The 72,089-nt window shown below is 35.1% G+C and overlaps 1 protein-coding gene and 1 pseudogene across 1 annotated transcript; both read right to left on the minus strand.

Annotated features, from left to right (window-relative positions):
* Positions 1 to 29,682: 29,682 nt before the first annotated feature.
* On the minus strand, positions 29,683 to 31,543 carry LOC146998057 (uncharacterized; annotated as a pseudogene).
* Positions 31,544 to 32,865: 1,322 nt separating this feature from the next.
* On the minus strand, positions 32,866 to 35,570 carry LOC146998058 (uncharacterized). The gene is made up of 2 exons (XM_085813152.1): positions 34,764 to 35,570; positions 32,866 to 34,392 (listed from the first exon to the last, which is right to left on the minus strand). The coding sequence occupies exons 1-2, from the start codon at positions 35,020 to 35,022 to the stop codon at positions 34,028 to 34,030; spliced, it is 624 nt and encodes a 207-aa protein (XP_085669278.1). The 5' UTR covers positions 35,023 to 35,570; the 3' UTR covers positions 32,866 to 34,027.
* Between the last annotated feature and the right edge of the window lie 36,519 nt (positions 35,571 to 72,089).

Here is a 72,089-nt window from a genome sequence, read left to right on the forward strand (position 1 = left end):
TAACAAAAAGTTTTTTTTTTTTCTTTTACATCTCAGAATTTTTTTCTGAGCTCTGAAAATATTTTGCCAACCGATCTCATTTCGTTTTTTCACGCTACCCATCTTCACCCATTTCGACCCGGTCACCTTCTCAAAGGCCATGTCGTATGGAATGGTACCCTTTTGGTTTTTTCTTTTGAGGAAATAAAAAATAAAAAAACTTTATAATCATCTCTCTATGACCTTCACAAACACTCATGTTTTATCATTTTTTTTTAATTTTAGAATTCATCAACCTTGTTCCTCCTCCCCTCTCCCTCTCTCTCTGAGGAGTCTATATAAACGGATCGCCAGCGAGCTCTTGTTCATATCAGACGAGTGTTTCGCCTTGAGAACGGAAAAAAAAATACAAAAGCCATGCTGCTCAAACTGGAATATAACGATGACTATTACGTGCACGCGTATGTGGATCTAGGATTCCTGTACTGGAATGCCAAAGATATCTTGACTCTCTTGCCTACGAACGTCTCGCATACGACGAGTCTTCTCCAAGTCTTTTTTCCTAATCGACACCATTTTCTTCGACTAGGCGATTTGGACAACTACTCCAAAGAATGGGGTCAACCGAACCAGAGTGTCCTCACTTCGAATGAAGCGGCCTTCGTCGCTTCGAAATCCCTGCATAACAAGTCGCTCTTCCCTTGGATGTGTAAAATATTCATGAGACCTCTGACGAAAATTGAGGAGGACGGGGAAACGTATATCACCCTCCGAGAGACTGTGCAAGACGAACAAGAAAGGAAAAAGAGTCCTCTCTTTTTCATCACTCAATTCGGGATCCATCATCTCCCCAAAATCATCCAGAGACATCAAGCCTTCGTTGAAAAGTATCAGAAAGAGGACGATGGTGATGATGATGATGATGATGATGATGCGCTATGGTCTCCAGTTGCTTAAGGAAGGGGAAACGTTCTCCGCTTTCCCTATACCATAGACTGGAGAGTTGAATCAGGAGACCAAAAAAATGGGTCTTGGAAGGAATGAGTGCATTTCAAAATGCATTCGATTCCTTCCGAGACCCATTTTTTTGGGCCACTCTCTCCTCCAATATTGGGAGAGAGAGAAAAGAAATTTATCATCTACTGTCCACCCAAAAAGAAACTATGTATTTTTGTTTTTCTGGATGCGGCCGAATTTGTAGAGGAATCGTCCAGAAACCAGCCCTCAAGCCCATTTTCAGACTATTTCTATACATATTCGGTCATCAAGATGGTCCGGGGACGACTTTGTTTGGACATCATCTCTATATAGATGGTGAAATTTGTATAGCCATTTCTAAAGAATCTCAGAGAAAACTAAAAGCGAGATTGCAAAAAAAGAAATAGCCTCCAGTGAACACAATTCCAACGACAGTGGATAGGAAAAGTGAAGAGTTGAAAGTGAAAGTCGAAAAACGAAATGGGATCGGCTAGAAAAAATTTCTCAGAGCTCAGAAAAAAATTCTGAGATGTAAAAAAAAAAAAAAAAAAACTTTTTGTTAATTTTTATCATGTCTTCTAGACATGATAAAAATTAACTCACCCCCCTTTTGTCTGGGAATGTTGTCTCCCACTTTCTAAAAATAGACCATGACTCATCCTTTTAAAGAATTGAATTCAAAGAAAAGAGGGGACGACTTTGCCCGGAGACGACTCTGTTTGGACTCAACCATAACGTCATTTTAATATAGTGGAATGTGTGTAGAAATAGTCGGAAAAAGGACTCGAACGCCCGTTTTCAGTATATTCCAATACAAAATTGATCGTCCACAACATAAAAAAAGACATCATTTTTTTCTTGGATCGAGCTCCATTTGTATTGGAATATACTGAAAACCGACGTGAACGCCCGTTTTCAGTATATTCCAATACAAAATTGGCAGTCCACAAAATAAAAAAAAGACATCATTTGTTTCTTGGATCGAGCTCCATTTGTATTGAAATATACTGAAAACCAACGTGAACGCCCGTTTTCAGTATACTCCAATACAAAATTGGCTGTCCACAACATAAAAAAAAGACATCATTTTTTTCTTGGATCGAGCTCCATTTGTATTGTAATATACTGAAAACCGACGTGAACGCCCGTTTTCAGTATATTCCAATACAAAATTAGCAGTCCACAAAATAAAAAAAAGACATCATTTTTTTCTTGGATCGAGCTCCATTTGTATTGAAATATACTGAAAACCCACGTGAACGCCCGTTTTCAGTATATTCCAATACAAATTGGCAGTCCATGAAATAAAAAAAAGACATCATTCCTTTCTTGGATCGAGCTTATTTGTATTGAAATATACTGAAAACCGACTCAAACACCCGTTTTCAGTATATTCCAATACAAATTGGCAGTCGACAAAATAAAAAAAAAGACATCATTTCTTTTTTGGATCGAGCTCTATTTATATTGAAATATACTGAAAACCGACTCAAACACCCGTTTTCAGTATATTCCAATACAAATTGGCAGTCCACAAAATAAAAAAAAAGACATCATTTCTTTCTTGGATCGAGCTCTATTTGTATTGAAATATACTGAAAACCGACTCAAACACCCGTTTCCAGTATATTCCAATACAAATTGGCAGTCCACAAAATAAAAAAAAGACATCATTTCTTTCTTGGATCGAGCTCCATTTGTATAGAAATAGCCTAGAAATCAGTTCGAACGCCCGTTTTCAGTATATTGTAATACAAATGAAATGACATGAAAAATGCAAAAAGAGGAAAAGTAGCCTACCTTGACGGAAATTCTATTCCAAAGGAGGAAAACTTGTATCCATGTGGGCCCACAGCACGGCCGGAACTCAAGCGAAACTCGATAGGCTGAAATCGGTCCATTAAATAACATTCTTAAAAAACAGTAAAGTTTTATTCTATTCCATAAGGGGAAAACTTGTATCCAGGTGGGCCCACAGCACGGCCGGAACTCAAGCGAAACTCGATAGGTTGAAATCGATCCATTAAATAACATTCTTAACAAACAGTAAAGTTTTATTCACATCGAGTCGGCTGGGAAAAGTTTCTGAAAAATAAATTACCCCCCTTTTTAGTCTGAAAATTTGAAAATTGATGTCTTCAATTTTTGAAAAATTGAATTGAATGAAAAATTTGAAAATTGAAGACATCAATTTTCAGACTAAAAGGGTTTTTTTTTTTTTTTTTTTTTTTTTTTTTTTTTTTTTTTTTTCAGCCAGAGAAATTTTTCTCCGGCTCTCAGAAATTTTTCCGCACTCGACTGGATGAATAAAACATCCCCGTTTCTTTAAGAATGGGCTCACTGTTAACTATTTCAGCATTCGACGTTTCGCGTCCAATAATAACTGCCGGGTGTTCAAGAATGCAGATGCACCTACTAGATTTTCTACAGAGAAGCTTGACTGGATGGAGAGTGGATGACTTTTTCCAAGATTCTCGAGTTTGGACCGTCAAGAGGTAAAGGATCTTTTTGTTTTTTTTTTTCTTTTAAGAAAATTTATGGATACATTCATTTCTTTTTGAATGGACCTAGAAAAATAGGACAAAGTCCTTTTCCAAGATTGGATGAGAGAGGGACCCAAAAAAATAGGTCTCGGAAGGAATCGAATGCATTTGCACTCATTCCTTCCAAGACCCATTTTTTTGGTCTCCTGATTCGTCTCTCTCTCTCTCTTCTCAGTCCACTTCCATAAATATAGGGAAAGCGGAGAACCTTTCCCTACTTATTTCTAAAAATCTTTTCTTTTTTTTTCTCCTGAGTTTATGTATATATCAATTCAAATACTTTTGAGAACGGTCATCCCAATTCTCTGTCGTCTTTTCGGTTTCATCGTCCCAACACTCAGTGGACATAGTCTCAGTAGATTTTGGAGCATGGGTCGTCAGTTCATTGTCCCAACACTCAGTGGACATAGTTTCAGTAGATTTTGGAGCATGAGTCGTCCGTTCATTGTCCCAACACTCAGTGGACATAGTCTTAGTGGATTTTGGAGCATGAGTCGTCCGTTCATCGTCCCAACACTCAGTGGATTTTGTCTTTGGATCCTCTGAAGATATTTTGGGGGTCTCATGAGATTCTTTGGAAGGTTCGTCCCAACAGGCTGCTGGATCCTAATGGGGAATATTTTCAGGTATGTCTCCCCAACCCTCCGTCTTCCTCGAGTTATTGGAGGAAGTTGACGACAAAGAAGAAGAAGAACCCATCAAGTTTAAAGGCGTATGCTCATCCGGATCTTCCATCACTTGGAAACAGGACAGATTATCCCCCATTTCTGGATGAGGTTATCGTACGCTTTTGGGGACGGATCCTTCTCTAACTGATCGTAGGCCTTATCAAAAGCTTGCAGAGGATTGTCTGCCTCCTCCTGAATCCTCTCCTCTTTCTCCGTTCCGTCTGGATAGACGTGATTGATATGAAAATCTCCTTCTATAATATGCCATCGATAGTTGCGCACTTTGTTTTCGGCACAATGGAAATATTTCCTCCTTTGATGATGTCGGGCACATTTTTCCCGATACTTCCAAATGATTCCATCTGGCACATAAATTTCCGTCACGGGTTTTTGATAATCCAAGGCTTTAGCAAAGAATTTAGCTTTCTGGCATCCCACCGCATAAATCGTGGAGAAGCTGTGAGTGAGCGATTGGAGAATGCGTCCTAAATGGTTGTAGGGAATATGACCCTCGTTCCAACGAAGTCCGTGCCGGTTTCTCGTCAGCCAGGCATTCGTCTTTTGGTTTTTTTCACTCAGTTGGTGGAAGGGGTGAGGAGGAGCAAACGTCAACGATCCCACGGTCAAAAAATCTTTTGTCGCATAGCCCAATTCTTTTAAAACGTAGGTAAATTCACCCTTCTTGTGGTTGTAGGACTGGAAACCCTCTAGATCGAGCACGATAAAGTTTTCTGAACACGCCATGGCGATGAATACGGTGATGTCTTCCACAAACAGGAGCAAAAAAAGAATCGAAAAGGTATATATGTATAACAGGGAAGATCTAGAAAGGAAAAAAAAAACAATAAAACGTTTTAGAGTCGTCGTCTTGAAAGAGACATTTTTCTTTTCAAAGGGTTAAGAAGTTTCAAAGTTTCAAAGGTCTTTTTAAATGAAGTTATGATTAAACCATATTCATAGGACCAAAGGGACTTACCAGCTCAGTTCACGTCTTCTTCTGTTCTCTGAAGAAATCTCGCGGAGGACACACACTTTTATACTCGCGCGACATCTGTCGGGATCGCGACCCCATCTAAATGTCAGGGTCATTCCAACCTCTTAAAAGGATCGGGATGAAAGAAACACTTTGATAAAAAATATATTTATGAAAAGATATCTGAGGGTCGTGAGAACATTTTCTCTCTCCTCCCGCCTATTTCAAAAAAAAAAAAAATAAAAAGTCTTTCTTGGATCGCGTCAAGATTACAAAACAACTCACAGGACTTGTTTATCTCGATCTCGTCAGGGTCACCGTTTCACATAAGAAGATGGATGGACCCTGAACTTTAGACATGATAAAAATTAACTCTACCCGCCTTTTGTCTGGTAATAGGGTCTCACCGTTTCTAAAAATAGACCAGATCCCATTCTCGGAATTCTATTCTTTAGGAAAGGAGGAGTGATGGTCTATTTTTAGAAAGTGTGAGACAACATTCCCAGACAAAAGGGGGGGTAGAGTTAATTTTTATCATGTCTAAGACATGATAAAAATTAACCAAAAGTTTTTTTTTTTTTTTTTTTTTTTTTTTTTTAAGGCTGAAAAATTTTTCTGAGAGAGCTGAGAAAGATTTTTCCTCCCAATCTTTTTCCACGATGAAAAGGGAAAAACTACTGATCCGATCTCCCTACGCTTTAGGGAAAAAAACAAAAAAATACTTATGAAATATTCATGTGTTGAAATTGGCTATTCAAATAAGTGACATTTTGTTTCTCATTGGAACTGTTCAACGGCGAGTCCATTCGTCTCATTCTTTGGGGTAGGGGATGAAAGTACAGCGGTTTGTTGAAATCGATGATAGTTTCCTCTTTAGTCGGCGGAACTGTAAATCTATCCCGTCTTAACTCTTCTAATCTCTTTGAAAGTCTTTCCACTTGCTCTGCTAAGGTTTCCTCGGTACTCATGATCTGTCTTAGTTTAGGGAAGTCTTGACGTATTGGCTAGAAAACAGAGGGTCTTTTTCTCTCTATACATATATCATGTGGGAGCGTGTAATTTATAAATCCTTGTGAAATCTTTCTACGTCTTGTGTAACTTGGAAGATTCGTCTTGTGTAACTTGGAAAATTCTTCTTCTTCTCGTCGATTGGGCTGGAGTTATGGAAAAGAAATAGGATTGGAAAGAAATGAACATATTACAAAAAGAAGAACTTTTTTTTTATTTTTTTTCCTCTAGGGATTTACATACCATTTGATTCATGAACATTCAAGGGTTCTCTCCAAGACCAAATTTTAGAAGAGGACCACAAAGAGTACACTTGAGGATCCTCTTTCAGGTCTAGGTGAGATAAGGGTTGAGACCAATATTCTTGGGTCTCTAAAGCATCCCAACTTAGACATTTATTATTATTATTATTAGAAAGTTCATCCTCCTCCTCCTCCTCCTCATCGTCGCACGAGTTCTCTTGGGGAGATTCTTCCGCCTCCTCTTCGTCTTCGACAGCTTTGCTTTCGGAGGGGTAACAATGTAATTTCCGGAAAACGTAACTACCCTCCATCAAATGGTATCGAAAATTTCTCACCTTGTTCTCGGCACAATGAATCATCTTTTGGAAATATTGGTGTCGCGTGCATTTCGACTTGTTCCGCCACTCGGTTTTCCCTGGGATGTAAAACTCGTAAACGGATCGCTGGCAGAGCTTGCTGAAAAATTCGGCTTTATCTTATCCATTGACGTAGATCACCTCCACATTTTCGGTCAGTATTTTCAGGATCGTAGGAAGATGCTCGTAGGAAAGACGACCCTCGGTCCATTGCAGGCCGTGTCGGTTATTTGTAGTCTGGTTGACCACAGCTTGATTGCGGGACGATAAGTCATCGTAATGGACAGGAGGGAGAAAAATCATGGATCCGCATAAGGTTAAATCGCAAGTGATGTAGCCCAGTTCTTTCAAGATGAAACATATATCTCCCGTCTTTGGATCATAACAGTGAAAGTATTCCATGTCCAGAACAATGTAGGAATCTTTGAGAGGTTTGGCACTCAAAATGTCCATCTTCTTCAATTGAGGAAAAAAAGAAAACAAAATTCTCTCTCTCTCTCTCGCTGTGTGTCCTGAAGGAAAAAATGGATAGCGTTCTCTCGCCGTCTCCTCTTTTATATATAGAGAGAGAAGGTCGCACGTGACAGGTCGTATGAATTCTGGGAAAGGTCACATTCGTATATATATTTGATTTTTTAATAATATCGTGCGTATCTCAATACACATCCATCATCATAATAATAAAGGTCACCTTGGAAAGAAAAAGAAATAAAAAACATGGAACTCGTGCTCGACTTTGAAGGTTTCTACGATTCTCAAGGAGCCTTTATTGTGAAAGAATTGGCTTACGTCACATTGGACGGTACTTCTCGAGGGGTATTTGTTTTTAAACCCCCGTTTCCATGGCAAATGCTCACCGAGAAAGAAAAACGAACCGCTGTGTGGGCGAGTGATTATTATCACGGCTTGTCGTGGTACGAAGGAGAAATTCCGTACAGTTATTTTCCATGGGTGTTAACGATGTTGACGGAACCCTTTTCCATGATTTGGGTGCGAGGAGAAATGAAACGGCGGTTTTTAGAGAAATGGTTGCAAAGATCCATTTATTGCATTTCGGGATCGACGCAAGAGATTCTCAAATACAATGGGATCGAACACATGAATTGTCCTAACCATACAAAAGGTTTTTTCCATTGCGCTCTACAAAAAGCGGTTCGGTATCATTATTATTTAAAGACACAGAGAAGAAATTCGCAAGGTTGATCCTGCACAATTCAATCTTGACAGAACTCATTAAAAAAAATACATATATCACGTTACTTCTTCAACAGCACAGATGGTTCTGAAGCGAAACTTGGAATTTTGAAATAATAGATCAGGGAGAAATCATTCTTAAAAACAAATGGTAAAGTCTCGAATCGGCTGGGAGAAAAAAAAATTTCTCAGAGCTGAAATAAAATTCTCTAATGAAAAAAAAAAAAAAAAACTTTTGGTTAATTTTTATCATGTCTTAGACATGATAAAAATTAATGACCCTCCCTTTTTGTCTGGGAAGGATGTCTCACCCTTTCTAAAAATAGACCATGACTCATCCTTTCTCTAATAGCAATCATTCCATGAATGAATCACGATTTGTTTTTCAAAAGAGTGAGACAACATTCCCAGACGAAAAGGGAAGGGGGTCGTTAATTTTTATCATGTCTTAGACATGATAAAGCAAACATAACAAAAATTTTTATCATGTCTAAGACATGATAAAAATTAACAAAAAGTTTTTTTTTTTTTTTTTTTTTTTGAGTTGAAGAATTTTTCTCAGCTCTGAAAATTTTTTTCCAGCCGACTCGAGACTTTACCATTTATATTTACGAATAGTCTTTGGATTATTTATTTATTTTCTTTTAAAAAGAAAAATTCTGAGCTAGACCTATCTATTGGCTTAACATTCTGGTCATAGGAACAGTCTAGAATCTCATTTTTTTTTCGAGGCTAATGCACGGGTTCTCCAATCAAAAGGGTTACTATAAAGGGATTGGTTTCAATGCATTTATCTGCAAATGTTGTAGGATTCTGTTGTTGAGAAGGGGGTATATTATTATTATTATGATGATGATGATGATTGTGGCAGATTCGTTTTCTACATGGAAGTCTAATCTCCTCCGAAGACCTTTTCTGGGGATCGTCGATAGATGGTTTTTCAATAGGAATCGTTTCCCTCGGATCCTCAAGAGATAGAGGGGGGTCCTGTCTTGAGACATGAAGCGGTCTCTCCTCCTCCTCCTCGAGAAGTCTTGAGAAAGGGAGAGGATTTTCGGTTCCCTTATTCTCGAGGGGTCTTGACAAATTGAGAGGTCCCTCCTCTTCGAAAGAGAGAGAAGTTTTGGTTCCCTTATCCTCGAGGGGTCTTGACAAATCGAGAGGTCCCTCATTTTCGAGGGGTCTTGATAAATGGAGAGCTTTTTCATCTTCGAGGGGGTTTGATAAAGGAAGAGGTCCCTCCTTCTCGAGGGGTCTTGAGAAAGGGAGAGGTTTTTCATCTTCAAGGAGGTTTGACAATGGGAGAGATCTCTCCTTCTCGAGGGGTCTCTCTTCCTCAAGGAGTCTTGAGGAAGGGAGAGGTTTTTCATCCTCGACGGGTTTTGATAAACGGAGAGGAATCTGAACAGGCTTCTCCTCATCCCCATCATTATCGAGGAGGATGAGGATAGGCTTTTGGAAAGGTTTTTTCTTTTTCTTCTGAACAGGCTCCTCTTGATGCTCGGGGAGAGGGATGGGGTAGTTGTTCCACCATTCTATTTTTTCTTGCTCGAGGATTTTTTCAAAAGTCGTAGCCTCTCTAAGATGAGACGAAGGAGGAGAGTCCTCGAGAAGAATATAATAGGTATTCTTCCCAGTCTTCTCGATCGAGAGAGGTTCGTGGAGACATTTATGCAACCATTCACTAAAATGAACGAGAATCCCTTTTGTCTTCTCAAGACGATCCATAATCCTATTCATTTGCGAGACGGTTAGAAAGTGGGACGTGTAAAAATATTTGGCTCGTTTCATTAACAAAATTTGTGCATCCAAAGGTGGAATGTCACGAGCCATCAACACGTTTTCGTCGGATAAAAATTCGTCCCGCATCTTTTGATAACTCCCCACGGTATGATAACCCGCACATTTTGAAAAATCGGAGGCTTTCAGGTAAACGACTCCTTGGATGATATAAAAGGAAAGATCAACATATTTATATTTGAAAGGAATACACGTAGTGAGCTGGGGATGCCTCCTCATGATCCACTTGGACAAAAATACGACTTTGGGGCTCTCCCCTTTTATTTATAGAGAGAAAGAGAGTGTGACCTTCCCTTCCCTCCTCCTCCTCTCTCCCTGCTTCCTCTATCTCTGGACGTCCTTGGATTGGAAAGGGTGACTTTGAAAAAAAAAAGAAGTTAATGGTTGGATAATTTTTTGTTTATTAAATTATTACTTTCACTTCCTCATTCCCACAGACATTCATCTTTTTAAGAAAAGAAAAAGAGGTCATGGAGATAAGATTTCTTGGAAAGAAGAGAGAGAGAGAGAAACAAAAAAAAACAAATAAAACGGCGTTCATAGAGCCTCTATGTGTGTGTCTATATATATAAAAAGACGAGAGTACTGGGCGAGATCATTTCTTTTCCATTGGGAGCCATGTCGCTATTAGATGTTTTTCCAACTCAACGGATTTCGAACGGGGAGGATTTGAAGACGCTAAAGCAAATCTCCAACTTGAAAATTTTTTTGGCATGTCATTGTGCGACATTTATTCCGCATTTACCACCTCATCAAGCGATCGTTTCTTTCAACCAAGATGTCGAATCCTCCAACCTGCTCGTTCAGAATATATACAGAAATTTATTCGAATCGCAACAAACGAAAGAGGAATCTCCCTTCTCTTGGAATCGGATGGATCGAGCTTTGAGACGGCCCATTCAAACAGACCGGCGATATACGGATCCGCGCTCGAGTTTTCGGTGGATGAATATTTTTCTCACGAAACGATATTTTACGTTTGGAGTGAGAACGACGGCTGAGGACGAAGTTCATATTGTTCAAACCACAGCCGCTCCTCTCGCCTATTACGAATCATCGTCCCCCAATCTGAAGGAAAGAAGTTTTAAAGTCAGCGACAGGATGAAATATAAGAAATATATTCTAAGACCTTTTCAAAACTATGTCGTTCCCCCGAAAACGCAATATCTCATCGTCACAACCCAGAAGAGTGTCTTTCTCGTCGATCGGTGCTCGTACTCGCTTTGGAAACAATTGAAAGAGGAGATTTCTTTCCAATCGCCGATGATGTTTCAAGAAAAAGAAGAAGAAAACCCTCCGCCACCTTTACCCATCCCTTCCTTAGATGATAAGAGGAGCTGGACCAAACCGTCGTCATAGCCCGAAACAAAATCGACCCGGCAACGGAATGAAATTGAAGTCATCACAATTGAAGATGAGGAGGAAGAAAAAAAATTACCTCTTAAAAAACGGTCGACTTACCGGAACCTACCTGGCGTGCAAGATCCGCTTCAGAACCCAGAAGCTTCTTCTTCTTCTTCTTCTTCCCCGACTTGTTCAAACAGGCAACCTCTTTCTGACTCCTCACAGACAGAACCTCTTCCAGTATCCTCTTCTTCTTCTCCTCCAACCTGTCCCGACATCGTAGAGGTAGAATGTCAGACGGGTCCACAAGCTTCAAAAAGTCCCGACATCGTAGTAGAATGTCAGCCGGGTCCACAAGTTCCAACGGGTCCAGAAATCATGGAGGCAGAATCACAGATGGGTTCACAAGTTCCAACGGGTCCAGAAATCGTAGAGGTAGAATTTCAGCCGGGTAAACAAGTTCCAACGGGTCCAGAAATCATGGAGGTAGAATCGCAGCCGGGTCCAGACATCCTAGATCCCTCCACTCATCCCAAAGAGACTCCAAGTGTTTCAAGACAGCCTTGTGAGGATCCAGCCCTTCCCGTATGGAATGATTATATGGACTTACAAAATTTGGTGCAACAGGAAGGAGAAGAAAATAATCATACGGATGGGTGGGTCAAAGACTGTTTAGATCATTTAACCTCGAATGAAATTGAACTGTTATGGAATTGCATTTCTGAAATCACATCGGAAATGGGAAAGAAACCAAAACAAAAAAAAAACAATTTTTTAATAACAAATTGGAGGAGGGTCATGATGTCAATTAAAAAAAAATATTATATAGAGTCCAATCTTGGTGGTTCACTTCAGTTTTCCAGCATGAGGTGATCCACGTTTCCCGAAATATGGATCCCATTCCAAGAGAGATTGTGTAGAGCCTTCACTTCAGTTCTTTTTTTTCCTACCAAGAGGAGAGGGTCCCCAAAGGGCTACCCATGTCCAAAGAGAGAAAGTGTAGAGCGTTCATTTCAGTTTTTTTTCCAAGTTTAGGGGAGGGAGGTCTCAAAATGACACCCCCCCCCCATTTTCAAAGAGAGATGGTGTAGAGCGTTCATTTCTGTTTTTTCCAAAGTTAGGGAGTTTTCAAATGACTACAAATTTCAGAGAAAGAGAGAGAGAAGGTGTAGAGCGTTCATTTCAGTTTTCCAAGGTTAGGATGGTGGTGGAGAATCCTCCAAAATGGCTACTCATGTCAAAGATAGAGAGAGAGAAAAAGCGTAGAGCGTTCATTTCAGTTTTCCAACATTAGAAGGTTCCAAAATACTTTCTAAATTCAAAGAGAGATCGTGTAGAGCGTTCATTTCCAGTTCTCCAAGATCAGAAGAAGAGGGTCCGCTTTTCCCAAAAGGGCTTTCCGCATTCAGAGACAGCGAAATGCAGATTTCAGTTTTCTCCCTCCCCAAGAATAGAGGATCCCAAAATGGCTTTCCATTTCAAAGAGAGAGGGAGAGGCGTTCATTTCCATTCTCCAAGATAGGGTCGTCTGCTTTTTCCCAAAATGGCTTCCCAATTCAAAGAGAGAGAGAGAGTGAAAGGGTGTGTAGAGCGGTCATGTTCATTCTCCAAGATAGGGTCGTCAGCTTTTTCTCAAAATGGCATCTCCCCATTCAAAAAGAGATCGTAACCAATTTTTTCCAGTTTTTTCCAAGATGGGGGGAAAAGAAAACCTAGGATGGAATAACACGACACACAGAGAGAAAGAGAAAAAAAAACGCCATCTTGTCATTTTCTGATAGGGTACCGGTGTTCGAATACTTTTGTGACCGACTGTACCAGAGTGCCCTGCAAACGGTGAGGTGAAGTTGGTGGTGGAGCGATTGGTTTATCCCTGTTCAGAACATAAGCTGGCTTTACACGATCAATGGATACAGGTACAGTTTTGCCATTTATGTCTAGGTAAAAGACCTTCTCTGTTCTACGAACAACTAAAAATGGTCCATCATAAGGAGGTTGAAGTGGGCGTCTCACCATATCATGACGAAGAAAAACATGGGTAGCTGTGGCTAAATCATGGTGTATAAAGTTTTTGCTATCACCATGTCTTTTGGGTGGTATGGGGCGAAGTGTTTGCATATGTGCACGTAAGTGGCTGACAAAATCTGTGATGTCAACCGGTTGTTGAACAGGAACCAGGAACTCCCCAGGAAGACGAATGGTGGTGCCGAAAACCAAATCTGCTGGTGTGCAACTCAAATCTTCTTTCAAAGCAGCTCGAAAACCAAGAAGAATCACAGGAAGGACTTCAGTCCACCGCTCAGTGGCATGGCACTTGATAGCAGTCTTAAGAGGTCGATGCAATTCCTCTATTAACCCATTCGACTGGGGGTGGTAACTAGTCGTCCTGGATCTCTGAATTCCCAGGTGATGAGTGAGAGAGCGAAAAAGTGAAGCTTCAAACTGGCGTCCTTGGTCAGTTGTCACAGTAGAGGACACTCCATACCTGGAGACCCAGCATGTGAAAAATGCTTCTGCAACAGTTTGAGCAGAGATATCCTTGAGTGGTTGAGCTTCTGGCCATCGAGAGAAACGATCAATTAAAGTCAAGCAGTAAGAATAACCATTTGAGGGAGGGAGAGGGCCTATAAGGTCCAAGTGAACATGGTCAAATCTTTGAGAAGGCTCCTTAAAATTTGCCAAAGGTGCTTTTGAATGGCGATGAATTTTAGCCTTTTGACATGGGATGCAACACTTGGTCCATTCTGCTATATCCGATAACATTTTACGCCAAACAAATCGTGACCGCACAATGTGTTGTGTTCTGCGTAAACCAGGGTGAGCCATGTTGTGTAATGAGGCAAAAACATCCTGGCGAAACTGTGTTGGGACATAGGGACGAACTCTGCCAGTCGATACATCACAGAATAGATCAATGTTTGATTCCGGGAGAGTAATTTTTTTAACTGCAGGGATGTGTCTGATGACAGTAAGGACTTCAACTCATCATCCAATGTTTGTGCTTTAGCTATTTCAGAATAATCAACTGCTGCAGGAAGATTTAAGGCAGCTATACGGGACATGACATCTGCAGGAATATTCTCAGGCCCTGGAATGTGCTGTATGTTAGTTGTGAATTGCGAGATGAAATCTAAATGCCTCACCTGGCGTGGAGAGCATTTGTCATTCTTTTGACGGAAAGCATATATCAGAGGCTTATGATCAGTATAGAGGACAAAGTCTCTAGCCTCCAACATATGTCTGAAATGGCGAATGGATGCATAAGCAGCAAAGAGCTCCCGGTCATAAGCACTGTACCGAGTTTCTGCTGTACTGAGCTTCCTCGAGAAAAAACCTAAGGGCTGCAATTTGGAGTCCACAACCTGATGCAATGCACCGCCAATAGCATGATCAGATGCATCTACATGCAAGGCAAGTTGGGCAGTTGGAGAAGGATGAGCAAGTAACGTGGCATTAGCTAGTGCTTGTTTGTATTTTTTGAAAGCCTGTGTTGCAAGCGAAGTCCAAATAATTGGTTTCTTCGAATTCTTCTTACCAGAACCCTTTAGGATGTCACTTAACAAAGCTTGGTTATCTGCTGCATGAAGCAAAAACCTACGATATAAATTCATTAGGCCTAGAAACTTACGCAAATTACCAATAGTTTCAGGCAACTTAAAATCTAGGACTGCTTGGGCTTTATTTTGCAAGGGTTTAACCCCTTCTGGGCTTATATGGTGACCAAGAAACTCCAACTCAGTGACACCAAACACACATTTTGAAACATTTAACTTGAGACCATAAGTACTCAGTCTTTGAAATATAGCATGCAAGTGCTTCTTATGCTCCACTGCATCATTTGAAAAACATAGTATATCATCAAGATAAACATAACAAAACGGGAGACCTCTTAGGACCTCGTGCATAAAGCGCATGAAGGTTTGGGGTGCATTCACTAAGCCAAAGCACAGATGAGTATACTCGTAGAGACCCCATGGGGTTGTCACTGCTGTTTTAGGAATGTCAGCGTCTGCAATAGGAATTTGGTGAAATGCTTTAAAGATGTCTACTTTTGAGAAAATGGATTTACCGTAGAGTGAATGAGCAAAGTCTTGAAGGTACGGAATAGGATAACTATCAAATTCAGTCACAGAATTCAGCTTGCGGTAATCTCCAACCGGACGAACTGTAGAATCCTGCTTAGGGACGACATGCAATGGTGAACTCCATGGACTCTTGGAAGGACAGATTATCTCTTGATACAGGAGGAATTCGAACTCAGATTTCACTGCTTCGTGCAGCTTCGGATGGAGTCATCTCGGTTTTGAAGTCACAGGTGGTCCACGAGTCAAGATATGATGCGCTGTGTTATGAGGAACAGTCTGCTTAATTAGAGTAGGATTTGTTATATCTGGAAACTCAGAAAGCAAGGAGTCATAATCTGAATTAACAGAAACTGTGACAATAGAAGGTTGGCTTTTGTGAGCAACATTGCCATAAGTAAACAGTGAAGCTTCAGGATTTATAAGACACTGCCGTTTCAAATCAACAAGAAGATTAAAATGTTTCAAAAAATCTGCACCGATGATAGGAGAAATTACATCAGCAATCACAAATGTCCATGAGAAGAACTTCCGGAGACCCAAGTCGACTTGTCTGCGCACAAATCCATATGCAGGAATTTTAGAATTGTTGGCAGCAAAAAAGGCAAATGTTTCACAACAGTTTCTCTTATCTTTAGGAGAAGGAGGTAACACTGAGATCTCACTACCAGAATCGATCAAAAATTTTTGACCAGTCTTCCTGTCGTGAAGAAATAATCGACTGGGCTTTTTGGATACTTCCGTCATCCCAGCTATGACGGGAGTTACAGGTTTTTTGCTGCTGGTACGCGCAAGGCTTAGCACATTTGCGTGCCTTATCACCAAAACGGTTATGATAGAAACACACATTACTGGAAGTATTACTTTTTCTGGAGCGAGACGTTGAGCGACTCCGGAACTTAGTTGTCCTCCGATCATGGGAAAGTTCAGAAACTTGGCGTGTAAGTTCTTCGATCTGCCTGGCTAGGGTTTCAGTTGTGATGGCATTGGGATCCAAGGATGTTCCAGCTCCAGAAGTAGCACAGATTGCACTAGGTTGAACAACCTCAGCGACTTTATCAGCTATAATTGCTAGCTGATCAAGTGTTTCAGAAGAAGCAGACAGAACTGTTTGGATATGGGCTGGCATCCGTTGCATCCATAAATTTTGCAAAAAGTCATCATTAAGCTGTTTCCCAGAAAGCTCTTTCATTTTCCGTAGGAGATGGCTAGGCCGTTCATCCCCCAACTGAAGTTCAGTGAGGAGTTTTTTAATTTTCTGGTGTTCAGAATCTTCAAATTCACTGATGAGCCTCTCAGACAGTTTTTTATATTTGTCCGAGTCCGGAGGGTTTAGTACGATATCCGAGATGTGCGACAGAGTTTCCGCATCTATATTCGCTATAAGAGCAGAAAATTTCGTTTCATCACTCGTAATTCCGCTGTAAATGAAGGCATTGTCACATTGTGCGATCCACAACCGCACGTTAGCTTTCCAGAAAGGTGGAATGCGAAGTGCAACTTTCGCTACTTGGCTCTGCTGATCGGGTGGAGGCATCGCTAGTATGTGGAAATAGTCCCGAAGAGCAGAAACAAAATACTTGTAATTATCTAGAAAGCGAAGTCGCCACAGTGGGATAGGCTTACCACAGCAAGGCTTAGCGAAGCATGTGACCAATTAACGTAACTTATTTTTCATCCATAGGTCACCAATTACGGCAAGGTTGCGTTCTGTGTATTCACAAATAAGCTACTTATTCAATCAATCACATTTAATTTTAATTTACATAGTGAAAAAAAAAGAACATTCTACAAAAACATATCATGCAGCGTATATGCACGCTAGCGATAACGGCACAAGCACGAGGAAGAACTAACTACAACAAATCAGTTCACTTCACTTGAGAGAAAAGTACAGAGTTTAGTTGCAGCACTGCTATACAAGAAAAAAACAAAGTTAACATTTAATTTAAAAGTTCGTTGCATGGTTGCTGCACCTTAGTAGAATTGCTTAGTCAACATCATGATATTCATGAAATTTTCTAAGGGATAAATCAAACAAAAATGCAAGCAAAAGTCTTTTAAAAGATTTTCCTTAGAAAATACCAGCAAGATTTAAGATAAAAATACAGCATGTCTTGTGAGAAGAAAATAATTACTTACAAAATCATGCTTCCAACACTAATAAAGCACCTAATTATATATTAAAATTTCAAAACAAGATTTACACAATTGATATTCAACTAAGTCTTGCATATCTATTATTTGGCTTCATAAAGTAATATGTTGTCTAAAATGAAGTAGTCATATAAAAACATATTTTTCTTTTTTTAAATGGTTATTGATTTCACACTTTTTTGTACCCTGAATTTTCATACTGCATCATCTAATACATTTGAAGTCTTCCATTGGGCAAACATGTTTTTACATTTTTGTACATACATGATGCTCGCATAACATACATAGCAAAAAACTTGTTGTACATAAAGAAAATCTGGATAACTTCTCATTCTTTACTTGGATTCAATCATTAAGTTATGTGTAATTTTTCAATATTAGAATTTTAAAATCTGATAAATCATTTACAGTAGCCCTAAACAATGGTGACTGTTCAACTGCACATTAAACATGGAGGCTCTTTTTTTGGGGGGGCGGGTAATTTATTTGATTACAGTGTAGTAACTTGGCTAAGGGTAGAGATACTTTCATGGAGTACTTTCAAAGAGAAATTATCTTATATCTGTTTCATATATGAGGAAAACAACGAAAACACATACGCAGCCAACCCGTTCGCAAGGATGTGAACCCAGGTCGAATCATCAGTATTCAACTACTTTACTGCTTGGCTGCTAACGAAGCCAGAGCTAGACATTTTATCACCTAATGCAATAACTGCTGCTTGCAAATTATGCCGTCCAATGCCTGCCTAAATTCAAAAACTTTTGACGCTCCTATTTCCTGCCACCCATTGAAGTCATACAGGTTGCCCTAGCCACCAATGAGCATTAAACATCAAGGCAACTGGAATGTAATGGCAGCATGCAATTACACTTGGTTTCATACCTGTATGGGGATGCATGACATAATGTGCCATTTTGTTGATGCAGACCCATGGATGTGATCCTTGATGGTGTTGCTGTATTAAGATTTATCTGGAAAAAATGAATTTATATTATTTATCCTTCTATTTGCAAAGTTATATGCATAACTATAGCTGTAGTCACTTATAATGTTCTAACGAGGATTTGGTTAGGTTATTTGAATATGACAAAGCACACAAGGGCTGCTTATTTTTTCTAACAAAGGTAGCTGAAAAAATGGTAAGAAACTCCTTGATGATGCAGATAACAATGACCAGTACATATGAAGACTAGTTGCTCTGTAGCACCCCCTTAGTTCTGAGCTGCAGAATAATATAATTGTAACAGCCATACATATAGATGTATGTTGTCTTATTCAATCAGTCAAACTAGTGAGTTCATTGCTTAAGCATTCACCAGCTTTAGGAAAACAAGATCAAGTAGGGTAGTGCTTTTTTTTTCTTTTAAAATAATAAAGAATCAATGTGCTTTAAAAATGATACTTCAAATTGTGATAAAGGTATCTATTGATTATTTACTATATCTCAGATTTTTAGAAGTAGCTATTTCCCAGCAATGATGCCTGTGCGTTTTCTTTGGTGGTAAAGTACCAATAAATATTTAACTATAACAGTCATGTATAATTATAACTGACTTCTGATAATTGTATATTTAGTTTTATATTTCATTTTTGTTAGCCATGTTCTCCTTTTATAAATATGGGTCTCTTTGATTTACTAAAATAATGAAAACAGAAAACTGTTCGTTTTTTCTAGTTTCAGATTGCTATGTCATCGGATAGTAAAAATCTCATAGAATGAAATTATAATCATTTCAAAAGCATATTGCAATAGTAAAGTTCTGATTTATGCAGCTAAATCATTATGTGGAAAAAGGAAAGTGGTTTGAGGGAAGCACAGCATATTAATTTTTGTTCATCACAATTCACAAAGTGTATGACTTACTCAAAATAATTCTAAAATGATGAATTTAGTACTTTCTAATTATCTGAACCAGAAACAAAAGTGCTGTGAAAAAGTACTGATGGTCTACACCATGTTGCGAAAAAGAATTTATGTCACTAAAAAGCATTTATGTGGCAATCCAAGTATACACATAGCATTCTCCTAGATATCACATCTCCAGATATTTTCACCAGTGTGGTTGCAAATTATGATCTTTCCTATGGGAATTTCAGCATTGGGGTGGTTTCTGTTGCAGTTTCTGCTGCAGTTTCTGTTGTCTCAGGTGAAATCTTTGGCAATATAGCTTTCTTCATGCACACAGCATAAAAGGCATCATATGCCTCTCTTTCCTTTCTCATTTTAGGATAATGGTGCTAAAATTTTGCAATTTCCTAATTTTTGTTTTAAGAAACGTTTATAGGGAGAACAACAGCGAAACAAAGTCTAGAATTAGGCATATCTTGTATGGAAAAAGAAGAATGTAAAACAACAGGTGGTAGTGGATGCATCGTTGAAATAAATTTAAAGATTATGCGAACAAATATTCCTCTCCTAACTCACCGATGAGTTTGCAAATTCTCTTCAACGTTGCCAATGATTTCACGACTTTTCAGTGGATCTGTGGTAAGAATCTAAATTCCATAAATCTTACAGCTCTTGTTAAAGATGGAATTAAACACAGTAATTTTAATTTAAACATAGGAATTTAAATTTAATAATTTAATATATTTAAACACAAAAACTTATCGCTATGTTTTCATTAATGGGTGAGCGATCATCACTAAACATAAATATTGGTACAAAATGTAGTCTAAAATATTAATGGTAAATTTAAGATACTTTCAAAATGCTATTTGTAAGAGTTCCAGATAATCCCCATCCTAAAAAAAAAGGTATTTAAGTAGAAATAGGTAATGGAAATGACCTGTATTTTAAAATATAAATGAAAATTTAGGATAATCCAAGCAATATTTATATGTCTAAAGAGTATATTCCTTACTACCTTGTGTATACTAAAGGTTCCTGATAGATTTAACTGACAGCAGTTACTTTTGAAACAAGAATATTATGAGAGATTCATAGGTTATATTTAATGGATACATAACTATATGCCTACATTGCTGTACCTATGAAATATAGGTTATTAATGGATACCTTTTCATAGGTACAGCAATGTAGGCATATATATTTTGCTGTAAATTATTTGGCAAATGTTATCCAGTAAAGGAAAAGACCCCACGTGTGCTTTCTCTATATCACTACTTTGATCCTAGTCAATCATTAATATCTTCGGATTCCCAGGGTGAAAACTGAGATAAATTTAGGTGTACAATTGTAAGCTTTGTAATCTTGTTCTTAAAAATGTAGTTGTATCACGATAAAACATTAAGAAACTATGTTAAATATTGTTTTTGGAATATTCCATTAGCAAAATAGCTACAGAATACGGTATAATCCATTTTCCTTCCTTTGTAATGATCCGGTATTTCTCAAGTGTGCATTGCATAAAGTATAAATATATATTAACATATGATTTAATTCAGGTGTACATAAAATCACCTCATGTCTTCTTAACTGATTTTTTAAAAGATTGAAACATTACCGCTGTACGCCATAAAGCGTTTTTTATTAGAAGGGTTAGACACGCTACTTTGAACGAGAATCTTAACAAGTATCGTAACCTTTATCACGTGACAAAACAAATGACGCACAAACGTCTATGTTACGTCTTTATTCTTCTAATCAATAGCAGCGAAGCAGCTATCACAGGGGGTACAGCGAGTACGTTTTAGGAACATGCAGGCAGGCATCACCCCCTGGATACATACATGTTCTAAGGGGTGTTGCCTAAGGGCTCCACATGCACTTTCCAGGGGATTCTCAGCTGATATAGAAAAATAAAATAAAGAAAAGTTGATTGAAGTTTAAGAAGCAAAAAGTAAAATTAAAAACAAATGTTTAGAAATTATAACTTGAAGTTAAAACTTGGTTAAATTGACTTTGATATTCAGCCTGTTGCGGTTAGAGACTGCTGAATTTATTTTAAACATTATGTTTCCCTTCTAAATAAAGGGCCCTATTCACGACAAGGAGCGTAAATAACGATCTACTCTTAACGGACGACCGCTAAATTTCACGGCTCCAGTAACCGTAAGGACTGTTGGTTAAATTGGCATTCGTGACAACGACCGTCGGAGGGATTCTTACTGTAAGTAACCTTCGTTCGAGATTTGGGGAAGTTCGTTAAAATAAGCCAATCATATTACAGCTACTAGAGATGCAGGTTGACTCATCAGCCATGTTCAAGCGTGGGCCTCGTATTGTAGCCACGCTTTAGGGTTGTATTTCAGGTTTGGGGTGCCATTTTTGGCTCTTTAGCGGTGTTCGCTAAAACGTGTTTATTTAACATTCTAGGGTATACAAACTTTTTGTACTAGGGTATACAAAAAGTTTGTATACCCTAGTTTACAAAAAGTAATTACAAAAAGTTTGTATACCCTAGAATGCAAAAAATACTTGTTACAAGAGGCCTTAATCTGTAGATCTGTAGCTAAATGATATTTTTATGTTTTTACATATGGAAATTAATTAATAAGAAGAACTGTGATTTAAGCATTGTCCTTGCAGTGGTATAGATTGAATCTTATATAGGTTATGGAATTATCATTAAATATTCAGATTCAGCAGGCCGATTTTTTGCATTCATATAAAGATGTGTGGCTTTTGACCCCCTTTTTGTCTCTACAGTTCAGCTTCTTTCTTGTATTTTTTTAAACTGCCAAATTTCTCATATGATTTAAGTTATTTTAAAAGTTTCTAAAATATTTTCATATATTATATTTCCCATTTGTGTTAAAAATACTTTCTTTATTGAATTTTCAATTTTTAATTTTAAATAGATGCATAATGTTAAGTATCTCAAAATCTATTTTTTGACAATAAATTTCTCCCAGCTGTATGCTTAAATTTTTATGAGGTTGTACTGGATTTATAATCATACTTTCATAGTTATTTAAGTTTTTTTCCTTTTAGAATTCAAGGTAATTTCATGTCATATAAAAATTAGAAGTCTCTCAGTGCTCTATTTGTATGATAATTCTTAATTTCTTAGCTATGGCATTTCAGTACTGATGGAGTTAAGCATATTACTTTTATTTACATTACATGTTAAAATATTTAGAGGCCATTAAAGCTGTGGGTACAAATTGGTATGAATACAACTTCAAAGTTTCTAAAGCTTTCCTGAATCAACAGATAATTTTCTAAAATTGTCAATAAATTTTCCCATGATAAATACATAAGTGCATGCTGGCGCTTTAATATATGTAGCAAGTTCACAGTTTACACTTCTAAAAAAATTAATAGCATGTCTGCATATAAAGTATGTTTTTTATTTTAAATATGCTATTTGAAGTTTGCTCATATGGAATCTAATATCTATTATTGTAGCAAACAGGTTAAAAATGTTATTTTGCATGTGTTTCCAGAAAAGGCAGCTAAAGGCTTTATGATTTTAAATACTGGTTCAAGACATGCACCTTAAATTATAATGCTTAGATTGAAGTGCAGAATGCTGTAAAAAATACTTCAATTCTCTGATAGCAAAAAAAAAAAAAAAAAAAAAAAAAAAAAAAAAAAAAATGTTTGTATAGATTTAGTAGAGTAGAAATTCCACATCAAAAACTTTTTTTCACCTTTATTTAGGTAAAACGAAATTAAAAAAATAATACATACATAAATAAATAAAAATAATACTTTTACATACGGAATTTGCAGTTATTATTTACTAATCAATTATTTGTTATTGATAGCTACTTTTTATAATACATAGAGAAAATACTGATAAATTTATAAGAATTTACATGCATTAAATGATGAAAAAACATACATATGCTGTTAATATTACACTTATCTGAATATTTAATGATAATTCCATAACCTATATAAGATTCAATCGATACCACTACAAGGACAATGGTTAAATCACAGTTCTTCTTATTAATTAATTTCCATATGTAAAAACATAAAAATATCATTTAGCTACAGATCTACAGATTAAGGCCTCTTGTAACAAGCATATGCAAAACACATATAATGAAAATAATGCAAAAATAGAAAAAAATTGCACTCCTAAACTCTTTTTCCTAATGTAGTGCAATTTATTCCATTATATTAAAATCTTATTAAAATACAGCAGTAATTTGATATTTTTTCTATTATAAATCAACAGCTTTATATAGAATGATCTTACTTTACTGGATTCTTATTTAAATGAATGTATATGAAAATATCAAAATAGATGGAGGAGGGAAGAAAAGGTCTGAATAAATATTAGACAACACTGCTAAGATAATATTCTTATTTTCAGTAAAATGTTTCAAGGTATATCAGTTTCGTTTAGTTCTTTTTCTATTAAAGCAGCTAACCTAAAACATATATTTGATTAATTTGTTAAAAATATAGCTTAAGAAAGTTTTATGTGCATACTGAGAAGGCAGAAAAAAATAGCCTTGATTTAAAACCTGTTTTAAAGCAACAAGTAAATAAAATAAATACACTGGTTCTATTAGCATATCAACAATACAAAAAAAAAAAAAAAAAAAAAAAAAAAAAAATACTGTTATGTACTCTTAAAAACAAATCTCAAGTATCACATTATGATATACATTACACTCTTACAAAAGAAGAAATATCACATTAGGAATATATTCTTTTATGTATTTGATAACAAAGAAGAGTAAAACATATGCAACATCACATTATGAAAAATCCTGCAAGTCATTACAATAATAAGGTAAAAATCAGTTGATCATTCTTTCAAAGTAGCACTAAGTTTTCCAAGGAAAATCATGAATACGCCAAAACAGATTCACTATCGGTGCCTCAATTTAAGGTCACACAAAAGTAAATTTGATTTAACTGAACATGAAATCTTCCACGACAAATTTATGAGCACTGACAAATTTATGAACAAATTGATTTTCTTTAAAATGTACTTGCAAATTTAACAAAAGCATGCATGAAATTTAACATTAAAATCTAAAGCACTAGTATTTAACAAGAGTTACATGTTTAAATTTTAATTTTTTTTAAACTTTTTCTTAAAAGTGTGAATTTAATCACACTTTTAAGCAATTTTCTGATAAATTTCAATTTTTATACAAAAATAGAATTAATTTTGTAAAGCTACTTAAAACATATTTCCTATTCACACATTTAAATAAATTTAAAGTAAGTATACTTAAAAATACAACATAAAGATTTACTACTAGATAAAGCATGATAATGGGCTCAAAACAATTTGTCGAATATTTAAATTAATACTTAACTTCTTCAAAATTTCTAAAAAATACAGAATATATTTATCTTACTATAAAGAAAAAACAAAATTATTTATAATTTAGATCACACTATCAAGGTTTTAACACTAACGCTAACTAGCAGATTTGGCGACAATATATTAGAATCAAAATAGAATGCTACTTTAAATTACAGGTCGTACAGTAAAATTAAATAAAAATAAGGCACATCAGATTTTTAACCTTTGTGATAACCCAGCACAAAGTTTACATGAAATGTAGGATACAATTTTACAAACAGTATAAACTATTTGCGATAATAAAAGAAACATCACAGTGTTGGCGATATTTGACTGCACAAACACATGCACATTCCGCAATTGATTTTGTATTTATAAAATCAGTTGATCGTCAATAAGTGACAGTGAAATAAAAATACACATTTTGAAGAAATAAACGAAGAGAAATTTTTCTAACAATCTATGGAAAAATACGAAGCTGAACTTACCTCAACAACGACAATCTCCTGGACCAGGAATTCATTAATCTTGACGATAATTAATTATTCATTGTCTATATTCTATGTAAATCGAACGCATTGCTTCGATCACGGAAAATTCCCTGCCAACGCAGAGAAATTCGACTGATTTCATCCAAATATGCTTCAGCTAAAACTGACGCAAAACCTTCCGCCATATTTATTGCCGGAATTATAAGCATCTGTTTATTTAACACGAAGGGTCAGACCCGTCCTTACTTTAACAGCCGTCTCGTCAATTTAACGGCCAAATTTAACGCTAGCTTTGATGAGAATACCAATACTTGCGATTTAACTACTTGTGACGTCAGAGTACCACGTGATTCCGTAAATCTCACTAACGCTGTGGTTAAAAATCAAGGTCCATAGAAAGACAGGCGTCTCAAGACCAGAAGAGGAAAATGCGTAACCTAATGCTGATTGGTTATTACAGGTCACGTGGTTTTCTTTCCTTTGGACGTCAGCATTAACACTAGAACTTAGCTGTGTAAGTTTACCACTTTTGGCGAAAATTTAATATTGAGAATCGCCAAAATAAAAACGCCATATCATAATTGCTAGTTGCATCGTTTGTGATGAATTACCAAAATAATTCATTAGTAAGATGGGGAATATTAAAAGGAGCAACAGTTTGCTTAAAAATTTACATTAAAGTTCAGAAGTGGTGTAAGTTTTTTCAAAGTGAGCCAGAGTCAGGCCCAAATGTTAATACAACATTTTGTTTATTTAACACTGTTTATATTATATTGTAGTTCATTAGTTTGCGATGTGCTGTTTACCACTTTATGAGATGAATATATTTCAAAGACTAAAATCATATTTTGATGTTCAAAGTAAAGATATGATCACATTAAAATGGAATATATAACGCATTTTATAACATATGGAATTATTTGCATGCATTTCTCCGGTCATAACTAAAGAATTATAAAACAAAATTAAGAATTCAAGTGTGAACAGGCATACCAAACAGTATATTTGAATTACTATATTACACAGGAATTATATAGAAATTGATTTGAAATAACTGGGTTTGTATTATAATAAGTAAGTTGCAATGACAGGAATATTATGGTAATGCCATTGTGAATTAAAGTATATTTCTGCTATGCAATACTTTTGCAACTGATGTCAAAATTAAAATTGCTATATTTTATAACTGCAGACTGGTTTAATAGTTATAAGTGTATCTACTTATAATTTCCATTAGAATATCATTTATGTTATTGATAATTTGTCAGTATGTTTTCTGATGTTAAGGAATTACATATTAACATATTGTTTATTTTGAAGATACAACTTTTGTACCTTTTTTTTTTTTCAAATCCATTTCACTTAATAAATAATGTGAGGCATTTCAATATATATTCTTTCACAAGATATTTTGGCCCTGTTCTGTTATCGGAACCAGATTCAGAAATGTATATATCAGAGTTGGCCAAACTTCATTTCAGTAAGCACGTTTGAATTCAGGAATGTTCGAGAGCTGCATCTAAATTTTCTAAAAGCCACAAGTTCATATTTACATCATTATAGAAGTAGTGGAGGAGGTTTTAAATAGAAAGAAATCCCTGATAACTTTGTAAAAAGAGTCTAAACTAATTAATTACTTCCTTTTGGACACTGAATAGTTTTAGTTTACCATATTTCATACATATATTTTATATGCATGAGCCGCACAAATTGCCTGCAAGAGCCGTATAAGGCTCGCGAGCCGCACATTGGCCACAATTGGTATATATATTTTGCATGTGCATATATATATGTATGCATACACACACAAATAGACATGCACATGTATATACATACATACAATCAATCCTCATAACAGAAGAGTATCAATATTTCTAGCAGCTGCTTTCTTAATTTTGCATGAAGTTATCCTGGTTATGAAATCTCATTTCCATATTTGTTCAACTACCTTTCTTCTATAATTCAAGGTAATTTCATATATTGTATAAAAATTAAAAGCAGTTTTATAGAGTGTTCGTAAGATTATTCTTCATGTCCACCTGTGATTTTTTAATATTGTGAATTCATTGTATTCCTGATTACTTGTATTTACATTCCACAATAAAATATGAGCACATAAAAAGTGTGGTTTCATTTTGGCATGAATGCAACTTCAGTACTTGGTTTAAATTTCACGAAACTTTCCTGAGTCAACAGGTGTTTTTCTAAAATTAATACCATAAATACTTAAATATACACTTATGCATTATTTAATTTAGCCTGTTTATATTATAGACTTTTAAAAATTTAGTACCTTATTCATATTCAGTTCTTGTTCTTCATTTTTAATCTAACTGATATGCAGTTTGAAGTTTGCTCACATGGTATCAAGCTTGTAACAAATTGGTTAAATGTGGTACTTTATGGTGTATTTTCAGGAAAAGCTATATCTTTAAATTATAATGTTTTTTAAATGTAGGGTTATGAAAGCTATGTCAGTGCTTGCATTGTTATAGTATTCTGTATTAAGAATTAGTCAACTTTTTATATAAACCAACAGATTTTTAACATCTGAGATAAGTATGAGTAGCGTGCTCTCTAAATTTTTTATTGCTTAATATTCAAATTTGGCATCTTCGCTTATTTGTTATCTGATGAAATGTTTTTACTTGTTTCATTCTCGTTATTCTCCATAATACAAATGAAATAGTTAAAATTATCTTTCAAAAAATTAGCAAAAATATACAAATTTTATTCAGCTTTATTTTCCTAAAATAAACACTTGCATTTACGCTGGAAATAAAGCAAAGATAGCAAATTTTCGTTATTTCATATAGCCCACCAGAGGCCGAGCGGTTAAGACACTGAACACTGGTAGTTCGGTCCGAGGTTCGAATCCTGCGAACGGGCTGGCTGCATGGGCGTTTTCATGGTTTTTCCCATGTGTAACGTGTATACGAGCCAGTTTCCCTTAGAAAGTCCTCCACGAAGGCATCCCTTCCCTTAGGCAGATAGCCGTAATTAAATAAACCAAACCAAAACCATTATTGATCTTCATCAGTAACTAATAATAATATATGTAAAACAATAATAATAATTCATAATAAATTCTCCTGGTCAAAAGACAAAAAAAAAAAAAGTTAAAGTGAGACATTGAAATCAAATTATGAGCCATACTGTGCACTTTTATAACAACTTTTCCATATTAAGGAACAAGTAGTACAATAAATTATACATGGCAGTAGATAAAAAAAATAAGTTGCATTTTTTGTTAAATTTTTATAAGATATTAGAATAAAAATATACAAATTGCACCCACACAGAAAAATAATCTTAGTTGTTAAAATTATAGTGTTCTGAAATTATATGTTTTATAGTAATTAATGTATGCTCATTTTTTCAAATAAATGTACATTTGTGTGCTGAAACAGCTTAAATTAATAATACCATATATATGTTTTTTCAAATAAATGTGTGTGCTGAAATAGCTTTAATGAATAACACCGTATTCATTAAGCTATTTAATTTGAATATAAAAAGTTTAAGGGCTATATACAGAAGTCACGTAATATATTTTTCTTATTTATAATTGAACTAAAGAACAAAATAAGGAAAAGATCATTACAAACCTTGTTTTTTATGGAACTCTAAGTTTCATACATTTTATCATGTTATTATAATTATGGCGAGTCTTTAATCTTAATGTGACTTAAAACTAACTTAAAAGTGAGATCTTAAATCTCCTGTGGTGAGAAACAGTTCTAGACATCCTACTTCACTGAATTTAATATTTTTTTCACATTACGTTATGAATGCATATTCTGTGTTTGCTTAAAATTGATGACGAATATGGCGTAACTTTAGCAACGGTATCTTTGTGCATACGTTTATGTGCTTTTAAATATCTCATCACATAGAAAGATGCACTGCAAGATTTGCATTATGTTTAAATATTTATATAATATGGATATGTTTAAATATCCATCTCAGTAATAAAAGCAAAAAGAAAGAAAGCGGAGTGCAAGCTCTTTGATTTAAACAAACTGCTAACAATTGACGAGATACGCAGTTGGAGGAGAACTAGAAATAGAGCCAACAACGTTTCAGGACTGTCATGTGATATAGTCAATGACAGTAAAGATAAGCATTTTGCGTTATCTATCTTGAGATGCCTGTTGCAGTATGGCTCTAGAAACTTCTGGATGAATTGGTCACAGGGCTTCGAAAATAGGTTTTCGTGTCATAACGAACTTTGCATTTATCTTGCATAACACATCCTGCAGAGTATAAATACGGGTCTGAGAACAAGAGAGCTTGTGAATTAGGTGCCAGACTTTGCAGTTAGCTGAATTATAAGTTAGTGTTTATCCTGAGAGAGTGATTTAGGAAACTAGAATTTATTTCATGAGCTAAAAGTGAGTTGCTAAATATCCCTATTCTCCTTGATTTGTTTTCAGCCATTTTTGTTCTGTGTGTAATAGTATTGTGCCTATTCTCCTAATAAATTGTTCATACCATCCTGCTTATCTGGACTCATTATTTAAAGAAACATCAACAATCCTATCACCTAACTGGACAATGATTACGTATATGATAAATGTGTAATTCACATTTACAGTAGAATAGTTATTATAAAGCATGACTATAAATAGATTTAATGTATGCGTAGATTAAGTATAGAATAAATGCATAGCTTAGATATACAGTAGAACAGTTATAACAATTTTATTAAATTTATAATAAGATACATAATTAAATTAAAATGAGACATCCAGATTAGTTACATAAAAATCAAATAATTTGTTATAAATACACAAATTTTAAAAATACTTAAATAGCATAATTTTCTTAAACATTATTTAGTGACTTTTCTTTTAAATTTTTGGTATTCAATTCACTGCAATACAAATGATCATAGCTGGGATCTGAATTAACAATTAATTGATTTAATAAAATAGGTTTGGTATTATTTTTTTCTGCTGTTGAAGGATTTCCAAACTGTACTTTTTTACACACTTTTCGTTTTTTAACTGAATAAAATCTCTTTTGGGGAACAATTTTTTTATTTGTTGGTTCTTTTGAAATTGAAGCATGTGCTTTATCTAACAAAGGAACTTCTAATAAATGTTCAATTGCATTTAAATGCTTTTTTATTTGTGTAGCAAGATTAATGTCCATATTTTCAATGCAGTTTAATTTTTCAGAAATTGAAAATGAAGATTGAATAAGTTCACTAATGCATGTTTTACTTACTGTTAAAGATTCATAATTATTCCTAGTAGGTATTCTGTTTAGAGGGCCTGTATAAGGTTCTGTCTTTTTTTCAGACATGGTTACAAAATGTATATGTTTGCACATATTATTTAAAATAGAATAATCATGGCATGTACATTTATAAGCTTTTAAACAGCATGAACAAAGTCTACAAGTTATGAGGCATAAATCATTACAAACATGATCTCTGATAATTTTATAAGAATTTTCTCCCAGTTCTGATGAAACTTCCCATACATCATCTTTTTTTACACAGTTAGCATTTAAAAGCTCAGCAGCTTTATGACGTTGAAATGTTTTTGTTGTCTTCTTTGTTATTTTTCCTTTCTGATATTTTATGTAAGTGTCAAACTTTTGATCATTGACAAGATTAATTAACTCGATGATACATTTATCAACTCGTTTGGTTTTCTTCCCATCTAAATAAATATATTTTAATTTCCGATGAAATGTTTCAACATACATATTGGTGTTGATTTTAGCCCCTTTTCTGAAACAGTATGCCCACATTTTGGCTCTTTCAAAATAGTATGTCATAAAATATTTATGGAATTCTCGTGTGTCTTCATCTTCACATAGTTGCTCAGAAAATGTTTCTAACATTTTGTTGAACATTTCTTCATCTAATTCATACATTAAAGTTTTTAAATTTTTGTACACTGCTTGTCTTTTATGTTTTGGCACAGAATTCAAATGGCCTTTCCATGCTCTGTCCACATGCCAAGCACATAATAATTTTTGGCAAGAACCAAATGTATGCTCCCATGCATTATAGAACATGGGAGCATCATCGCTCATGAAAACCTTTCGCTTGATATCAATGATCTTTTTGATGCAGTTAAAAAAGTTTACCAAAATTTTTTCTGATACTGTTGATGATATTAAGAAAGCAACTGGTATGCCCTCTTCATACTTATCAACGACAAGCAATGTTACAAGTTCAATTCCATGTGTAGAATCAATACAGATTCTATCAACATTTTTTTTTTTGAAATTCTGTCATTATTGCTAACATGAAATCATTTTCGTTTACATTTGCATATTTTTCTCCTTGACGTTTATACATCAGAACGGGGTTGAATTCCATTTGCGACATCGTATTAACCCAGGACCAAACACTTGTCTCATCATCTGTTAAAATTAATCCTTTAGAATTAATGCTCAGACCAAAATCCCTCTTAATGTTATGCAGGTCTTTTCTCGTTATTAACTGTTTTGTTTCAATATCATCTCTCGAAGAGAATCTTGCATCTTGCAAAATTCGTTTCTCTTCCACTCCCTGAAATAATTTAAAAAGATAATTAGGAGATAAAAATTATATATACTATATGTAAAATAAAGTTTTTCATTTATATGAACTTGAAAAGAAAATTTTATATTATTTTATATCTACTAAATATGAATTCCATGCAAACAATGGTATGATATTAGAATATCAGCTTGCAACTGAAAAAAAATTTTTAACGAACATTTCATTGCCCTAATCAATTCTTTCAACAATATATAAAATAGTAAGTGTTTTGAAATTTGAACATCAACTTAAGGAGTACAGCAACTGAGACCAATATTTATCCAGCGCTTTTTGCATTTCTGCCTTATAAGACACAAGCAACGTAAGTTGCAATGTTTCAGGAAGTGAAATGTTGGTACCCTAAGTAGAAGCCGGACATTATAAAATTTGATTTTGAAGCCGCAGCCATCAATAGCTGTATGTTAGAATTTCCCAGTTTGACTATATTCGGTTGTAACTTTCATTTTAATCAATGTTTGTGACATAAGATGAATGGGGAGAAATGGGTGTAATAAAGGAATATAAAGAGAACGAAGATATAAGACATGTCTGTAGAATGATTTCTGCCTTAGCTTACTTGCCAATAGAACATGTAGATGATACTTAGAGCATTGTATAGGAAAAAGCTTTTAGCATTGACAAACTTACCACATTCATTGATTCTTTTGTCGAGTAGTGAATGGAAAATCAAAATATACCCATTAAAATACAGAATGTACATGGACAGCATCATAAGACAAATAATTCTGTTGAAAGGTGGAATTCTAAATTAAACACAATCACTGGCAGAAACCAGCCTATTGTGCACTTATTAGTTAAAATACTAAAAGAAGAAACACAAAAAAGTGTCTTTTAATTTGAAAGCCAGAGAATTAGGCGACCCTAAAATAACAAGGAAAAAAGCATATGTAAAATTGGATGAAAGAATTAAAAACATCCTAAAAGAATTCAAAACATCAAACAATTTAGAAAAATGTCTAAAATCTTTAAGTTTTGTAACTAGGTTGGACTAAATTGTAAATTATATTTATGCCTTTATAATAAAGGATAGCTAGTATTTATTTACTAGTATCTATTTTGTATATTTTACTTCTAATATTTATTTTTACTTACATTAATGCAGCTAATTAATTTTATGGTAACTGCACCTGTTCTAATATTTGACTCTAAAATACAGTTTTCCACAAAATCCCTGAAATTTTTATTTTTATTCCATTTTATATTTACACAAAAGTTTTTATTTTTATTACATTTCACTATGTTTAAAATGCATTCACACTATAATATCATAACAATTTAAATACATATAAATAATTAAATATGATTGGCAAAAATGTATTTATCATTGTAATTCGATAATCGAGTGCAAAAACAGAAAACATCGGTAAAAGAGATTTGCCACTTAAAATACTGTTTTAAATTATATTTGCAATTTTTAAAAGTATTTATTTACTTATTTATCTGCACCCTTTATCTGTTCTAAGATGGGGAAAAGATGTGCAGCTCTAACCACGATGAGTTTTGAAGTGTCTGCTCTGATCGCGAAATTGTACGTGTCCACTCTGGCAACGTCCGGTGTAGCCACACCACCTGTTCACAAATGTGACAATAGATTACTGGCGAAAACTCTAAACTGACTATTAGCTCATGAGTATAATATAGTTACTGAAAAATGTAAATATCATGACAGATGTATCTTATATACTAAAAACTAATGGAATAAAAAAAGTATCTTTAAATTTACAAATATGCCTATACAGTAGATTAGTAAGAAATATGATACTTAATTTAATAATAAGAAAAACAATTGTTACAAATCTCAGGTTACTTAAATATAGATAATTAATCACTTTTATATAAATATTTAATATACTGTTCATAAATACAAGAGAAAACAATTTACATAATTTTAAATCAGGCAAAATATTAATTTTAGTTTCATCTAGATTTTGAATCAAACTTCAGCATTTTCAAGGTCCCTCTTCTTCAAGAGAATTATCCAAATTTATATTAAAAGCAGTTGACAGAGAAACACAAACATTCAACCATTCAGATAAAACAGTAATGAAATATAACAAATTATAAATGTGTTAATTCCTTCATAACACATTTAGAATTATAATATCTTGGTTTTACATGCTTCATTATTATTTTCCACAGCAGACAGTGTTACGTTCATCTTTACTTTGCTCTACCCACTCCTTCCATTTTGCAAAAGTTTTGTACTCCTGAAGAGATACCTGTGTCTGATTGTCCTCAAAGCTGATAATTTTATTTAAAATCTATGCAAATTAAGTCTGCTGTTAAGCCTAATTTTAAATTTCACACTCGCGTGTTTCTCTCCCAATCTGAATTTTCCATGAATGATTTTCGTTATCAACTTCATTAATATTAAAATTCATTCACTTTTGGAATTTTGAACCACCTGTATATTAATGACAGCTAGAAAGGCTCCAACTGCATAAGTAATTATAGTTTTATTTAAGAGAAATTAATACAATCAAAATACGGTCTAACACATAACTTGCCTGCTATACTTTGCTTTTCTTGTTTAGGAATAGGGAGATGACAAAGGGATTTTTCATGCTTGTAATGTTCTTTAAAATATACAGCTTCAAAACGATTGCCAAAATCTTTTAGTATGACAGTAGCTGTGCAAGAGAAACCTGTTTTGGAAGTTCCTTGTGCTTTTAGCTGTCTTTCACCTTTGCCTTTTGCTTTGTATGTCCCACTTCTATTACAGCAAAACAGCGTCCTGGTGTAATTTTTATGTTTCTGCCCAGATGAATCTACCACAAAATGAGTCTTTGTTTTTCTTTCTTCATCCGATAGCCATGAATAAAAGTCTAATAAATAAATAAATGTATAAATTTTCATAATAAGGGCATCTGATTAGTAAATAAAAATATGCAGATTGCAGCCACTCAGAAAAATAATCTTAATTGTTAAAACTATAGTGTTCTGAAATTATATGTTTCAAAGTAATTAATTTGTTAATTTTTTCAAATAAATGCATATTTGTGTGCTGAAACAGCTTAAATTAATAATACCATATATATGGTGTTTCTTCAAATAAATGTATTGCTGAACTAGCTTTAATGAAGCTATTTAATTTTAATGTAAAAAGATTAAGGGCTATATACAGAAGTTACGCAATATATTTTGCTTATTTATAATTGAACTAGGAAAACAAAATAATAAAAAGTTCATTGCATACCTTGCTTTTTTTGAAACTCCAGTTTTATACATTTGGTCATATTGCTGTAATTATGGCAAGTCTCTAAGTGAGATCTTAAATCTCTAGTAGGAAATAGTTCCCGGCATTCGTCTTCGCCGCATTTAATATTACTTCGCCTTATATTATGGATACGTATCCTATGTTTAGCTAAAGAATTTTTTGTACAAAATTGCTTCGTACAATACGTACACGAAAATGGTGCAACTTTATTATTTAAATGCGTGTATTCTTTGTGCATGCGCTTTCAAATATCTTTTCGCATAAAAAGATGAACTGCAAGATTTACATTTAAACATATCCATTTTGATAATAAAAAAAATCAATATCCTTGATTTAAACAAACCGCTAACAATTGGCGAGAAACACAATTGCAGTTGGCGAAAAACCAGAAATAGCGCCTAAAACCAAAGAATCTCTTACAGATTCTTTGCCTAAAACGTTTCGGGAGTGTCACGTGGTATACAGCCAATGACAGTGAAGATAAGCATTTTCCTCTTCTGGTCTTGAGACAAGGTTCTTTATTATACTAAGGTTAGGCCAGGAACGGAAAAAGCGTGCCATTGGTTGCTGGTAGTGACGTCACCCGGGAGACAAGACGCATCGGCCGACGCGTCTGCTACATGATTTTGGTAATGGAAAAAATGTAAACTAAAGCAAAATGATCATTTTATATGTGGTAGATACACCGGAAATACCGGGTATATACTTTCCGATTAAGTATTTTGTTAAAGAAAATGTTTATTTTATGCACAGAATTCGTACGAATGCTGAAAATAATTGTAAACATTAAATTCTTTTCGTAAAGGAAATGAAAAACGTTAAGTTAATTAAGGGAAATAAATATTGTAAAACAAGGTATTTTTCAATATATTTTCGTAGTATTGTTTGCACTAAATAAATCTTGTTGAACAGAACGCATGATGGCATAACTGCTAAGACCATGGCAAAAACATAATCAAAAAGTATTATTCTATTTATTTTCATTGCTCATGCACTTTTTTTAATACAAATGAACTTTGACATTCCATGAGAAATATATGATCGTGATTTTCAGTTTAAATTACTAATCTCAAGCAAAAATATATATAAAGAGATTTGACTTAACAAATTCATATTTAAATACCATAAAATTCTACAAATGTCTTAATATCCGTCATTATACTTTTAAATAGCATACTTATCACATTCTTTTTAAAGTGAAAATGCACTTCATACTGATTCACTTCAGATTTTAGCAGAAGTGCGTATATTTTCAGTATAATCTAAAAATACTCTTATAATCCCTTCACTCCCAAGATTTCTATATAACATTTATCCTGACGTGATTATTTGCTACAGTAAATAATCTTCGATATTGGCATCCTGTTCTTCCTTCCATACATTAAAAATGGAACAATTAAAATACATTTTCTTACACATATACGCACAATAATAATAATAATAATAAACTTGCCCTACATCTTAGTTTCGGCCCACCAGCGGCCCAGCGGTAAAGTCGCTGAACACTGGTAGTTCGGTTCGAATCCCGCGAACGGGCTGGCTGCATGGGTGTTTTCGTGGTTTTCCTCATGTGTAACGTGTATACGAGCCAGTTTCCCTGAGAAAGTCCTCCACGAAGGCATCACAACGCAGATAGCCCTAGTGGGCTTTGCCATAATTAAATACACCACCACATCTTAATTTCAATTCAGCCTGTACATAAATTAAATATTTTTAATTACTAATGTATTTTTATCAGGTTGTTTCTTAAAATACTTTTGTTATACTCGAAATATGCGTTCAATATTGAAGTATTTTTCTTTCTCTTATAATTAAAAACAAGTTATATGGAATCAAAATTAAAACATATGCAGCAGTTAAATAACACTGTACAGAATATCTTACTTACTCTTTCGCTATTTGTATTGTAGCATTATACACAGAGTTCTTTTCCTTCAGGTTCAAGCATGTGTAAGTTATATCAATTAAATTACATCACACATACCTGTATGCATCAGTTAAACAACACTGAAGGAAATATGTCACTCACTCATTCGATGTTTGCATCATAGTGTGGTCGAGAAATTGTTCTTTCCTCACGGTGAGGCATGTATCAGTTTACTTAGTTCGCAAAGCTTAACCCAGACGCTGCTTCAATACATAGAATTACGTTTGGGATGTAAAGAAAGTAACCAAAACATGTGAATGAAGTTGGATACGCGAATTTATTAACTAATCATTCAGGTACTCAGTATTGGTAAACATGACACTGAGTTTAAATATCTCACTACGATGTAAGTCTCATACACAAAATGAAGATTATGATAAAAAATGATTTAAAATGAGAAATTTTTCAATTTAAATGTAAAATAGGAGTAAAATGAAAAATAAATGTAAAATTACATCACAGTTATGTATGAAAACTACATAACTTCATTAAAAAAATAGTTATTTTATCTGGTTGTAAAGAATGTTTTCCGCCAAAAAACGTATTAACGTGTATAATTCTGACACAACGCTATAGCACAATTTGCCACTTCCGCCTAGGTATAATAGCAAATTAACAACACAAATCAAATCAAACTGTTAATGCAACGAAAGTAAACAAACGCCAAGAACTAACGCTGTCACCCACATGACGTCATGCGTATGTGGCTTAACTTTCTCCCTGCACTGCGCATCGCTCTTGGGCCCCCCCCTGGTCTTGAGACGCCTGTATAGAAAGAACCTTGGTTAAAAATGTCATGAATCGGGCCCTTAATCAAAAGCTTTCCGCCCTGTGGCGAAAGTTATAGTAAAGCTTTAGAGCAACTGCAATCGCGTTTTGGGAAAGAAGATCTTCTTATAGAAGTCTATGTTAGAGATCTACTTTCGTTAGTATTATTAAAAAACTCTCAGCAGAAATTTTCATTACGAAAACTCTATGATAACTTAGAATCGAAGCTTAGAGCGTTAGAAGTTCTGGTGGTTGCTAGAGGTAAATATGCGGCGATGTTATATCCTCTAGTCGAATCATCGTTGCCGGATGATACATTGACAGCATGGCAAAGATTCCGAGTTATTAATCGCAGTCAGAGAGAATCTGAAAGTAGTGAGCAAAAAGAGAAAAATGCGTCAACACATCGCATAGATTTAGATGGTTTGCTTTCATTTTTGCTCGATGAAATTGAAGGTGAAAAGAGAGTATCTATAGCTACTCAGTGATTTACTAAATATCAGACACATATGGGAATGCTAAACACTTTGGTTTCAAAAACCGTGGAGAATTTTCCAAAACACCTTCTACTTCTACTCTAAAATTCAACTGGATGTATTTTTTGTGCTGGAAATCATGCATCTGGTGATTGCATTAAAGCAAGAAAGATGACGTCTGAGGAAAGGCAAAAAGCAGTTCTAAATAGTCGCAGTTGCTTTTTATGTTTAGACAGAAAACATGTAATAGCTAAATGTAAAAAACAAGCATCGTGTGTGATTTGTGGGAAGAAACACCACATACTTTTATGTAGAAATATCCAAGCTGAATCAAAATCTCTAGTTCCTGTTAGCATGAATAAGGATGAAAATACGGATGCAGTACCTGAACGAGATGAAACCCTCGCCAATTTGGCGAGAACAACAAATTTGTTTTTGCAAACTTTAACGGTTACATTGAAAGGGCAAGATAGAAAGCGCCAGACCCGTGCTATTATCGATTCAGCTTCACAAAGGTCTTATTTTTTAAAAAGCACTGCAGATGAAATGAAATTTGAGAGTACATCTAAAGAAAGATTGAGCCATTCATTATTTGGCGGGTCATGTACTGATGTCATAAACCACGATGTTTTTACAGTGTTTTTGTCTAAAACGGATGGAACTTATCATTGTAACTTCAAAGCTTTTAGCCACGATAATATTTGTGGAAGTATACCACCAGTTGCTAATGGCGAGTGGATTCGAGAGCTTAAAGAGAACAATATATCCGTATGCGACGATAGTAATGGACCAATAGAAATACTTATTGGCGCTGATATTGCAGGCAAGTTGATGACCGGAGGATTTAAATTGCTTACTTCAGGCCTTGCTGCTATAGAAACAAAACTTGGTTGGACTCCTTGTGGGAAAAATGGTATGCGTGAGATCTCGGACAATTCCGCACTGCTCGTCACATCCATGTTGAATAAGAAAATATTGATATCCGATCTATGGTCTCTAGATTCACTTGGAATTCTAGATCCATCAGAGAAGAAAAGTAAACTGGAACTTCAAGAAGAAGCAAAAGATCATTTTTTGTCTACTGTAAAGGTGAACGAAGAGGGACGTTTTCAAGTCAGCTTACCATGGCTTGATAACCATCTACCGTTAAAAGATAACTATGACTTAGCTGTAAAGAGATTAGCTTCTACAGTAAAACGACTAAAAGCTAAGAAACTTTATGATGCTTATGGAGAAGTTTTTAGTGAATGGGAACAAGAAGGCGTCATAGAAGAACTACCAAAAAGCGAAATTGATGTAACATGTCATTATCTACCACATCGGACACGTAGTAAAAGAAAACAGTACTACACGAATCAGGATAGTGTTTGATGCCTCGGCCAAACAAAAAGGATCCCCTAGTCTCAATGATTGTCTAGAAAAAAGTCAGAACCTTATCGAACTGATTCCTTCAATTCTTCATAGATTCCGAATGAACAGAATAGAAGTTTCTGCAGATATACGAAAAGCATTCTTACAAATAAGTCTCAACACTAAGGATAAAGAATATCTAAGATTATTATGGTATAGAACTGATGGAAAACTGAAATATTACAGGCATTGTAGGATAGTATTTGGAGTTACAAGTAGCCCTTTCTTGCTAGTTTCTGTAATTCACCATCTTCTAGAATCTACTTTGAAACAGCTAAATGGAAACCCAAAGTATAAAGTGGATTGTACTTTGTTTCTAAACTAATAAGTGGACTGTATAGCAAAAGAACTAACTAATTTATTTACAGTAATTAACTATTCAGATCTAATACATGCTCTGGCATGTTGCTTAGCCGAATCCAGATGGCCAAGTGAGAGTTTCTCTACTTATCCAATAGGTGGCGCTGTATTCTAACTTAACATGCCGCCGCCCGTTGAAATTACAAATTTCAACAAGTAATTTACAAACAAACACACAATTTAACATTCCAAGAAAAACTAGTTCTAAAGTACAATATGAAAGCTAATAGATAATCTTTCATCATGAATATAATATAAAATAATATAATCATTTTGAGAACATTAACATTCACTATGCTACAATCGAACTTATTCTTTAAACAGTTCTATTTTATGTAAAGCACAATTTTCAATAGGAACATAATAATGTAAACTAAACATTATTATCTTGAATAGGTAATAAACATATTTTACTAATACATCGAATATATACACCATTTGATGTTTTCACTTTAACAACTCTGGCCTTATTATCTTTACCAGGTAAAACTTTTAGAATTCTAGCTAAAGACCATTTAAATGGGGGAAGATTATCTTCCTTTAACACAACTAACATACCTGCCTTTAAATTTTCTTTATTAATAAACCATTTGGTGCGTTGTTGTAGATGATTTAAATAATCAGTTTGCCAATGTTTCCAAATAACTTGAATGAATTTGATAATAACTTGCCATTTAGAAAGTCTATTATCTGTAAGATGAGACAAATCTGGTTCAGGATATGAAGTAATGGAACGTCCAATTAAAAAATGACCCGGCGTTAAGGCTTCAAAGTTATTCGCGTCTGTTGATAAAGGTAAAATTGGACGAGAATTGAGAATATCTTCAATCTGTGTGACAACAGTCCAAAATTCTTCTAAAGTTAATTTATAACTGCTAATTGTGTGCTGAAGATGGTATTTAAATGACTTAATACCTGCTTCCCATAAGCCACCGAAATTTGGTGCTCTAGGTAAAATTAGTTTCCAATTTATACCTTCAGATGTTAAGAAATCTGCTATATCAGAATTAGATTTAAGGACTAAGCTATGCAATTTTTTCAGTTCTGATTTTGCACCAACCATATTAGTACCGTTATCTGACATTATGGTATTACATTTTCCACGTCTAGCAATAAATCTTTTAATAGTAGCAAGTAATGAATCTGTGGTTAAATCAGTTACTACCTCTAAATGTATTGCTTTAGTAGCTAAACATATGAATATAGCAACGTAGACTTTTGCATAATTACCCTTTCTTTGATTTTTATACTTAATGAGAAATGGACCAGAAAAATCGAGTCCACAAGTATTAAATACAAACCCTGGCTTAACTCTCTCACTAGGTAAATTTCCCATAAGTTGTTCACATACAGTTGGTTTAACCTTAAAACATGTTACACATTCATGTACAACCTTTCGAGCTACATCTCGACCATTAATAACCCAAAATTTACTACGAACCTGATACAATAGTGCTTGAGCACCAAGATGTAAATATTTAACATGATAATACTGAAAAATTAATCTAGTAAATACATGATCTTTTGGCATTATATAAGGAAACTTTTGGTTGTAATTAAGATTACTATTGGCAAGTCTGCCTCCTACTCTCAGAAGAGAATCATTATCTAAAAATGGACATAAAAATTTTAACTTACTTTTGGAAGAAACACAATTCTTATTTTTTAAAGATAAAATATCCTTGCTAAAATGTTGGAACTGTACATACCTGATCATGATTTTTAGCGTCATCCAATTCTTTAACTGTTAGAGAACCTATTAAATTTTTTCCCTTACAATTGGCTACAAATCTACAAACAAAACTTAATACACGAATAATACGAATATAGTTATTACTAATGTTAAGAATATGATCTAAAACAAGAGAATTGGAGTTCACATTTAAATTAACTAAGTCATTATCCTTAAGTTTGAGTTCTTTGACGTATTCCACATTATCCATATCAGATGAAATTAATTCACAAGTATTAGTCAAAAACCTCTCCATAGTCAAGAAAGTTGGTCCATACAACCATAAATCATTATGAAGAAGATCTTTAGGTTCAGCTCCACGTGATATCAAATCAGCTGGATTATTGTGAGTGCTAACATGGTACCACTCATGAACCGCAGTCATGCTTCGAATAACAGATACTCTATTAGCAACAAATGTCTTTAGTTGATAAGGTTCCTTCTTAATCCATGCTAACACTATTGACGAATCAGTGAAGTAATAAACCTTGACTATAGGCAGCTGAATGGCCTCTAATATTCTTTTCATTAGTTTTACCAACAGAACTGCACCACAAAGTTCCAAACGAGGAATGGTAAATGACTTCAGAGGTGACACACGAGACTTGCTGCACAGAAGTCTTGATGAACATTCATTTGGAGATGACATACATTTCACATAAATTGCAGAACCATAGGCTTTCTGACTAGCATCACAGAATCCTATAATTTCTATTTGTTGTAATCCATTGGTTAGAACAAATTTGGGGATGCGATAATCGTTGACTATTTTGAGACTATGCAGAAATGCCTTCCATTCTTCAGAGTAATTTTTAGGAAGAGGTGTATTCCAATTTAATTTTTGAAGCCAAAGTTTTTGTAGAAATATTTTAGCTTTTGTCGTAACAGGTCCAATTAAACCTAACGGATCAAAGAGGCGACCTATCGTTGATAAGACATCTCTTTTCGTGCCTGTTTCTTCAAAGTCAGGTATCTTTAAATCGTAAGAAAAACAGTCTATAGACGTATTCCATGACATTCCTAAGGCCTTAGTAATCTGAGGCTTATCCGTAACTTGAAATTAGTAATCCTGAGTTGCACTTTCTTTATTCTTCAATAATTCTGGATTGTTTGAACACCATTTGTGTAACTGCATTCCACCACGTTCTAGAAGACAGGTTAACTGTGTCTGCAACTCCTTGGCTTCTTGCATCGTATTAGCTCCAGTGATAATGTCGTCCACGTAACAGTCCTTCAGTATGGCTCTTGAGGCATGAGGAAAGTCTGTCGCTTCATCCATTGCTAACTGCTTCAGGAACCTTGTTGCAAGGAATGGTGCACTTGCTGTTCCGTATGTTACAGTCCTTAGACGGTAAGTCTGCACAGGACTACCAACTGATTCCTTCCACAAGATCAACTGCAGGTTTCGTTGAGATGGTTCAATAAGTATTTGTCTGTACATCTTCTGAACATCAGCTCCTAATGCATAGTTGTACTTTCGAAATCTAATAATAATAGAAAATAAATCTTCTTGAGGTATTCGCCCTTTCATTAATATTGAGTTCAGTGACTTTCCATTGCTAGTAGCCGCGGATGCATTAAACACAACGCGAAGCTTGGTAGAGGCTTTCTCTGGCCGATAAACTCCATGATGACTAAGATAACTGCAAGTCGATGTTTCAATTTCTTGAACTTCTTCCATGTGATTTAGATCCTTATATTCTTTAATAAAATTCTTATATAATGTTTTCATATTCGAATCATTTTCTAGTCGATTCCACACTTGATGCAATCTTTTCTCAGCCAGTGTTTTCGATTCGCCTAATTCTACACCTTCCCTTATGGGTAACTGAACTACGTATCTTCCATCATTTTGTCTATAGTGAGTACGCTTGAAATGTTCTTCTCAGTATTTTTCTTCTTCACTCAAAGCATCCTCGATATTTTCAATAGATTCAACTTCCCAAAATCTTTGCAAAATTTCTTCAACTCTTTTTTCACTATTTAGAACTAAACCACAATAATTTACTTCTGAGTCACTCTTGCATGCACCAGACGCGATATATCCAAAAACTGTTTCTTGAAATATCAACGGTTGATTTTCTAATTGAAATTTTCCTTCCTTTAAAATCTCAAAGAACAATTCGGCCCCTAGTAACATATCTATTTTGTTAGGTGTTCCAAATTGCGGATTCGCTAATTCAATATCAATGGAAATATTTAATGACTGCATATCTAAACACCTTGATGGAGTTACACTGGTTATTTTAGAAATAACCAAGCAATTAACTGATCTTACATATGTTAAATCCTTATTCGAAATCTGTACATCTAGTTGATAATTAATATTTATAACGTTCTCATTAATTCCGGATACAGATGCATAAATTCTTTCTTTCTTTATATTTAACAAATTATCTAGCAACTCCTTCACACAGGAAACAACTCATGCTGCCGTTATCAAGTATTGTGCGAACTGGGATTATTTTTCCTTCGGAATTGCAAATATATATTATTGCAGTCGCCAATAACACGTTTTTTCTGCGTGTCAAAAGACAACTTGATTGATTTTTATAAGAGACATCTGCGTTCTTGTTTATAATTTCGTCACTCGTTGCTTCCGTTTTTGTTTTGTCTAACTTATGTTGAATGGCGCCATTTCTGAGCAGGCGATATGTTAATGAATGGTGTTTTTTATGGCATTCCGAACATCTGAACTTAGAATTGCATTTTGCGATTAAATGCTAGTTACTGAGAGTGTTTAGACACAATTTATGGGTTTTAACTATTTCATATCTTTGATTTGGATTTAATTTAAAAAATGAATCACATTTATGCAGTGAATGATTATTATTTTTGCATATAACACAAATCGAAATACTATCGGTTTTAACCATCAGAGCCTTTGATTTCGAACTTTTTTCTAACGGATATTTCATTTTATTAATACTACGGTTAATGTTATCCAATAACTGACATCTTTTCTCTAAAAACGAAATTAATTCATCAAACGTAGGAACTTCCGTAGCATTAATGCTTAGTTCAAATTGTTTGCGCGTTTCGAAATCTAGTTTCTGAAGTACGATATTTAATAACAGAATATCCGATAAATTATTTTTCTCATATTTTAAAACATTCAAAGCCCTAACGTTTTTAGTAACATTATCTATTACATTTCTTATTCCTTTAGACGATTCGAATGTTAAAGTACGTAAATCCATTATTGACTTTATATGCGTCTCAATTAATATTTTATTTTCATACCTATCTTGAAGAGCTTTAAATAGAGAATTAAAAGTATCATCAACAGTTTCAAGATTTTTTGCTTCATCAGTTAATGCAGCCTTTAAATAGTAGAGTTTCTGAACTTCTGTCAGTTGCGTGTTATTCGCTATGATGTTTTCGAATTGAAGCTTAAAATTATTCCATTCGGTATATTTACCAGAAAACTTAGGAATTGGTAATTCTGGTAAACGTATTTGTACTTTAGGATCAAATTTATTACAATCATTTTCATTTTCAGAATGTGCGATAGATGATAGAATTTCCATAATTCTTACCTCCAGAACTTCAGTTCTATCTTCCATTTCGGAGATTTCTTCATCAATAGCTGTGACATCTTTTTCATCAACGCTTTCGAAATATCTATTCCTTAAGTTTCTAATATCCATTTGAATCCTTTGAAGGGATCTATACTTTATTTGAATTTCATTCTTATTTGAACTATCATCATATTCCTTCACTACATTTTCTAACCTAGTTAGTTTCGCTTTTAACGAAGTTTTGTTTCTATCTAATGCCAGCATTTTGTTCACTTCTCCGGTTCTGCTGACCATGTACTTTGTTTCTAAACTAATAAGTGGACTGTATAGCAAAAGAACTAACTAATTTATTTACAGTAATTAACTATTCAGATCTAATACATGCTCTGGCATGTTGCTTAGCCGAATCCAGATGGCCAAGTGAGAGTTTCTCTACTTATCCAATAGATGGCGCTGTATTCTAACTTAACATGGATATTATTGAGCAATTGAAGAAGAGCTTTTATGTAGATAATTGTTTAGCGAGTGTGAAAAATGATTTAGAATTGCAAGAATTCATACAAGTTGCTTCAGATACTTGAGCTACAAGAAAGCTAGAATTACGTGGTTGGGAATATAGTGACCCAACAGATAATTCCTCTAGTACCACAAATGTATTAGGAATGATTTGGGAAGGATGTGGAGATTACCTTTGCCTTAATATTACTAACATCACCTATAATCTACCAGAAATTTTGTCTAAAAGGGAGATTTTAGCTACTACACACAAAATATTCGACCCTTTAGGAATAGCTTGCCCCGTAACTCTGGTACCGAAACGTTTACTTCAGCACCTATGGGAAGTTAAGTTATCTTGGGACCAAGAAGTTGATTCAAATTCAAAATCACAATTTCGTAAATGATTGAATGATTTCCAGTGTCTGGAAAGAATGAGAATACCAAGATGGTTAAACTGTGATCGTGAGATTAAAAATATCTCACTTCATTTCTTCAGTGATGCAAGTAAACTTGCATATTCAGCTCTGGCCTTTGTTCGAGCACAAACAAGCGATTCGGTTCAAGCTCATTTGGTGCAAGCTAAAGCGAGAGTTGCACCCAGCGGAAGGAAAAAGACAATAGCTCGATGGAGCTACAATATGTGCACGTTTAGCATACAGCATAATACCTGAATTTCAAGCTGATGATATTTATTTTTGGACAGATTCGTCTACTGTGCTAGCTTGGATACAGAGAAATGAAGTATGGGACGTATTTGTTCACAACAGAGTTAAGGAAATAAAGCGACTGACTTCTATTGAATCTTGGAGGCACGTACCAAGATCACTGAATCCTGCTGATTTGCCCAGTAGAGGATGCTCTGCTTCTTATTTAATTAACTCTAGATGGTGGGAAGGCCCTAAATGGCTACATTTATCACCAGAAAAATGGTCAAAAGAAGATTTTAGTGCTGATGAAGAAGAAATAGCTCTTGAGAAAAAGAAAAGGATTACTTCGTCCTTAATAAATCTTAATGCTAGTGAAATAGTTGCTACTAGATTCTCAAGTTATCGTAAGACAATCAGACTGGTAGCGTGGATGTGTCGTTTTGTTTACAAATGGGGACATCAAAACAAGAAAAAGGATGAACTTACTGTATCTGAGTTAAATTAAGCTGAGAATATCTTGATTCGTTTAATACAAAATGAGTCCTTTAATGGAATAGAAGATTAACGGATTTTAAGTCTTAATCCATTCATTGATTGTGATATCATCAGAACTAAAACAGCGATATTTCAAAGAGAAGATACATCTGAGTTCAGAACTCCTGCTATTTTGCCAAGTGATCATCCTCTTATAAGAATAAGAGCTGTAAAAAATCTGGAATTATCGACTACCGAGGAATTTCCATCGAAATTCAGCGGAAGTCAACGATTCGAAAATATTTCGGTAGAGCAAACTCCAATTGATGATGTACCTGTAGAAACAAATAGAACAATCCACACCCATTTAAAATCGCCCACGTTAACCAAATCAGAAAGGACAATTAGAGTTCCTCATCGATTGGACTTGTGAGAACAATGTTTATTTTTTTATTATTTTGCAATACTCAATCCCGAATTGTGAGAACAATGTTTAATTTTTTATTATTTTGCAATACTCAATCCCGAATTTCATAGTGCAAGGTGGGAGGATGAACAATATTTTGGGTCCGTGACACTTAGCCGAAAACCACTTAGCCGACGGGACACTTAACCGACACCAGTTAGCCGACAGGACATTTAGCCGACACGGACACTTAGCCTACAGGACATTTAGCCGACACGGACACTTAGCCGACAGGTCATTTAGCCGACACGGACACAGCCGACAGGTCAGTTAGCCGACACGGACAGTTAGCCGACAGGACATTTAGCCGACAAGGACACTTAGCCGACAGAACATTTAGCAGACACGGACAGTTAGCCGACAGGACATTTGGCCGACACAGGGAGTTAGCTGTCAGGACATTTAGAGCTACGGGACACTTACCTGTCAAGACATTTAGTCAACAGGTTACTAAGCCGACAGTGACGTTTAACTGACACGTACCCAAAAATTATTTAAACTATGAATTACAAAACTTCTCGACTACTCCACAAGTTCAATATATAAGTTCAATATATAAGTCATTTTTTCACCTATCAATAAAATTCATTTTTCGATCCTTAAAGATCTCATATGTGCTATTAATTATTGTGTTAGTTTAGCATTGTTTGATATGTATCGTGCTGTTTGGTGTACATTGGCCAAATTGAAAAAGCGCTGAAATTTCTCGAAAATGAATAAAACCAAACCTTAAAAAATATTTTACTTCTAAATTAAACATGATGCACTAGTTTAGGGCTATAAACATTCACCTAAGTAAGTATTTTAAGCAAGAGGCGTGGTTAATAAAATGTTACAGAATTTTTATCTCAAGAATGGTGGCATGAACTGCAAATTATAGAGGTCACAAATAATTTATACCTTTGCTTGTCTTAAAAATTCCCTTTTTTTAAAATTGTTTTTAATAAGAAAATAAAATTTATTTGCTAAACTAACCCTCACCACTATGTTTCCATAAAAAGTATAATTCAAGGATAACAATAATTTTTATTGCATTGCATTTTGCGCATTTTTTTCAAGCGTAATTCTTGTATAAATTTCTTTACTTTAGTAAAACGGTAAAAATTCTAAACGCAAAACTTATGAACTTATTTTTGTGTACAAATAAAGTAAAATTAAATAATACTGATAGCATATGATGCTTTGAAACAAATAAGGTAAAATTAAACAAGTTCTGGTAATTTTCTTTGATTTTATGAGCATTTTCAGGCAGTAGTTTTTTAAATTGTTATAACACAACAAGACGATCATTTATTTGATTATATGATCATTAATTATTAACATTACAAGATGATTATTTATTTTAGCAATTCATAAAATTCGGAGCATAAACGTTTTTGAGTGTAATGAGGGAAAAAAAAAGATAAACTCTGGAAGCACTCAGCAATATAATTTTAAATTATGCCCAAAGGAGCGTTTTTGTAACGTTTTGCGTGTTACCTTTATTTATTAAACATCATGTTCTTCGCAAGTAAACCACATAAAATTCAATTCAAGAACAATTATCACAAAATATTTGAAAATGACATATCTTAAGAATTTCCGCGTTGGAGATAAAAATGTTATTTTCTGTACAGGGTTGCCATTGCTTGCTTTGAACTTGTTGAGTTTGTTAATCAAAACTTCGTTAAAGTTACAAAATATGAAATGGAATAAAACAAATTCGAAATTAGGCGTTGCAGGTGCCCATGTTCGGGTGGAGGATTACGTTATTCAAAATTTTATGGTTCTAAATTCTGTTGTTTTTTTCACAGTGCGAGAGAAACTTACATGCATTCATGCAGATTCTTCATTATTTAATTTCTTTAAATATAATACAGGGCGATAATATTTGGTGGCAACAGTTTGCAAAGTGAAACGGACATTTATAGTGAAACAAAGAAAAATGCCGTTTCGAAACTAATAGCTTTTCTGAGCTGCCGCCTCTTTGAGCTGATAAAATAAATTAACAATAAATAAGAAAACTTATGCAGAACTAGACATAAATTAAAAAAAAATAATCACTATAAAATACTAGCAGAATTAATTATTACAGTCAAATACAATTTTTAACTTTATAATAAATGCATAAAAATTATTAAAGTGTTAAAAGTGTTAATCAATATAATGTATTATGAACTATTATTGAAATAAAACTTCTTTGTAGAATATTATGCTTTAATATTCAGATATAATTTTAGAAAAGCAGTACAAATAAGAATTTTAAGCAAAAACTTTCAAAAATCCCTTTTTTCAATTTTAGTATTTTATACTTAATTAAACCAACAAAAGCATAAAAATTGTAAGAGAAAATTTTTTGCTTGAATTTTTCTATTATTTCAGATTTAAAATATTACTTTTAAAAGAAGGAGATACAAATTTCCTTACAGCATAGGAAAAGCTACAAAAATATCCAGACCTGAAAGCATGCAACAGCTTTATAATTATTTAGAACATCAATTATACTTGATAAACATGCTAAATTTTTAAAAATCAATCTAAGTTTCAAAAATAAAAATATCTAAAAATTCTAATTTGTGAAATGAGGTGCTATCACCAGCTTTTTCTTCAAAATTATACGCGCTGCATACTCCTCCGGATATGGGCAAGGTGACAGCCGGCAATACGCCAAGGCAAGGGAGAAAAACCCATTTGGGTTGGTCTATTTCTTATAAGGTCCATGGATACACATCAAACAATGCTAAATTAACACAATAATTAAAAGTATATATGAGATCTTTAAGAATCGAAAAATGAATTTTACTGATAGTGAAAAAATAACTTAAATATTGAACTTATGGAGAAGTCGAGAAATTTTGTAATTGATAGTAAGTTTGAATAATTATTGGGTACGTGTCAGCTAAACGTTACTGTCGGCTTTGTGTTCTGTGGATTAAATGTGTTGACAGTTAAGTGTCCCGTAGCTAAATGTCTTGACGGCTAACTCTCTGTTTCAGCAAAATGTCCTGTCGGCTAAATGTCCTGTCGGCTAACTGTCCGTGTCGGCTAAATGTCCTGTCGGCTAAGTGTCCTTGTCGGCTGTCTTGTCGGCTAACTGTCCGTGTCGGCTAAATGACCTGTCGGTTAAGTGTCCGTGTCAGCTAAATGGCCTGTCGGCTAAGTGTCCGTGTCGGCTAAGTGTCCGTGTCGGTTAAATGTCCTGTCGGCTAAATGTCCTGTCGGCTAAATGTCCTGTCGGCTAAGTGTCCCTGTCGGCTAAATGTCCTGTCGGCTATGTGTCCATGTGGGCTAAGTGTCCCTGTCGGCTAAATGTCTTGTCGGCTAACTGATGTCGGTTAAGTGTCCTGTCGGCTAAGTGTCTGCGACAGCAATATTTTGACTCTAATATTTTTGTTTATATTTTTTCTAACTGCAGCTTCTGAGTAATATTGCACGAGCTTCAAGCAGATGTAATCGTTTTCTTTACTCTATAAGTTTTTTATTCATTATCTATTCATATTATTATTATCTATGTTTTGAACATAGCTAATGACGATTGGCCATATTCGAGAAGTTTGTCGCTCATTCTCAGTCTTTCGAGAATTCTTCGAACGGCTCGAAATTTATCCCCATATAAATACATAAAATAAATGGCTTGTTGATTTGGAGCTAATTCACAGTAAAATTTCATTGCGGTAATATGATTTCTAGGCGATTCTTCCACAAGTTTCCCGCGCTTTTGAATTTTTTATGACTTGTGTGACTAGTAAGTGTTCATTAATAAACATTACATTAAAAATAATAAATCGCATGAAATCGCCATTTCTTAAAAGCAGATCCTGTATACCAATGTGTGAAGAGCATGGGAAACCACCATAAGTCCTTCCTGCTGCACACTAAAATTAGATAGCGTTGATGGCTTCTTGAGGTCTTGACATGTGCACAAAAAGTAATCATTGGTTATCCATTTTCGACTCTTTTTTGAACCATCTTTTGATATGTATGTTAAATTTTGTACTGGAACCTTGCCTTTATTATCTTAAAATTTTATTTTATGTGCCCTATGCTTTCGTAACTGCCTGTGCTCGTATTTTTCTCATGTGTCGCCAGCTCGATATTACTGCTCAGTATTTATGACTACCTTGTGACTTTTGTATCCTTTACGAAATTTTCAATACTTTTATGTAATTTTGCATAACTTTAGAACTTTTAAATTTGTATTTATGTTGACATATTCGAAATGATCTATTTTTCAATGGAGGTAAGGTCACTGCACCTAGGCACTCTGGTGATGCACCATTCTACTCAGGAGGTTATCGCATTAAACATTTTTGCTTTTAATGGTTTACCTTCATTTACGCCTATACTACACATTATATTTACATAATAATGAAAATAAATTGCAATTGCAAATTTTCTGTACAGAGTAATATAAACTTCAAATGAGTGAATGTGTCTTTGAATTGAATTGCATATAACTATTTACCAATTTTATTGTAATGACGATGTTTTTAGGGATAACGTAAAGTATCTATCGTAACACATAATGGTATGTTTTAATGAACTTTGGAAGAAACTTTACGTATGTCTAACTTTCGACACTATCACACTGAGAATTAATTGAGATATTAAAATGAAGCTAAAACTCCCACATATAATTTCATTTCATGGATACTGCACAGTTGTTTGTGTAGCTCCTTACTTCATATTCCTTAACTACACTCTTTTGCAAAAAAATCAAAGCACCATGAAGGAAGTGGTTGTTTTTTATGAAAATGTGTATAGCTCATACACAGATAATAAAATGATTAATAAATCAAAGCCACAGTACATGTTCACAGCTCACAATCACCCATTGAGTGTTCAAATTAGTAGTTGGTCGAATCGTCCCTGGCGGCAATACATGTTTGAATTCTTCGAGGCAAGGAGTGGTAGAGGTTCCTGATGTCATTCTGCGACACATTCTGCCAGGTATTCATCAGTTGTCGCTCCAGATCTGCGATATCTTGTGGTGCCCGAAATTGGCGGACTACCATGTCTCAGACATGCCCGATTGGTGAAAGGTCTGGTGACCTTGCTGGCCAAGGAAGAGTATCGACCGCCCGGAGACAGTCCAGATATATGAGAGCGGTATGTGGCCTGGCATTATCTTGTTGGAAAATGGCCCTAGGTTGGCGTGCCATGAAGGGTAAAGCAACCGGCCTCAGGATGGTATCAACATATCCTTGAGCTGTTAAAGATATATGGAGGATGACTAAAGATGACCTGCTGTCATAAGAAATAGCGCCCCATGCTATCATACCAAGGGTTATTGCTGTATGCCTTTGTAAAACAAAGGCTGATTGGGACTGCTCACCCCCGTCCTTTCCAGACACAAACACGGTGGTCAGCTGCTTCGAGAGTGAAGCTGGATTCGTCGTTGAACACTATACGATGCCAGTCATGATGATCGGCTGTGAAACCACGCCAGACGACTCCACCGATGTTGTGGAGTCAATGGCAAACGTCTTAAAGGCCTCTGTGAGCGTAACCCTGTCTCAGACAAGCGCCCTGAGATGGTGGACTGTACCAAGAAAACGGTAAAAGTATATTTTAGGGTACCCCTTGGCGAAACTTGGCGATTTTTGGCGGTAGGATACCGAGTTTGTGCAATGCTTTGACTTGTTATTTTGGCCTGTGTAGCGGCGATTATGGCGCTAAAAATTTCTGCTACGCAAGCCAAAATAACAAATTAAAGTATTGCACAAACTCGGTATCCATGTACACATCGACCTATTTTCACTTTAAAAAAAAATCCCCGAATTGCACAAACTATGCTTTACACACTCCCTTGAGTTTGTCCATGTACACATCGATATATTTCCACTTAAAAACTCAAAGGAGCACCCAATTCTACAGTAGAGGCAAACAAAAAATACACAATCTCAATAAGCTACATTTTAAACCAAACAATAAAATAACACAAAAAAGGAAAATCCTGTTATGTATTTTAGCACTACGCAAAACAAAAATCCCCTTACCTTATTTAGAAATTCGTTCGTCCTCAGTCTGAGGCTCACAAAATTCCTTAACAGCATCCAAAAACTTCCTAAAATTATCTGAACTACAATCCGTATATCTGCGTCGCCACAGAAATTCTCAATAATATACTACGTAGTTCAGGACTATGGCTACTAAGTAAACCTTCATTTACACAATTAATTCACTAAATTAATGCACTTACCCCTTTCGTTCCAAATCGTACAGAAACTTCAAATTAATTCTACTACATTCAGCCATTGTATCGTCTAAACAATGAAACAAGCAATGTACTTCCTAAGCAATACACACCACAAAAGCCTTTTCAAAACCACCCATGATTCAAATTTCCCAGAATAATGCAAACGATTATGTCATAATAGGGTTTCCATTACGTTCAACTACTCAGGTTACCATATATGATACAACTTGGCGAAAAACGAAACAACAACTTGGCGATAAATGAAACAACAACTTCGCGATAATACAAGGGGTACCTTAAAGTCAATTCTACTCCAAGAAAAGTATAGACGTGGTTGTAGTGCGTTGAATGGTCAACAATGATACCGTTGGGGCGGTTAGCGCCTGGCGAACAATCATCCTATCTTGCCTCGTATTTGTGATCCTTGGCTTTTCAGAGCTTTCATTTCGTCGGCAATTTCCTTGTAGCAACCATTGCTGTCAACATCTTTGCACAGCAGTGTCTGTACGCTGCAGGTGGCGGCCTATTGCTCAGTATGACCACCCAGCTTCACGCAACCCTACAGTGCGACCACGTTCGAAGTTCGAAGTCGTTTAGTTGTCTGTAAGATCTTCGATATTGTCGTAATGGCATCTTTAGTTGCTTCTTTACGGAATTATAATGGCAGCAACAACAAAAGATAAATTTTCCGCCTCTGTTACTGGTTTTATACTTTGCGAATTGCGCACTAGAAATGCGCGCTATGATCGCAATTCCTGTTCATTTGTTTTGAAACTTTGATCATTTGCATGTTCGATCAAGATGTTTTTGCATTCCAAATTTCGTCACGATCACAAAAGTCCTTCTTGGTGCTTCGATTTTTTTTGAAAAAGAGTGTATTTATAAAATTTTCCTACTCAAGTAACCAGGCAGATAGCCCTCACGTACTTTACCATATTCAAATAGCCTAACCTAAGCTACCCACACAATAAAATTCTTGCACATCGTTAACTTTTAACACATAGGATAGGACAGTGTTTCCCAACGTGGAGCCCAAGTCCCGCAGGAGGGCAATTAAAAAATGGACTCGTGCAGAGTTTAAGGGCACAACAGACGTTCAAACTTCCAAATTTTCTTCAAGTCGAAATTCCAATTTTTATCCCTCCCCCAAAAAAATAATCTAAGTGATGTATACGTAAAAAAGTTTTTAAATTGCAGTTCATTTTAAATATTTTATAAAGAATTTTTGATGTAGACGTTGACATTTAAAGTCTTTTAAAGGTCATTTATACAGCTGACACATTACGATTTTCAGACGTTTTACGGACATTTCACCCAATGAATTCATTTTATTTTTTACTGTACGAACTGCAACAGGTATATTATTATTATTCCTTTGAATGGCAACAACAGCTGCTTCCAGCTTTAATTGATCTTATATTTATTTTTTTCAGCCCTTACTGAAATGAGTGGTGCAAGCAAGAAAAAAGTTTATCAGTATTCGGAGGAATATTTAAAATTTAGTTTCATACCCGCTGTACTCAACTTTTTGTCTTTTATGCCAACAATACCTGACCAATGAATCACAATGAAGTGAGGTCGTTTTGAGGCACATTTGAAGGCGAAAAAAGAGCAATATTAAAGTGTCTATTTACTGTTCATAATGCAACTGTTAATCGTCCTCTGGAGGCTAGTTATCAAATTTCATTACTCATCGCTAAATCTGGGAAAAATCATACTGTAGGGGATAATTCATTCAAACCATCAAATATCAGCATTACTTAAAACGGTTCTAGAAAAAGATGACAAAGGCGTTAAAGCTATGCCACTAAATAACAATACTGTTAGCAGAAGAACAGATCAAATGAGTGAGGATATTGAAATACAACTTGTTGAAAAGTTGAAAGCAAGAAACTTTTCGGTGCAAATAGATGAACCAACTTTGAGAGACAGTGAGTGCGTACTTATGTAAGATTTACGTAAGGAGATTTTGCCGAAGAAATATTATTCTGAAAATCATTAGAAAGCACCACTACCTCCAAAGAAATATTTGCAGTAAGCTAAAAAATTACTTAGATGTCAAAAATATACCAATGAAAACTAAAGCATTTTGTGTTGCGGGTGATGCTCCTAATATAATAGGGAAGAAGAAGGGTTGCTTAAAATTGATGAATGATGAGAATGCAGAAATGCTTCTTGTGCATTGTGTTTTTCACAGGGAAAATCTGGTAGCTAAAAACATTTTCCCTATTCTAAATAAAGTGCTAAATTCATTTATAAAGTTTATCAATGCTAGCAAAGCTAATGCTAAATGTGAACGTCTCCAATTTATTTTATGAAGAACAAAATGAAGACTATATGAGACTTATACTTCCCACTAAAGTAAGATGGCCATTGAAAGGGAACTACTTGAAAAGATTTATGGAAGTATTTGATACTCTTAGTTATTTTTTAAGCGACTAAACCTGAAATGAAAAACCAGTTAAATGTTGATGTTAAAGCATTTGTGAGTTATTTAGACGATACCTTTATAAAAACTAAATATATTAAATAAACAACTTCAAGGAGCAAATAAATCTCTTGTCGATGCAGAAGCGAAAATATTTGGTTTCATTACCTTTATTGAATTATGTCAGGCATATATTTACAACAAAATTTTTAAAAGTTTCATTGGCTCCAAAAAATGTGAAGTGACTGATATCGGTATACATGTTACTGTCGATGCCCTGAAAATTTTATCGGCTGATTTAAAAGAAAGATTTTCTGATTTGAACTAAATTGATTTCTCAACTCAGATGATGCAGCCAATGGGTGCTACTTTGGTAGACGGTTGCACGGTTTTTGACGATTTACTTTGGCGCAATTGTTGGCGCGGTTTTTATAATCGTCAGCCATCTTGAAAAACGCCGTTTTTAGGTTATTTTGCACATAGTATTCGAAACTTTAAAAAAATAAATATCGTTAAAAATAATAGATTAATTTTTTTGTTGAAAACATTGTTTTTTAAGGTGGCAGGCAAACGTAAATAAACACATTTACTACGAGTATAAAATACTAACGAAAGGTTAAATTATTACTTTCATATAGCACAGAAATAGAATAAAAATACCGCTATAAAAACATTGCGCCAACGTTTAATTGGATTAAAATATTACGTAAATTGCATATCGAATTAAAAACCATCATACCAACGTTTAAAAGAATTAAAATATTACTTAAATCAAATACTTTAAAATAAGTAAATAAAAACGCTTCGTACACTAGAGCTAAAATGACAGCAATTAGTTTATTGTCGGTAAAGAAGGAGGAATGTCTAATACTTTTCTTACCGTTACAGCGGTTATTTCTTTCAACATGACCACAATACCATGTACGGCCGTCCTCAGAATCGGCTCTTCTAATGATCTTCATCTGTGGTCTACATTTTCGCACTTCATTGAAGAAGCAATGGCTAATCTTTGGAATATGGTAACAGGTAGTTTGGCGATATTTTGGTAAGGCGATAAAGGTTACTAGCTAGAACTTTAGCAATAATCTGAGAAGTAAACAGTTCGAATCACAGATTATTTTGTCTCAGAGAAATGAGAAATCATAAGACATGTAATATGACATTTTCCGGAAAATTCCGATCGTGATTTTAGCTAATTAGCACTTAAAAACAATTTCGCTGCTAAAGTATAGAATCGCCCACTTATTTGTTTGGCGTTTTTTTACAAAAGTAAGAAGAATTGGATTTTTGTCAATTTTCTTTGACTTTTTAAGTGAAAATAGGTCGATGTGTACATGGGTAAAGTCAAGAGTGTGCGCAATGCCATTTTTGTGCAATTCTGGGATGGTTTTTAAATGAAAATAGGTCGACGTGTACATGGATGACGAGTATGTGCAATTCTTAAAAACGCGGCATTCAGTCAGTCCCGGATCTGGGGGGGGGGGGACAAGCCGGAATCTGTGCCCCGGGCGGCAACTTCTTAGGGCGGCAAATTCAAGAGTGGCGCTGAATTGTATTTGGAATGTTGTGAAATTTTGATGCAACATTAGTAGTTTTAAAGCCAGGTTTAAAACCTCTTTTAAGAATATTTATAATTAATTACCTTTTAATGGAGCAAACAGTTTTAAAAGTACGCTAAGTACAGCCGAACACGACTCTAAAGATAAGATCAGGGAGAGGACAATAGAGGGACTCCAGGCGTCACTGAAAAAGTCAATGTACCCTGTCCCTCTGCCAACCCAACATGCAATTTTATTACAAAAGTACTCCGTAAACGAACTTGGTCTTTGGTCCCTGTAAGTGACGCCTAAAGACTGCTCACAAAGTGTCCTCGGCCTAGTCAAGGCAATTTTTGAATTTAATGACTCTGCGAGCCAAAAATAACTCTTAAGTACCAGTTAGAATACCTAAAGAAGGGACAAGTATCATATTTAACAACGATAATTCAAAATAAAATTATTGATGTAATGACGAAAACAGTTCGCAATAGCATTTTAAATGATATTAAAGAAGCCAAATATTATACAATAATGTTCGATTGCATTCCAGATGTGGCGCATACAGAACAAATGAGCCAGGTGATTCAATACGTAAAAAATATGTGGTGATGTGTGTGAAATAAAGGAAAGCAAATTTGATTTCACAGAAATTGGTGAAAAGAGAGGAAAATGTATTTCTCAACGGATTGTGGAAAAACTGACACTTGATGGTTTGGATATTGACAATGTGGTGGTCAATTTGAGGATAACGGATCTAACATGGCCGGTACTTACCGGCCATATTAGATCCTGGAGTACAAGCCAAGATTGCAGAAATGAATAAGCTGGCCGAATATGTGCGATGTTTGGCGCACTCTTCGAATCTTGTCTGTGTGCCTTCTGCCTCCTCTTGCCCCGAAGCAGTTAACTTCTTTGCAATTATTCAGAAGATATTTAGCTTTTTTGTCGGATTCACTATTCGATGGGATATTACGAAAAGATGTCCAAAAACAAACTCAAAAGAAAGCAGCCAGACGAGATGGTCGTCAAAATATGTGGCTGTCAAAGCCCTTCTAACGAATTTACCAGAAGTAGTAAAATCCTGGAAAGAAATTAATTATCTTTCAAAGTACTATATTACTATTTCAAAATTATCTATCAAGGTACGAAGCAGGACATCTGCCACATGTTGTAAAAAATTTTGAATTTATTATCAGCCTGACAATTTGGGCTAATATTTTTCGAGAAATCAATCAATTAAATACTGAAATTCAAATGGAAGATATTATTCTTGCGCGTTCCGTCGCATTAATGAAAGGCCTGACCAAAACTTTTCAAAAAAATGAGAGAAATTCCTACGGAATATTGGATAGAAGAATTTAAAGCAGCAGCCGAAAAAAAATACAGGTTGAACCTATTCTGATAAATAAACGAATTCTAAAACGCAAAAAGGAATTTGATGCATTGTGCGAGGACGAATCACGAACATTTCATCGTGTTCAGCTACTTTCTAATGCAATGAAAATTGTATTTAATCGAATCTTATCAGAAATTAAAACGAGGGTAAGCAGAGCTATTACACTAAATTCAAATTTCCATTTCTCAATGGTTGTGAAAATTGAATATGTCAACTGAAGAACTGCAAAAGACTGGAGCGATCTTGCAAGAAAATATGAGGGAGATCTCTAAACGCATTTGAGTTTTGTCAGGAACTTGCCGTTTTTAAAGAACAAGCACCAGTGTTATTCGTTGACATAAAAAAGGCTACAGCTTTTTATCTCTTACAACAGATCTACATCTATGATTTTCAGGATGCCTTTCACAATGTTTGCATTGCCCTGCGGATTTACTCTGTGCTTCCAACTACATCCGCAAGCTGTAAGCGAAGTTTTAGCAAATTAAAACTTATTAAAAACTATCTGAGATCATCGATGGGCTAGGAGCGTTTATCAAGTCTCGCAACATTTATCAAGTCCCATAGATTTATTTTCAGAACAAAAGGCTCGCAGAGTAAAATTTTAATTTTGTAATATTTTAAGAGCATTAAGTAAGAACTTAAAATTATTATTGAAATAAGAATTATGAAAAGAAGTACAAATACTAACCTTTTCCTTTCAGCAGTAGCCCGTATTGTTGTAAATGTGTAGCTAACGAAAGTTCATTAATCAGCTCATCTATTGTCCTAACTTATGTAATCTATTGTTTGTAACTAAAAATCATTTTTTTACGAGTGCATAATCAAGTGTATTGAAAGACGTATATAATTTTAGAGGTACCATAAGGTATTTTTCATTCTTTAAAAGTAACATTTTTGCTAAAATCTTCTTTAAACTTAACATTTTGTATAAGCATACCTATACAAATTGCTATTATCCATCACACAATGAATGCTTCTTTTATGCGGAAGTGTCCCTCGGTTTGTATGGAAACATCGTGTGTCGAATTACTATCAGTGCGCTGTCAAGGGAGGTTCTGAATGCAAACAAAAACACTCCATCTGGAGATCGAAGCCCTCGGAGCAGTGCTTTACTCGCAGTGCGGGGTTGGCCCCTTCTTTCTTTGTTACCTCCATGGTCTGCCTAATTATTGTTGCAAATATTGCAAAATTGCGTATTTCAGAGAAAATGACTATTACAGTGCAAAAATAGTCTTTTGCGTGAATATGTAAATATTTATTATGTTATCAGGCTTTGTGAGGACGATAGTAGAGTTCTTGAGTCGGCTACATGAAGGCGTTATTGTGAAATGAATGTTTAACGTGCTAGGTTAAAGTTACTGTTAGTATCGAGAAATTGGTTCAAAATTATTCAATCCATTCTATTAGTGATTTGTAATTTGCTTATATTTGTTTAAATGAATTTTTTTATTATTAAGTAATGTCTGATTTCCATTTTTGTGCTGTGCTGAACTATTTTAGTATTTAGTGCTGAATCGTTTTCTATTAATATCATTTATTAGTGTGAGTAGGTATTGTTGCAAAGATTGAAAAAAATCCCCATTTCAGGGAAAATGTAAATTTGATTATTTCAATGCACTGGAGAAGTAACTGCATTAAGAGGGTTCTCACGGGTTTTTAATTATGTAACTTTTGGTATGTATAGTTGACCACCACCGGCTGAGATGTAAAGTCTGAACACCGGTAGTTCGCTCGGGGGTTAGAATCAAGCGAATCAGCTGGCTGCATGGGTGTTTCCGCCGTTTCGCATATGAGTTTTTTTTTCGCTCATGCGTAACTTGCATTTGAGCCAATAACTCTTAGAAAGACCTCAGCGAAGACATCTTCCCTCTTAGGCAGGTTTCTCTTATGCTTTGCCATAAGTAAACAAACTAAACCATTTGTTATGTATATTTCTTTTAGAACAAAAATGGCAAATAAAGAATTTCTTACTATAAAACGGATTTTACATCTCGAAAACTACCTATTTCTATGTTTATTTAAAAAAACTAAAATTTGTTACAGAAACTTAAAGAAAGATGGGTAAGAGAGGCAATTTTAAGATTTTGCCCCGCCTAAGAAAAATGCTAAATCCGGCGGTGCATTCAGTGGGCTATTCTGCATTTTCTCCCACCAAATGATTAAGCACTTTTGTTCCATAAAAGTTCTAGTATAAGAGTAATTCGGCTAGCAGATTGTTGGAAAAAATGTTGAGTAAAAAAAAAAAAAAAAAAAAAAAAAAAAACACGCCTTTACTTCGTGAAAACAAAATGGCGTCCAGAAAAAAACTAGCAGGTTGCTGTAACAGAGTTGGTCGCCATATTTTCGCCAAAAAATAGCCAAGTTACCATAATCCGAAGATTTACCGAAGCAATTAGCGATGTTTTCTCTAAAAATTTAAAATAAATTTCCTCTGACTCTTGTAACAATTTATAAATAAATCTTTGATTAGGAAAGCCAGGCTGGTCAAAATAAGGTCTCAAAGGACAATTTTTTGATTCCGATACCAATAATTCTTGGTACTTAACAATAACAACATTCATCTTTGAAAGAGACATTTTTGAAGGAATTCAAAGATATGAATTAAATTTTAAAATGGCGAGGTAATGCACAAATTTTCAGTAACCAATCAGGGAGATGATTACAGCTCGTAATGCACAACTATTCTATAACCAATCAGAGAGCTGATTACATTACACCTAGAATTAAAATTATTTAAATAATCCTACATAATAAAACCATTTAAAACGATCATTAACCATTTTATTACGATCATAGTAGGCTTTTATTTGATCAATGTCTGCGGAGCACGTTTCACCATTTCTGGCTTTTAACACCACTACAGCGTGAGTTATTTTTTCTATGACATATGGTCCTTCAAATCGTGGAAAAAATTTGGCAGTTTTATCTTTTGGTGCTGAAGAAAGTGAATGCTTATTTTTTAACACTTCATCCCCTACTTTATAAGTTACTCCCCGTCGTTTCATGTCATAATAAAGCTTCTGTTTTCTCTGTGCTACTTCAGTATTATTTTTTGCTTCTTTAATTAATTTTTCTATATCACCCATTTTAAATTCTGGGGCTCTTTGTTGCACATAAAATAATTTATCTAACGGCGTTATAATATTTCTGCCTAAAAATAACTCAGCAGGAGTTTTGCCCGTTGTATCATGTTTTGCGGTCCTAAGGGCGAAAGCAAATTCATTGACATAGTTATCCCAGCTTTTATGAAAATTTTAACATAACTACGGATAATTTTCACTATATTTCTATTGACCCGTTCCGCTATATTTGATTGCGGCCGATACGGGACCATTTTTAAATGACGTATGCCCAGTTTTTGGCACATGTCTTCAAATACATTACTTACAAATTGAGGACCATTATCCGATATAACTTTTAGGGGCGCCCCGTATTTTAAAATATATTTATTTAAAATAGAATCAGTAACAGTTAACTTCGCGGAGGCTCGTTTTAAGGGAACAATTTCGGTCCACTTACTAAAATAATCAACCATAACAAGGAGATAGCGACTTTTATTTAACTGACTTTTTGGGAAAGGGCCCAATAAATCGATGCCAATTATTTCATTTGGAAATTCGGATTTAATACTATTTAGAAACCCGGCCGGGCGGAAAGTAATATAATTAACTGCTTGACATGTTGGGCAGGACTGGACATACGCCCTTGTTAACTTTTGCAGTTCAGGAAAATAGACTGCCTCGCGTACGCGTTGTATAGTTTTTCGAATACCAGCATGAGAAGTTAAAGGGCTTTCATGCAACTCCTGCAGGATATTTAACCTAAGACTAGCTGGGATAACAGGTCGAAATTCGTTGTTGGAATTCGTAGTTTTTGTATAAAATAATAGACCATCTAATTAGTTCGTAATGGGCCGCCCTATTTCTTATCGCCACAATATCTTGGTGGCTAAAATTTTCAGGATCCTTTAAATACTCATAAATGCTACCAAACTCAGGATCCTTACCCAGTTCGGTTATTACAGTTTCTCGGGAATTTATTGTACATGCTGTGAGCATTGCCACCTTTACCGTATTACCTTCTTCATCTATTTTAATTCTGGATAGGGCATCTGCTACGATATTATCCTTTCCGGGGGTATGCTTGATTATCAAATTATATTCTTGTAGCTTGAGTGCCCATCTTATTAACCTTGGGGATAAGTTTTTCCCTGAGTACAATCTAGTTACCGCCGCATGATCAGAGTACACTGTTATTGGCGCCTTTCCAAAATAGACTCGGAACTTTTGCACTGCTAACAGAACTGCAAGTGCCTCTCTCTCGGTCGCGGAATAGTTTCTTTGTGTTTGATTTAAAGTTCGGCTAAAAAATGCCACGGGCTGCTGATTTTGAGAAAGTACCGCTCCTACCGCATAATCCGAAGCATCCGCTGAAATTTCTAAATTCTCATCCTTTTCAGGAAATTTGAACATAGGGGCTTGCGTTAATGCTTGTTTTAATTTTTCGAAAGCACTATTGGCTTCGGCCGTCCACGAGAATCTTGCCTTTTTCCGTTTTAATTTTAACAATGGTTCAGCAATAGCTGCAAAATCTTTTATAAAGGACCTATAATATGAACAAAGTCCTAGAAAAGAAGAGAGCTTCTTCGCCGTGTTTGGAGTCGGATACTTTTGTACAGCGATTATCTTTGATTTGTCTGTCTCGATTCCTTTCTGAGATATTTTGTAACCTAAATATTTTAATTCAGGGGCTGCAAATTTGCACTTTTCGACATTAACTTTTAGACCGGCCTCATTTAATAAAGAAAACACCTGTCTTAAATCCTGTACATGTTGGTCGAGATTATCACTAGTAATAATGATATCGTCTAAATAGATAAATGTGGACTTTCCAAGAACAGGCCTTAACACAATGTCCTTACATCGCTGAAATGTTGCCGGTGCTCCTGAAAGGCCAAACGGCATACGCAGAAATGCATAAGTGCCAGACTTGGTTATAAAAGGAGGCACGTCTTCAGGCCTAACCCCTATTTAAAAATAACCAATCGTTAAGTCTAAAGTCGTCATATATCTGGTCGATGTTATGTTCCTTAGAATTTCTTCAATAATAGGTAACAGATATACCGGATATTTAGTTATGGAGTTTAATTTACGGTAGTCAATAGCGAATCGCCACCTTTTTGGATGTGTCAATGGATAGTCATTATTTTTCTTACATAAAACCAACAGGCTAGCATAACTACTTGAGATGGGCGTTATGATCGTTTTACGTAGCATATCGGTGATATGCCATTCTATAATTTTTTCCTTATTCTTATCATATCGGTACGCTTTGTGGCGAACTGGCATTGAATCTCCGGTGTCAATACTATGGTTAGTAACCTGAGTAAATCGTGGAATATCACTAAATAACGAAGCAAATTCACTTACCACTTGTCGGATTCTTCGTTGCTCTTCATTAGGCAGATGGTCAAGGTTTAACATCGGCGGTTCAGCCTTTTCTTCTCAAACTGGTTTCATCGTCAGCTTAAGGGACGCTTCATTAAAATCCAGCGTTGCTTGTGCCTCTGAAAGAAAATCTATTCCTAAGATAATATGTGCTTGCAGATTCTTTACTATGAAAAACATAACCTTTACTTGTTCGTTCTTGATACGGATGTATAGTGGTAATTTACCTATGCACTTACATCTTTCTCCTTGCACAGCTAACACTGTCGAATCCGAATTATATATGCGATATTTACGAAAATACTTCCTAAAAAAATCTTCTGCCACACAGGAACACTGCGCGCCTGTATCCAGGAGTGCGGTGGCTGGGATATTATTCACCAACACTTCAATCTTCGGAAGAGTCAAATTTTTCACCATTACTGTATTTAACTTGAAGGAAGAGGGGTTTTCTTGGCCTTCGGATTTCCGCACCCTCCCGTCAGCAGAAATCCGTTTTAGTTTAAATCATTTTTCATTTCCATGCTTTCCTTCTTTTTCCGCTGGCCTTGAGACTTTTTTTCTGGATTGCTATTGAACTGTCGACGTTCGCCGGCTATTTTTGAATGCTCGGGTTTCCTTGTCCACTGATTGGCTTTGCTTCCGTAGCCGTGTGCTTGACTTTGCTGTGGTCTTGGCGCACCAAATTGGTTTCGTTGTTGATATTGGCGTCTTCTTTCAATGTCCGCCGTTTTTCTACTTTCAAACTGGATTGCTAGCTCAAATAATTTTTCCAGTGTAGTCGGATTCCTTAATTCAAGTATTGCACTTGGGGAAGTAACCTCGGCAAAATCACTTGAATTATCTCAGGATCCGGACGGTTTCCATACAAGATTTTGAAGACGTGAATTTTTCTTAAAATAAAGCTTGAGAGATTTTCGATTTTTTGCTGATATATGCTGAAAAGTTCCGTTTCTAATTTCGCACGATCCCTTACGACAGGGAAGGCTTTTACTAGGGCAGTCTTGAAATTCTCGTAAGTATAGGTGGGACTTCCTGCTTGACCCAAGAGACTTCTGCCTATACATTTGAACCAGTTAAGCGCTTGGCCCCTCAAAGCGCTGGTAGCTAAGGTATCTTTTTGAAATTCGTGCACGGGGTAGAGCATGAAGTGGTCATCCAATTTTTCCAAAAAACTGGTAACCGGTGAGTTTCCATTAAATGTTGCTTCTGGTTTCATCGAAGCGCGCATGGTCTGGACGATGTAACCAAATCCTTCCAGGGCGGCAGCTGGCATTTCTGGATTCTGAGCCGCTTCTGCAGGCAGCACAGGTTCTTCTTGAAACTTGGCCATGGTTATTCTTCTTCGTTGGGCGCCACTATCAGGTTCAATGTTCCGTCTTACTTTCTTTGCGAACATGCACAGACCTGACTCGGAACAGGGAGCTTACTAAAGCTATGTTCAATAACTGTGGGAAGTAGACAAGATACACAGGAAGGGTATACAAACCCTTCATTTTTCATTCTTTACAATAATTTCCGTACTTCGGAATACAGAGACCAACTACTTGTGGTCTGAACGTAAGAATAAAAATATAACTAAACTCTAACTTAACTTTGGAATAATAAAACGTGGAAGATTGGCCGGATATTAACAGGAAGCCGTATGTAGTACAGAGAACTGTTAACACTACAATACGTTTAAAATTATCACGAGGATTAAACCTCTGGCCTGGAAGGCGACCAGCAACCGAGTAAAACTCCTAAGGCAAGCGGCCTGCTTCGACTAACTCCTTCCTCTCTCTCGCTTGGCAAAAAGCCCCAACTTAAGTACTTGGCGTTCGCCAGACAAATTTTGCATAAATAAGTTAACGCTTTTAATTCTGGCCGGAAGTAGAAAATAAGAAGTGACAGTAAAGATTTAAAATAAAATAAACGTTAGTAAAACTTAAGATCCTTACAATGTTTACTTTTAGTTTTTCAAACCATTCGGTTTTATTTTTAGAAAATGGATTTGTATTTTCTACTGATCCTAAAATATATTCATTATCATTATTATGTAACTTATGCTCTAAATTATTCTGTACAACATTAACATTTTTATAAGTGCACATTTTAGAAAAGTGATTTTTCTTTTTACAGTACAAGCAAATCTTATTATAAGCAGGACAGTTGTATAACTTATGAAAAGTTCCACATTTTCTACATGGTTTTGAATTATTGTACTTATTTCCTTGATAGTTTGAAGAAGATTTAGTACTTTGTTGCTTTTGTTTTACATGATAGTCTTTCTTACAAGGCTGACCTTTTTTCCTCTGAAGGTCGAAATTTATTACGTTTGATAGCTTCTATTTTATTTTCTTCAGTTAAAGTTTTCAGCTGAAGTTTTACACATTTTAATACATTTCTCCAATGTTAACTGTACTTCCCTTAATAATCTATCTTTGAGATTTTTATTTAGAATTCCACTTACTACTCTATCCCTTATTAAACTATCTTTTAATTCTGCAAATCCACAGTTGCTACTTAATTTCTTTAAATCGGTTAAAAAATTATCAAACGATTCACCTACATACCTGTTCGACAGAAAAATATGTCTATCAACACTTTCGTTTGCTTTCGGTATGCAAAAATTTTCGAAAGCTTGAATTACTTTGTCAACATCCTTCTTATCTTCTTCACTTAAATTAAAAGTATTAAACTTTTCAAGTGCTTCTTCACCAATAATGTGCAATAAAATAGCTACTTTAATTTCAGGTGATTTAGTAATACCACCAGACGCTAACATATAAATTTGGAATTTTTGTTTCCATTTCTTCCAATTTTCGCTTAAATTACCTTCAAAATTTAGGTTACTTGGTGGCTTTAATCCATCCATATTTAATTTAGGACATTAAATAGTTTATATATACGTATTTTTAGCCACTTCCAATAAAAATAAACAACGCACTTACCAGCGATATTAGGTTCGATTTCACAGTAAACAACTTTCCATCATGTTTTTGTTTAGAATATCTTTACCCACGCTGCATGGTTCTTCAAAAAAGATTTTCTTTTTTAATCAACGACGGGCTGCGCCATGTGTTGTATTTTATATATGTTGGGTATGTGCTCAGTGATGATTACAAGATGTACACAAACATCGTTTATTCTACATTGCTCATCCACTATTCTATATTACAGTTATGATTAAAGATAATAACAGATACAGTTACAGTTACATATATAACAAACCTTGAAGTTTAGAAGCTTAACAAAATATGCCAACAAATAACACAAATTCAGTTTGTATTTCGAAGCTAGATGACAGATGTCTTGCTGCTTTTTTACGGCTATTGCTTCTGAATCCAAAAAATTATGGATAACTGAAATTATACATCAAAACTTAAGCCTTGATATGAGATCCAATTCCTTAATCTTGTAGCAACATTTTTGTAAATAAATGAATGTTGGGTGAAAATTCGTTAAATAGTTGATTTTCAAAAGAATTGCCAAGAATATTTTTTAAAAGTTAAAAATAAAAAAAATCAGAATAGTTTCAAAATAGAAACAATCGTCGAAACAGAGGACAATTGAGTGCCCGCAACTCTAGATTAATGGAGGAAATAAAAGCGAGATTTGTAAATTACAAGGACGTTAAAACAAAAGAAAGTATGTCTAGCTTCTTCGAAATCAGCTGAACTAGTTAGCTGCACCAATATCTTTCTGTAATCCTGTGAAATGCATGAGAAAGACATGTTAGTTGAAACATAAATAAATATAAAACTATCAATTCATTTTTCAAATTTTATTGCATGGGAAATCAGAAATAAAAAGATTCTTTCATGCTTAAATACCATCCGCCAAAGTAAAATTATGTTAGTGAATAATTATTCCTTAACAGAATTATTTTCCTTTCATTATTCACATCAGCAAAATTATTTTTGCTACTTTCGCGAATAACATAGTGCCAGTAACGTTTTCGCATATCAGCCTGTTGTATTTTTATACGGTTTTACTAAGCACTTTTATACGGTCTTACCATACGGTTTTACTAAGCATCTGAACTTCAGTTCGAATATGGTGAACATCTATGGAGCATTTATCTGAATAAATTAAGGATATATTCATTTGAAATATAAATTTGTGAAAAGCAGAAGGACATGGATTCTAATCTCCACTATTTTGCTGCCATTTTTATGTATCTATGCGTAACATTTGTGGGTATCGCAATTACTTTCAGAGGATTTGAAAAAAGCACACATGCTTTTTTCTTGAAAAGCATGTTAACCAACGAATATAGTCTAAAATATATTTCTGATATTTCGAACAATAGATTTATAAAATACTCTATCTATAAAATAAGTATATTCACTTTTCACTAAATAATTTCAGCACACAAAACCAAACCTTTCTTAGCTGATCTTCACTAAAAAAAAGCTTTGATTAAATTTTTCAGAATTTAACTACTGAATTTTAGTTTTTAAGGTTATGAAGCAAAGATATACAATTTAACTTTTTAAAGAATTCTAGCAAACAGGTTTGGTAGTATTAATATTTTTCTAATTATGATTCTCGTGAGCTCCTAAGGACATATTATGAAACATTTGCAGTTTCATAATATGTTTGATTTAAAAATTAAAAAATTTGTCTTTCAAGAAGAGATGGAAAAAAACAATTTCGCTCCCTTTCCCCAAAGAAAACCTTTAAGAAGCGGAGAATTATTATGCGCATTTCTTCTTTTCACAGTCATGGCTGTCTTAATCGACTAGCTCTGGCCTCTTGTATTGTTCTGGGGTCTTTACTTACACTAAAGGTTCGTTTATACTAGCGAAACTTTGTTCTACAAACTTAAGCCGAGCGCCTACTTTTGAAAGGGAATTTCAGCCAGTTGACATAAGCCTAAGAGTTAAAAATTTCCATCTCTTAGGATTACGTCAGCCGGCTCAAATTCCCTTTCAAAATAGGCGGCTCGCATTAGTTCAGGCGAAGCAGTCGAGTTAGCGTACGCATTTATCGTATATTATCAAAGATATTCAAACAGGGTGTCTTTGAGAGCTTTGGTGAAGTTTATTCAACTAATGATAATGGTTATATTGCTTCTAATACTTGGCCTCACCAGTGAGTAAGGGACTAATACCTTTGAATACTGGGAGTTCGATCTTAATGATAACGTGACTGGCTGCACGGTTGGTTTTCACTCACGTGAATATCAGACAGTTTCGATTAGAAAGTCCTCCATAAAGGCACCATTCCTTTACACAAATGAACCTCCTGTGCTTTGCCTTATTCAAATAATCTCACCTAAACTTTAGGACACAAGATTTCTTAAAGTTCTCAATAAATTAAGATCAGAGGAAGACTGCCTTAGTTATTCTATCCAAAAGCTCCGTAAGATTTTCCAGTAATATATCTACCATCTTTCTGTCTTTGCTACATCGTTCCCGCCAATCCATTCTATGACAGTTTAGCCTAGATCGTTACTCCGACTCAGACCTCGACGGGAGTGGCGCTGGCATCTATTTCATTCATGCTAATGGTGAATCTGAATCCCATAAAATAACTGTTGGTAAAATTGTCTCCAATTATACCTGCGAGCTCGTGGCCATCAAAAAGCTTTACCTTTCTAAGGCAATACAGAACTCCAGTGGCCTCTTATTTTTCTCCGATTCTAAATCTGCGCTCCAAGCCATCCTAAGGGACAACTCTCAACTCATCCAAGACATTATCATGCTCATGAACAAAACTACTGCAGCCCAAAGGATCTGCAAACTGCAGTATATACCAGAGCATGTTGATATTTACAGAAATGAGCAGGCTGATGGCCTTGCCAAAAAACGCCCGAAATAGTTCTCAACTTTCCAACAGCTTACCCCTTACCGATGCTGACGCAATAGCCAGCCGAAGACTTATCTCTCAATCAATCAAGAACTCCATTCCTGCCCTAAATTGTAACCGTGTCATTTCCACAACCACAGCCAGACTGAGAACAAAACACTTCAAAGGAATGAAGATATCATCTGATGGCCAGCGAAATTGTAATAGCTATCCTCACTGTACTGATAGCCAACTTTCTAGAGACCATCTTTTCGCTATTTTGGCTAATCTCCTCAGTATAGATATAGCTCCCTCGCACCAACTACTCTAGTCCTTGAAGATCATTGATGTTGCTGCGGCTGTTCTGGATACTTTCGGTCCTATTTGACTCCTCTGCGCTGACTCCACGGACAAGGCAACAACAACATAGTTCAGCCTAACAAATATCATTAGTTTATTTCAAACTTCCATCAGATTATTTTACAGATTCTAATTAAATGAAATTGCGTTGCTCTTATGCAATATTTTATAGAACTGTGCATTTATTACATCTCCGATTTCTTTATATGCTAGCGTCATTTTAGGTTTTATCCATTAATCCAGTTTTGAATGGGTCGGAACAGTTTATGACATCACACCATCCGTCTTATCGTTTCAGCAAAAATCTCAAATTAAGTTCTGCTTTCTTTAATATTTAAAAAAAAAAAACATACGTTGTTCACATAACCTATAAAGGAGTTTATGTTAATGATACGAATAATTCCCATGCAAATACTAAGCTCAAGAACAGTAGCCAAAAAAGGAGGAATATAGTACATCAAAGGGCCATTACATTATGTCCACCCATTTAATAACAGGTAGAACCACATTTAGCCCCCAAAACAGACAGCACCCGGTGTGGCCTTGAATCCACAAGATGCCGATAAGTAGTTTGAGGTATCTGGTACCAAGCGCTCACCAATTGGCCCTGCAATTCCCGCACATTGCGAGAAGGTAGCGTGGCAGCACGAATTTGGTTTTACAGGTGGGACCACAAATGCTCTATTGGATTAATATCAGGTGAATTTGGAGGCAAGACATGACTTGAAAGTCACTGGAATGTACCTCGAACCACTTCCTGACGATTCGACCCTTATGATATGGTGCATTATCCTGTTGGTAAACACCATCCCCGCCAAAAATACTGTTGTTATGAATGGGTGAACCTGGTGTGCAACGATGTTCATGTAGCGCACAAACGTCAGGGATTGTTGTATGGGGATTATTGGTCCTAATGTGCTCCATGAAAACATTGCCCACACCATAATACCCCAGCTACCGACTTGTCTCCGTCCAATTGTGCATCCGCGGAGCCAGTTTCGTTTGGAAAATCGGCATATTAGCACACGCTCGTTGATGTGATGGACCAGAAAACGTGATTCGTCGGACCATGCAACTTTCTTTCAATATCTAATTCCGATGTTACTTGGCTCATTGCAGATCCAGCTGGCGATGACGTGCCGTCCGTGCAGGGACATGCTTCAGCCTCCGGTGCGTTCGCCCATGCGCAGCAATGCACGCTGCACAGTGTGTTGAGAAACACTGTCTGGTTCGCCACTGTTGTAGCTCTCCGGTCACGACGAACAATCTCGCTCTCCTCTGGAATCAATGGGCGTCGACTTGCCGTTACACCATCCATGCACCACTTTCGATATGTGTTCACAACAACTGCACTTGAACAACTCACTAAACTCGCGTTTCCAATACTGATGTTCCCAGTCGCCGAACCATAACGATTTTACCTTTATCGGAGTCTGATAAATCAGCTGCTTTTCCCACTATGTCGCTAATCGCGTTTTATGTTTGGAAAGCCAATGCATAGCCGCTTTATATACTCCAATATCAGCTGCGCACGCGCAGTGGTTTTGTTCCCGAGAGCCCATTGTTGTAGATGGAGGTTAGACTTAATTTATGGCTCTTCGGTGTATTTTAAGCAATATCTGTAAGTACAGGGCTGTTTGTTGTTTTGCAATTGGATGCAGCAGTACTCAAAGTCTTCCCTCTTTATTCTGAGACCACAAATTGAAGTCTTAAAGGCTTAGTGAATTTGAAATATGATTTTGAAAAATATTTTAAATTAATTATGTAATGCATCAGAACATTAAAATTAATTTCTCTCTTTGAAATATAATTTGCATTGCTCTTGAACACTGAAAAAACATAAAGCTATACATTCTTATCTACAATAACATCCCAAGTTTCTCTTTGGACTTTGTGAGGAATTA

Source organism: Stegodyphus dumicola, chromosome 3, assembly GCF_044657685.1.
Source record: "Stegodyphus dumicola isolate Sdum_Otavi_A_Nest chromosome 3, ASM4465768v1".
NCBI classification, from domain to species: Eukaryota; Metazoa; Arthropoda; class Arachnida; order Araneae; family Eresidae; genus Stegodyphus; species Stegodyphus dumicola.

Bases quoted from the DNA above. Each gene is read 5' to 3' on its own strand.
- LOC146998058 (XM_085813152.1), bottom strand. From the start codon at position 35,022: ATGCACAAAGAATACACGCATTTAAATAATAAAGTTGCACCATTTTCG. The intron at 34,393-34,763 runs GTATGCAATGAA...TTTATTTATTAG, and splicing joins GGAGTTTCAAAAAAAGCAAG to ACTTTTATTCATGGCTATCG.